Source organism: Coregonus lavaretus, assembly GCF_964263955.1.
Source record: "Coregonus lavaretus genome assembly, chromosome: 14".
NCBI classification, from domain to species: Eukaryota; Metazoa; Chordata; class Actinopteri; order Salmoniformes; family Salmonidae; genus Coregonus; species Coregonus lavaretus.
In genome coordinates this window covers 29,862,704-29,926,772 of record NC_140001.1, presented here as the reverse complement: position 1 = coordinate 29,926,772, position 64,069 = coordinate 29,862,704, and the positions used below count along the sequence as shown (strand labels likewise).

At 44.2% G+C, this 64,069-nt stretch overlaps 2 protein-coding genes across 4 annotated transcripts; both read left to right on the top strand.

Moving 5' to 3' along the window:
- Positions 1–22,596: 22,596 nt before the first annotated feature.
- On the top strand, positions 22,597–36,775 carry LOC311141254 (transforming acidic coiled-coil-containing protein 1-like). Its single transcript, XM_084176517.1, has 13 exons — positions 22,597–23,330; positions 24,811–24,902; positions 29,437–29,845; positions 30,801–30,861; positions 31,311–31,395; positions 32,112–32,164; positions 33,133–33,270; positions 33,362–33,438; positions 33,756–33,799; positions 33,931–34,091; positions 34,211–34,317; positions 34,442–34,562; positions 34,742–36,775. Exons 1-13 carry the CDS (start codon positions 23,209–23,211, stop codon positions 34,808–34,810), a joined length of 1,539 nt encoding a protein of 512 aa, XP_084032643.1. The 5' UTR covers positions 22,597–23,208; the 3' UTR covers positions 34,811–36,775.
- Positions 36,776–43,420: 6,645 nt separating this feature from the next.
- plekha2 (pleckstrin homology domain containing A2) lies at positions 43,421–63,994 on the top strand. 3 transcript variants are annotated; one of them, XM_084176466.1, is made up of 12 exons: positions 43,426–43,592; positions 45,508–45,672; positions 50,729–50,785; positions 50,881–50,929; positions 54,812–54,909; positions 58,669–58,797; positions 60,387–60,488; positions 60,572–60,640; positions 60,961–61,031; positions 61,132–61,195; positions 61,498–61,575; positions 61,761–63,994. In XM_084176466.1, the coding sequence occupies exons 2-12, from the start codon at positions 45,532–45,534 to the stop codon at positions 62,229–62,231; spliced, it is 1,329 nt and encodes a 442-aa protein (XP_084032592.1). In that variant the 5' UTR covers positions 43,426–43,592; positions 45,508–45,531; the 3' UTR covers positions 62,232–63,994. The 3 variants fall into 3 exon arrangements, with proteins under 3 accessions (XP_084032594.1, XP_084032592.1, XP_084032593.1); XM_084176467.1 differs by having other exon boundaries at positions 43,511–43,592; positions 61,842–63,994; XM_084176468.1 differs by lacking the exon at positions 60,387–60,488 and having other exon boundaries at positions 43,421–43,592.
- The last annotated feature ends 75 nt before the right edge of the window (positions 63,995–64,069 follow it).

Genomic DNA, 64,069 nt, shown 5'->3' with positions numbered 1-64,069 from the left:
GACATATCAGTATGGATGACGGATCACCACCTCAAGCTAAACCTTGGCAAGACGGAGCTGCTCTTCCTCCCGGGGAAGGACTGCCCGTTCCATGATCTCGCCATCACGGTTGACAACTCCGTTGTGTCCTCCTCCCAGAGTGCGAAGAGCCTTGGCGTGACCCTGGACAACACCCTGTCGTTCTCCGCTAACATCAAGGCGGTGACCCGATCCTGCAGGTTCATGCTCTACAACATTCGGAGAGTACGACCCTGCCTTACACAGGAAGCGGCACAGGTCCTAATCCAGGCACTTGTCATCTCCCGTCTGGATTACTGCAACTCGCTGTTGGCTGGGCTCCCTGCCTGTGCCATTAAACCCCTACAACTCATCCAGAATGCCGCAGCCCGTCTGGTGTTCGACCTTCCCAAGTTCTCTCACGTCACCCCGCTCCTCCGCACACTCCACTGGCTTCCAGTTGAAGCTTGCATCTGTTACAAGACCATGGTGCTTGCCTATGGAGCTGTGAGGGGATCGGCACCTCTGTACCTTCAGGCTCTGATCAGTCCCTACACCCAAACGAGGGCATTGCGTTCATCCACCTCTGGCCTGCTGGCTCCCCTTCCTCTGCGGAAGCATAGTTCCCGCTCAGCCCAGTCAAAACTGTTCGCTGCTCTGGCACCCCAATGGTGGAACAAGCTCCCTCACGACGCCAGGACAGCGGAGTCACTCACCACCTTCCGGAGACATTTGAAACCCCACCTCTTTAAGGAATACCTGGGATAGGATAAAGTAATCCTTCTACCCCCCCCCCCCCCCCCAAAAAAAAAAAAATTGTAAGTCGCTTCAGATCTAGGATGTGTTGTTTAAGTGTTCCCTTTATTTTTTTGAGCAGTGTATATTTTTGATTACTTATGTTACTGTCCCCACTACAAGAAAATAATGTCCTTGGAACATGCTCTACCAACCGTGTGGCTCAGTTGGTAGAGCATGGCGCTTGCAACGCCAGGGTTGTGGGTTCGATTCCCACGGGGAACCAGTACGAAAAAAGTAGGAAAACTTATGAACTCACTGTAAGTCACCAGTATGAAAATGTATAAACTCACTACTGGAAGTCACTCTGGATAAGAGTGTCTGCTAAATGACTAAAATGTAAATTAAAATATTGCAGAATTCCATTCATTCCTATGGAGAACTGCTCCTACTGGGAAGTGCCAATATGGCCGACTGGTGGCTTCAAAGCCTCTCAATGGCCAATACATAGCTTCAGCAATCCAGGGTTTATATACATCATTGGTCCATAGCCTCACACAAGTGTCCTCTCACCTCTTGACTGTTGATGTTTGGGGGCTGACACATAACCAGTAGTGACCAATAATGTATATATACACTAGATAACTTATAGGGGGTGTTGATGCTACTGTGCTTCCATCTTGGCATTCCCTCACTGTTGTAGAACATATTTTGGAAGCTATAGAAATGCATTTATTAATTTCTATATTTGTTTCTGCCACGTGTATTCTATTACAGACACCTTAATGCATACTTATATATATATTATATTATGTGAGCCAAAAAAATAATATATATATATACTACTGGTCAAAAGTTTTAGAACACCTACTCATTCAAGGGTTTTTCTTTATTTGTACTATTTTCTACATTGTAGAATAAGAGAATGCCAAGAGTGTGCAAAGCTGTCATCAAGGCAAAGGGTGGCTATTTGAAGAATCTCAAACATAAAATATATTTTGATTTGTTTAACACTTTTTTAGTTACTACATGATTCCATTGCTCCTGACTGCTGTTAATGTGCTGCCATAATAAAGAACCAGCACTTCTGTTGTCATCTAGACTATTGCTGATCTAATCTTAAACAGAGATGCCATGCATGGGTAATACCATTACTCTCTGGTGTATCTCTAGCTAGTGCTCAGAGTTTAGCTAACATGGTTGTTTTGCTGTTATTTGTCTTTCGGTTCCTCTGTTAATTACCACTCCTCTGGCTCCTAGCCTGGCACAGAGCATCACACAGACAACAAACCTGGGGCAAGTGCCTCTGTGCCCAACTCTCTCTCTCTGTAGGCCTGAGATGTCAGGGTGATGTCAGAGGGCGTGGGGCCAGAGGGGGGGGCGTCTCAGCCTTGCCCCACCCGCACCATTCAGGACCTGTCTGACACACCTGCACACAAACCTCTGGACGGGAATACACTTGCACACACACCTCTGGACGGGAACACACCTGCGGAGCAGGTGAATGATTGTGTGTGACTCAGTGCCCCCCCCCCCCCCTCCAAATGATGACTAAAGGATTGGTTTTGGTTTGGCAGAGCTAAGTGTTATTTAGACCTTTTAGTTTATCCAGTGTTGCTTCGTGTGTGCTTGTGGAAACACAGATTTCTAGTTATTTAGTTACACCGCAAGTAACAATATAAAGTCATAATGATGTTACCCCTACAGGTGTCTGGTGTGATGGATGAGACCTCTCCTTCTTTCACTTCCTCTTTCGAGTTAGTTGACATGGAGCCAACCCCGCCCCTCTACCAGCCTATGCAACCACATTGGTTTTACTGTCACTGCGCAGACTCCAAGGACTTCTGGCTCCCCTTCAACAGAGAGGACTCGGAGAGACTGGAACAGGCCTGGTCTATCGGTGAGTGAGTGGGGGGGCCAGGGACCTCGTATCATGAGGTCCCTGGCAATTCCCAGCCTTAAAGACAATACCCCATAACAAATGCATCCAAACTTAGCATAGCATAGCATTCTTTGCGTTCGGTTCTCCCATCGGAATGTTCCTGACCATCCATGGACTCAAACGTATCGACCCAAACTACACTTTCCCCACCTGCAATAACTTTTATAATATATACCTCCTGCAAGTGAACACACACACACCATCCCCGTCTGTCTGAGATTGTATAATATATAACACCCACACACAGGGCTCTAAATTAAATTAACATTTTTCACTTTAAAAAGTTAGGAGCACAACATAACATTTAGGAGCACCAGAATAAAATATATTTTAAATTGATTGAGATATAGCCTATATTGGGCCTATATAAATTCTAGCTACTTTTGAAGCACAGGTTGTGTCCTAAAAACGAATATGTAACCCTGTAAAGACATTTGTTTATTATAAAAAGCTGAAATGTTGATACAAAAACCTGTCATTGAAATTAAAAGTAATCTGTGGAATATTAGCTTTCTACGTTGTGTAAAAGTACTACCTATTGAGACGCAATACTTTGAAAATTGTACACTGTCTCTTTAAGAGTGTGAAGTTGGTGAGTGATGACATGCAAGAGATAATTTATTCATTGCTATGATCATTGATCTTTTGAAGAAGCTATCCTTTTCTTTCTTTCTGTGCCCCAAATGTTTGGATATACTGTTAAAGTAGCCAGGTCATTAGGTAGCAAGCTAATGGTGTAACATGACTGAATAAGGTGTAAACAAATGTCTGCGAGTGGTTTGGGGTTCGACCCACGACACCAATACATCCACTCTCTAACGCCACTCATTCACAATTTCTAGCAATCTTCCCTCCTCTTCATTATCTTCCCTTTAAACAGCAGTCACTAAACTTACGACCTGGTCCAGAAACACTTCTTATTCTCTAGCTAGCTTCATCATCTGCAGATCTGACAGAACCATCTAGGTGTGTGCAAAATGGCAGAAACTTCCCTAAGCCTATTGGAAGGATAGGTGGAGCCAGCATCCTTTTGGGTTTTCCTTTCCTTTCAGATCTGCAAATGGCAAGTAACTGTTAGGGGTTGTTTCTGGGCCGGTCCTATGAACCTGTCTGCCTTAGTGTGATTGGTCCATCTCTGACCTCTGACCCTGCAGGTGTATGTGAAGAGGCGGAGTCTCCAGGGTCGGGGGAGGAGGGGGTGGGGCATCAGGTGAAGGTGGGGATGCTGAACGGAGGGCGGAGGATAGACTACGTACTGCAGCAGGCACCCATCGAGAGCTTCAACGAATACCTGTTCGCCATCCAGTCCCACCTCTGCTAATGGTCAGTACCTGTAGTGGTGTGTGTGTGTGTGTGTGTGTGTGTGTGTGTGTGTGTGTGTGTGTGTGTGTGTGTTGCTAATACCGCTCGTGTGTCCTGTGTGTTCAGGGAGTCTGAGGACACTGCTCTGCTGCTGCTGAAGGAGATCTATGACAAAATGGGTGTGGCCTTTGAGCAGCAATAATAAAGCCTTTATAAACACAAAGGCAAAGGCTAAATAACAACACATGAGTTCAATAGAGATGCACCGTTAAGGCCCTTTGCTCTACTAGGAGCTGAAAGGAGTCAAGTAAGTCAATAGCAACACACATAAAGACTTATAACCACACAGAGTTATAAAGGCTTTATAACCACACAGAGCGTTATAAAGGCTTTATACATACACAGAGCGTTCTTAATAAGTTACTGGTAATGAAAGCAACGAGATGAAGGGAAGCCGACCACAGAGCCACAGGCTGTGTTCGAGAGCATCAAAACCGTGATGCATCATGGGTAAATTGTGACTGACTGACTGATTTATGATGGATGGTGATTTGTAGATCAGTCAGTCTCGACTCACCTTTAAAGTTGGCTGCAATGTTAAACGTGCCCACAGCTCTCTCCCAGAATGCCTTGTGTCTGAGCCTCACCAAACTGTCAAGTCAACTCTTCAGACAAGATGGCATCTGCCTCTGGGTGTGTGTGTCAGAGGTGTGACTCTTCCCTGAAGAACCAAACCTCTACCAGCTGACATGAAGAGGACTGGAGAACCCATTGAGAAGTACTAGAGAGCTCATCTCCTATCTCTGAAATGGCTCTTTCTGTGACCACATGGGGAGCAACATTAAAGAATATCCAAGTGAGCCCTCTATACAACTCTATGGGATAACCACAGTGAAGAATGGTTTCCTTTCTCCTAAAACCACGCTGAAGGATCTGGGCTGGATCCACCTGTTGTAGGAACAGACTGTGCGTTTCTAATCAATCAGATCCTTTTTGATCATGTCTCTATCATAACTTTTCTATCAGTTATTTAATTTGCCTTATTCCTATAATACATATACAACGACTGACGATTATGCAGGACGATGATACCTCTCCTGTCTGTTTAGTGGTTGTATATCAGTACGTATCAGTACTGACTACCAAAAGGGTAACACTTTACTTAGATGCTGCATAAGACCTCATAAAATCAGTTATAAAGGGTATTAAAAAATGTAGGGCATTGACTCTTTGTCATGCATATAAAGCATTTATGAATGCTTTATTATTGATACATATCACCACAAGAAAGTGTTACCATAAAAAGTGCAATATGATATTCTGATGTCACTCCTCTCTAGCCTACCTGACTGACTGACTATGGGTAATTACGTTTTTGTATTTATTTGTATGATGTAAAGGCTAAGTATTTAAAGATCTATATCTTTAATGGAACTGACACAATACATGTTTTCCTCCAAGTACGTATTGGAGAGTCAGGAATGTATGAGGGTAGAAAAGGGACAGGGTTGTCTTGTTTCTGTGTGTTTTGTGAGTGAAATGCAGTATCCTGCTATACAGGATATGTCAGCAGCACCCCTCCCCCTCTGGTGTGTGCCAACTAACCTCTTAATCTGTGGTTGGGGCCAATTTCTACCCATTCTCTATCACAGGACCCATATAGCTATACATACATTCCCTCTCTCTCTGGAGATATCTCTGACACGGGTTTCCAGGGTTGGGGTCAATTCCAGTCAATTCAGAAAGTAAACCAAATTCAAATTCAAATTTCCCTTATTGAAAAGCATTGAAGACAATTGGAGTTGGAATTTCAGTGTACTTCCTGAATTGACCCCAACCCTGCTGGTTTCACTGTCAGTCAACCAGTAACAAACCCACAGCAGTCCTTTAACATGGCATGAATCATCATTGACCTCCTCACACGCTTCTGCTGACAGAGCTAGCTGAACAATAGCTCTGGTCCAGGGTGTTAGGTGTGGCGTCCTGTAATGCACTGGACCAGATATAGCTGAACAGTAGATCTTAGTTTTCTCATCATTCTACAACCACATAAGAGACTTGGAGGTTCTGGCTAGGCAGCTGACTCCCTGCTTAAAATGTGCTGTGTGTGATATCCCTAATCTCTGATGCCTAACCTCTGACCCCTAAACCCTGCTGTGCGAGCACTCACCCTCTGCTTCACTCCCGAATGCCATCTTTTGTTCTGTTAACCTCAAGTTTTGCACTTCGTGGCATTGTGTATTTAAAACCAAAATTAATAATATTAATAACATTTAATTTAAAGCTGACCAGTATATTTATTGCTTGATATAAGCATGGGCCTTATGTCTTATTATGAAACTTTAAATATGATGATATGATCTCTATGTAGAATTTTTTAACTGACTCAAAATTGTTGTGTAATTTAGTCAGGATCATTATGAGATAAGACATAAGGTAATATACAGTATACTGTATTCTAGTCATGGCTCATCCTATATAACTTGTGATGTACACACCTTTTCTATTCATATACTGTCCATACTGTCTATACACACCATTATATGTATACTGACCAAAAATATGAGTTACAGTTCATATAAGGAAATCAGTCAATTGAAATAAATTCATTAAGCCCTTATCTATGGATTTCACATGACTGGGAAGATATGCATCTGTTGGTCACAGATACCTTTTTTTTAAAAAAGGTAGGGGCGTGGATCAGAAAACCAGTCAGTATCTGCTATGACCACCATTTGCCTCATGCAGCGTGACACATATCCTTCACATAGAGTTGATCAGGCTGTTGATTGTGGCCTGTTTAATGTTGTCCCACTCCTCTTCAATGGCTGTTCGAAGTTGCTGGATGTTGGCTGGAACTGGAACATACTGTTGTACACGTCGATTCAGAGCATCCCAAACATGCTCAATGGGTGACATGTCTGGTGAGTATGCAGGCCATGGAAGAACTGGGACATTTTCAGCTTCCAGGAATTGTGTATAGATCCTTGGGGGTGTGCATTATCATGCTGAAACATGAGGTGAAGGCCTAGGATGAATGGCACGACAATGGGCCTCAGGATCTCTTCACGGTATCTCTGTGCATTAAAATTGCCATTGATAAAATGCAATTGTGTTCGTTGTCCGTAGCTTATGCCTGCCCATACTATAACCCCACCGCCACCATGGGGCACTCTGTTCACAATGTTGACATTAGCAAACTCGCCCACACGACGCCATACACACTGTCTGCCATCTGCCCGGTACAGTTAAAACCTGGATTCATCCATAAAGAGCACACTTCTCCAGCGTGCCAGTGGCCATTGAAGGTGAGCATTTGCCCACTGAAATTGGTTATGATGCCGAACTACAGTCAGATCAAGACCCTGGTGAGGACGACGAGCATGCAGATGAGCTTCCCTGAGACGGTTTCTGACAGTTTGTGCAGAAATTATTCTGTTGTGTAAACCCACAGTTTCATCAGCTGTCGTAGGTGAAGAAGCCGGATGTGGAGGTCCTGGGCTGGCGTGGTTACACGTGGTCTGGTTGTGAGGCCGGTTGGACGTACTGACAAATTCTGTAAAACGAAGTTGGAGGCGACTTATGGTAGAGAAATTAACATTCAATTTCTGGCAACAGCTCTGGTGGACATTCCTGCAGTCAGAATGCCAATTGCATGCTCCCTCAAAACTTGAGACATCTGTGGCATTGTGTTGTGTGACAAAACGGCACATTTTAGAGTGGCCTATTATTGTCCCCAGCACAAGGTGCACCTGTGTAATGATCATGCTGTTTAATCAGCTTCTTGATATGCCACACCTATCAGGTGGATGGATTATCTTGGCAAAGGAGAAATGCTCACTAACAGGGATGTAAACAAATGTGTATACACAATTTGAGAGAAATAAGCTTTTTGTGAGTATGGAATATTTCTGGGATCTTTACATGTTGCGCTTATATTTTTGTTAAGTATATATATTTAAATTCCGGTCTCTGACATTTCTTAATTTTCTGGATTATGTATTTTATTGCTAGGCATTACTGGACTGTTGGAGCTAGAAACACAACCATTTTGCTGTACCTGTGATAACATCTGCAAATCTGTGTACGCGACCAATAAACGTTGATTTGATTTTTTCTTTATTTAACTAGGCAAGTCAGTTAAGAACAGATTCTTATTTACAATGACGGCCTACACCGGCCAAACCCGGACGACGCTGGGCAATTGTGCGCCGCCCTATGGCACTCCCAATCAGCAGATGCTTTTATCCAAAGCGACTTACAGTCATGCGTGCATACATTATTTTATTTTTTTGTGTATGGGTGGTCCCAGGGATCGAACCCACTACCTTGGCGTTACAAGCGCCGTGCTCTACCAGCTGAGCTACAGAGGACCACACTACTTTTGTATATATAGAAAATGACTTAAGTTAAACTGAATGTCACCCAGTAAAATACTACTTGAGTAAAAGTAAAAGTATTAAATATACTTAAGTATCAAAAGTAAATGTAATTGCTAAAATACACTGAGTATACCAAACATAAGGAACACCATCCTAATATTAAAAAGTGAAGTACAGATACCCAAACAACTACTTAAGTAGTACTTTAAAGTATTTTTACTTAAGTACTTTACACCACTGCTCAGATTCCCTTCATCCTCTGACTGAGAAGAACGCTATGCAGTCCAACCTCGGCATGCTCTGTGTGTGTGTGTGTTTACATGCTAATGCTGGGCTTAAGGGAGGGGTCCTGACACACACTGGTTCACAGCAGGTAGAATGTCTCAGAACAACAGGACCTGTGTTAATGCTCACCCCCCTTCTCTTTCCTCCCACCATCCCTCTCTCTCTCTCTCCTCCCACCATCCCTCTCTCTCTCTCTCCTCCCACCATCCCTCTCTCTCTCTCTCCTCCCACCATCCCTCTCTCTCTCCTCCCACCATCCCTCTCCCTCCTCCCTCTCTGTCTGTTGTTCAGCTGACTAACAATAGGGGCGAGTCTCCCTCTGGAACAATACCTTCACCCCTACCCTCCTCCCCCTTCACTGTCAGAGCTTAGTGGCCTTTACACTACCCCCCTCCCTCCCTCTCTCTCATTCTTTCGCTCTCCCACTAACTCTCTTTCTTTAGAGAAGCTCTGTAATGCAAGGAATCTGGTCTGTGCAGGAGGGACCATTCGATCGAAAGAGAGCGAGAGAGGGGAGAGAGAGAGAGGAGAGGAGGGGTTAGAGGAAGCGATAGAAGGAGAGAGAGGCAGGGACTGGCAGAATAGTTGACATGTGATCAGGACTCCTGAGCAGCCATACCATTCAGCCTAGATACAACATCAGCAGCAGCAGAGAGAGAGAGACATAAGGAGCTAAAGAGAGAGACAGAAGGAGCTAGTTAGTCAGAGATGCGGTGTGTGAGATGAGAAGAGGCTATAGTGGTTGTGCCCTCATCACTGGGATTCTACAATTTTCAGAGAGTGCTCTAAAAGAGATACGCCTGTCGCTTGGAATAAGACACAACACACACACTACACACACAAACACACACACCCAGCGTTGCCATGGGGGGCTCCCTCAGTCAGCACAGGAAGAGCTCCTTCAGCTCCCCCAGAAAGAAGAGCAGTATGTGAGTACACAATCTAATCACCGTTATTGTGTGTGTGTGCGTGTGTGTGCTTGCACACGCGTTATTTATATTTTTCCTGTCCCGTGAGCATGTGGTTTAGTTTCAAGTGTGAATGTCGTGTATCAGGTAACTGTGATGTTCGCTCTCTGAACTGGTTTCCCAGCATTGTCCATCAGCTAAAGTGCAGCAGAACCCGACACGACAATAAAGCTTGTTTAGATTGAACTTATTTGATTACAGAAAGGGGAGGGATCTAGATAGGGGAGATGGACAGATAATTAGGGTCATTAGTAGACAGGCTAATGTAATGAAGAACAATGTAATGAGAGAGATGTGATCAGATCTCCTGACGGAGACACTTCTTTAGTACTGACCATGCACAAGATGAGGTGGCATGTAAGGTGAGTGATCAATCAACAGGAGACCAATAGTTTATGTCCATTAATCAGGTGAATAATATAACCCTATAATGCTTTGTCTCATAAGGGCCTCTGACTAAGTCAAGTGTTGAGGTGTGGTTGAATCCCTTAATCATCGGTCTTATGGTAAAAGGCTGTTATTGGCCTTTTCTCCTAATACTACACAGCTGATTCAAATTATCAAAGCTTGATGATTAGTTGATTATGGGGTCCTGAGGACCGAGTTTGGGAAACCCTGCCCTAATCCATGGTAACAGAGAGCCAGTCCTCTCTTTCTCCCAGTAGGTCCCAGTGGATCATCACCATGTTAATGAGCTACTGAGCCTATTACACTTTCTACCCATTCGCTGATGTCCTTCCTAGTCATACCCTGATGCTGCTCTGCTCTACCCATCCTGTTGTCACGGTGACTCAGCAGGGCCACTGGCACTATTAGTGGGGTTGTCATCGTCTACAGCAGTTGTTGTTTACGCTGGAGGTCATTCCAATTGACACTGAATGACCCAGAGTAGTGCAACTGTAGAGTAGAATGAAAGCCTGAAGCCATGAGTGGCTCTGAGACTTAGATCTGAGACTTCTTCTGTTAGCTTCTGTTAGCTGGAGTGCTCAGAGAATCAGAGGAGAGTCTGCAAACAGAGACATCTTTGTTTGGCTGGTTTTACATTAACAAGCTTTCAATTAGAAATAAACCAGTCAACTCTCTACTGGATGGGGATGAGCCCCCTCACTACACACTGTCAGGCTTCTGTGTGTGCTGTAGGTTAAGCAGTGTTTTTCTAGGCAGTGTCCTTGTTTATGTGTGTGTCTCTCTCTCTCTCAGTGTGTGTGTGTGTGTGTGTGTGTGTGTGTGTGTGTGTGTGTGTGTGTGTGTGTGTGTGTGTGTGTGTGTGTGTGTGTGTGTGGATCTATATTTATCAAATAATCTTTTTCATTTGTAAGTGGAACAGAAATCTGCCTCAGTCCTCATTTCTCAATCCCCCCTCCACTCACCACCCCTCCTCCATCTCTTCCATTCCTTTTTGGAGTTGAGAGTGACCTGCATTTGGAGCTCCTTTAGACCCTATTTCAGACTGTAGAACGCTGATCTATCTTTGGCCTGAATCTCTTCCTCTCCTCCTCTCTTCCTCTCAACCTGTCCTCCTCTCTGTCAGTACTATATCACCAACAATTCAGTTGGCTGTCAATAGACAGACATGGACCATAAGAGGAGGCCCTGGATGACCCTCAGTGTGTGTGTGTGTGTATGTGTGTGCGCGTGTGCACACCATTGTTTGAGGAATTATGTGTCCTTTGTGTCCCTGTATTGTTACACACCATAGCCTGGTGTCTGTCTGTCCCCTGCCCCTACTCTGTCAGTCCTCCCAGCACTCACCCACAAACCCCCCTTCCCCCAAATATTGGACTATAAAATGTATTATACTTATGCTAAAATGTTTATTCTATTCTACTGAGCTATTTACTTTTATATTTGTATTCTTATCTTTTATGATTTCTTATTGTTGTTGCATTGTCGATAAGAAACCGTCAAGTAAGCATTCCGTTGGACAGTGTATACCATGTGTATCCTGGTCATATGACTAATATAATGTGAAACCTGAAACCCTCTCTCTCCCATTTAGAGGCATGTTCAAGCTGCTTAGCTCAATATATTCTCCAGATTGTTAGGCCATTAGAGTTAGAGCTACAGACATCTGCAGTTAGAGCATTCAACTGTAAACAGGGGTTGATGATAGAACTGTGCAGGACAGGTATAGTAAGGAACTCTGGGAGGTATCTGTAACTCTGAGACATCAACGCAATAGAGCCATTCCATGTCATTTCAGCAAGCCATGACATCCACCATCGGAGATTGTTCTGAAATTGTTTCTGTAGTTAGAAACAGGTAAGATTGGCATTCTTCAAAGCGTTTGGGAGAGATTGAGATACATTGTCTTGATAAAGTAAGATATTGTTGGCGTATAATGAGATGACGTGATCCGTAGAATTTAGAGATATTGGTGTAATTTCTTTTGATTGCCGAACTGCCTGGGCCAGGGGCTCCATAGACGGGTTAGTTGTTTAGCAACAAAACCGATGCGTGTGCAACTATGGGGCAAAACAGACAGGGTTGGTTTAGATTGTTGACAACATGTAAGCTATATTTTGTCTCCAATGTTAATTGAATAAATACATTTGCACAATGAGCACTTGCTGTCTCTCAAATACATAATTACAGTTGTTGGTTAGCTAGCTAGCAAATTTTAGCCATATTAGCATTGACATGGTGTATACCATGTGTATCCTGGTCATATGACTAATATAACGTGAAACGTGAAACCCTCTCTCTCCCAGATGGCGCCAACAGAGAGGGCTGCCTCGCTTCTAGTCCTTAGGAAACGTTGCAGTATTTTGTTTTTTTATGTATTATTTCTTACATTGTTAGCCTAGAAAATCTTAAGTGTAATTACATACAGCAGGGAAGAACTATTGGATATCAGAGCGGCGTCAACTTACCAGTACTACGAACAGAAATACGACTTTCCCGAAGCGGAGCCTTTGTTCGCACCACCCAGAGCATTTGAACTGATTCCAGAGGCCGACCCAAAACAACGCCGCCGGAGGAGAGGGAACCGGAGCGGTCTCCTAGTCAGAATTAGGAGGCGCGCACACCATCCATGGCTTCCGAGTATATTACTCGCTAATGTCCAGTCCCTAAACAACAAAGTGGATGAGATCAGGGCAAGGGTTGCTTTCCAGAGAGACATCAGGGATTGTAACATATTCTGTTTCACGGAAACATGGCTCTCTCGGGATATACTGTCCCCGTCCATACAGCCATCTGGATTCTCAGTACATCGCGCCGACAGGAATAAACATCTCTCCGGGAAGAAGAGGGGTGGGGGGGTATGTTTCATGACTAACGACTCATGGTGTGATTGTAACAACATACAGGAACTCAAGTCATTTTGTTCACAATTCCTCACAATCAAATGCCGACCGTATTATCTTCCAAGAGAATGATCTTCGGTTATTGTTACAGCCGTGTATATCCCCCCTCAAGCCGATACCATGACGGCCCTCAAGGAACTCCACTGGACTTTATGCAAACTGGAAACCATATATCCTGAGGCTGCATTTATTGTAGCTGGGGATTTTAATTGATTGCACCCAAATTTGAGAAAAAGGCTACCTAAATTCTATCAGCATATTGACTGTACCACTGGCGCTGGAAAAACGCTGGACCATTGTTACACTCATTTCCCCTGAGTGGCGCAGTGGTCTAAGGCACTGCATCGCAGTGCTAACTGTGCCACTAGAGATCCTGGTTCGAATCCAGGCTCTGTCGCAGCCGGCCGCGACCGGGAGACTCATGGGCGGCGCACAATTGGCCCAGCGTCGTCCAGGGTAGGGGAGGGAATGGCCGGCAGGGATGTAGCTCAGTTGATAGAGCATGGCGTTTGCAACGCCAGGGTTGTGGGTTCGACTCCCACGGGGGGCCAGTATAAAAATAAAAATAAATAAAAAATAAAATAAAAATAATATGTATTCACTAACTGTAAGTCGCTCTGGATAAGAGCGTCTGCTAAATGACTAAAATGTAAATGTAAAAATTTCCGCTATGCATACAAGGCCCTCCCCCGCCCTCCATTCTGCAAATCTGACCACGACTCCATTTTGCTCCTCCCTTCCTATAGGCAGAAACTCAAACAGGTAGCACCTGTGCTTAGGACTATTCAATGCTGGTCTGACCAATCGGAATCCACGCTTCAAGATTGTTTTGATCACGCGGACTGGGATATGTTCCGGGTAGCCTCTGAGAATAATATAGACGTACACGCTGATTCGGTGAGTGGGTTAATAAGGAAGTGTATAGGAGATGTCGTACCCACTGTGACTATTTAAACCTACCCTAACCAGAAACCGTGGATAGATGGCAGCATTCGCGAAAAACTGAAAGCACGAACCACCGCATTTAACCATGGCAAGGTGACGGAGAATATGGCAGAATACAAACAGAGTGGTCGTTCCCTCCGCAAGGCAAAAAAAACAGGCAAAACGTCAATATCGAGACAAAGTGGAGTCGCAATTCAACGGCTCAGACAAGAGACGTATGTGGCAGGGTTTACAGACAATCACGGACTACAATAGGAAAACCAGCCACGTCACGGACACCGACGTCTTGCTGCCAGACAAGCTAAACAAGTTCTTTACCCGCTTTGAGGATAACACAGTGCCACCGACGCGGCCAGCTACCAAGGACTGTGGGCTCTCCTTCTCCGTGGCCGACGTGAGTAAGACATTTAAACGTGTTAACTCTCGCAAGGTTGCCGGCCCAGACGGCATTCCTAGTCGCGTCCTCAGAGCATGCGCAGACCAGCTGGCTGGTGTGTTTACGGACATATTCAATCTCTCCCTATCCCAATCTGCTGTCCCCACATGCTTCAAGATGACCACCATTGTTCCTGTACCCAAGAATGCAAAGGAAACTGAGCTAAATTACTATCGCCCCGTAGCACTCACTTCTGTCATCATGAAGTGCTTTGAGAGACTAGTCAAGGATCCTAGACCCACTTCAATTTGCATACCGCTCCAATAGGTCCACAGACGATGCAATAGCCATCACACTGCACACTGCCCTATCCCATCTGGACAAGAGGAATACTTATGTAAGAATGCTGTTCATTGACTATAGCTCTGCATTCAACACCATAGTACCCACCAAGCTCATCATCAAGCTTGAGGCCCTGGGTCTCAACCCCTCCCTGTGCAATTGGGTCATGGACTTCCTGACGGGCCGCCCCCAGGTGGTGAAGGTAGGAAACAACATCTCCACTTCGCTGATCCTCAACACTGGGGCCCCACAAGGGTGTGGGCTCAGCCAAGGGTGTGGGCTCAGCCCCCTTCTGTACTCCCTGTTCACCCATGACTGAGTAGCCATGCACGCCTCCAACTCAATCAGCAAGTTTGCAGACGACACAACAGTAGTAGGCTTGATTACCAACAACGATGAGACAGCCTACAGGGAGGAGGTGAGGGCTCTCGGAGTGTGGTGTCAGGAAAATAACCTCTCACTCAACGTAAAAAAACAAAGGAGATGATCGTGGACTTCAGGAAACAGCAGAGGGAGTACCCCCCTATCCACATCGACAGGACAGCAGTGGAGAAGGTGGAAAGTTTTAAGTTCCTCTGCGTACATACCACTGACAAACTGGTATGGTCCACCCACACAGACAGTGTGGTGAAGAAGGCGCAACAGCGTCTCTTCAACCTCAGGAGGCTGAAGAAATTTGGCCTGTCACCTAAAACCCTCACAAACTTTTACAGATGCACAATTGAGAGCATCCTGTCGGGCTGTATCACTGCCTGGTACGGCAACTGCACAGCCCACAACCGCAGGGCTCTCCAGAGGGTGGTGCGGTCTGCACAACGCATCACCAGGGGCAAACTACCTGCCCTCCAGGTCACCTACAGCACCCGATGTCACAGGAAGGTCAAAAAGACCCATGCCCTGTGTAGCTCAGTTGGTAGAGCATTGCGCTTGTAGCGCCATGGTTGTGGGTTCGATTCCCACGGGAGGCCAGTATGAAAATGTATGCACTCACTAACTGTAAGTCGCTCTGGATAAGAGCGTCTCCTAAATGACTAAAAATGTAAGATAATCAAGGACAACTACCACCCGAGCCACTGCCTGTTCACCCCGCTATCATCCAGAAGGCGAGGACAGTACAGGTGCATCAAAGCTGGGACTGGGAGACTGAAAAACAGCTTCTATCTCAAGACTGTTAAACAGCCATCACTAGCACAGAGAGGCTGCTGCCTACATACAGACTTGAAAATCACTGGCCACTTTAATAAATGGAACACTAGTCACTTTAATGTTTACATATCTTGCATTACCCATCTCATATGTATATATTGTATTCTATACTATCTTAATAATGTTTACATATCTTGCATTACCCAACTCATATGTATATACTGTATTCTATACTATCTATTGCATCTTAGACTATGCCACTCTGATAATATTTATATATTCTTATTCCATTCCTTTACTTAGATTTGTGTATATTAGGTTTTTGTTGTAGAACTGTTAGATATTACTTGCTAGATATTGCTGCACTGTCGGAACTAGAAGCACAAGCATTTCGCTACACTCGCAATAACATCTGCTAACCATGTGTATGTGACCAATACATTTGATTTGATTTGAACACCTCAAAACAAGACATGCTATCAAGAACAAGATGAAACGAGCTGAAACAGGCCACTTACGATTCCCCACATGGCAGTTTCTTGTCATTCTTGCTACTGTAGCAATCTGGCCATCCAGAATCACAACAACACGCAGACTTCTGCCCCATGGAAGAGCGCACATCGTTTTCGTGACGTTGTCAGCTCACCCATCTACAGACAATAAAAATAGCTGAGATGGGATCACCTTGCCTGCTACTTCTAGTTATTCTGAACGGAGCAGAGCACGTATTGCCTGTTATTACTATGGCTGAGGGATTGGCATATAGTATTTTAACCATGAGTTCAGGTGGGCCTTCGTGCTTCAGCAAACAAAGGAGAGGAGGGGTGCTCAACAACAATGACAACAATCATGAGAATGGCTTACCAAGAAAAACGTGTTGTTGCCTTGATTCACAGACACCCAAATATCACCTATGTATATTTAGACATGGCCTATTGATCAACGAGACACACTATTTATTGTATTATTTTATGGTATAATTTTCCATTTACCATGAAACATATTATAATTATAACTTTTTTATATTGTTGTGTCTCAATGGGCCACTAGGCTATAAATAGGAGCTATGTGCAATGGTCAGGTCACTCTGAGGAAGACATCAGTTTGATGTCAGCCACCTGTTCGCATCCTGTACAATGGATTAAAGTGAGCAATAAGAAATCAATCTCTGCCTTTTTTTTGCTGAGTACTCCAACTGATTTTTACATCAAATTAGTCCTTTTGGAAGTTTTTTTTTGGTAAGCCATTCTGAAATTGTTTCTGTAGTTAGAAACAGGTAAGATTGGCATTCCTGAAACATTATTTGGTAAACATTTTCTTTGATATCTGAGAAACTAAGATAATTGATTGCACTCAAATTTGACATTTTAATTTATATATAGATTCAGATAATATTCAATTAATATAGAACCGGACATCCGATTTGGACCAAGCCTCTTCCTACCAATGAGTAAAAAGCCATGCACGGCCCTCCCCACACGCCATGCCAATCCCACCCCAACAACCAGTATAGAGTATCAGTTCTCTAAGTTTGACAAGTAGTATGAAGCTGCGGCATGGAGTATTGCTTCTTCATACTTTGTAATGTATTCCCTGTGAATCTGGTTGTTGTTTTTTGCTTTCATGAAGGACTGGCTTGAATTGTGAGGATGGCTGTACAATTTATTTTAATCATGAGCAAAATCTATTGGTTTTCTACCAAAAGTTGCAAAGAAAATGTTGTGAACTATATAACACAAGAGACCAGCAAAATGGATAAAAGAGTGTGACGGTATAGCAGGAACAGCAGCATCTAGTGGTCAAAACCTGGTATTTTCACACTACTTTATGGTAAATAATGCAAGCGACTTCAATTACAAATGTCTCTGAACAGGGGAAAAAAAAACTCACCAGATTCACAGGGAATATATTACATAGAATGGAGAAGCAATCATCAAAGCCACAACTTCATACTACTTGTCATACTGTATATTGGTTGTTGGGGTGGGATTGGCATGGGGTGTGGGGGTTTGTGGGTGTCGTTTGAGAATGATTTGGGGATTCCTCATCGGGTGTTGGGTACTATACTTATTGAATATTATTTGAATCATATAAATTATAATGGGACATTTGTGTGCAATTAATTAGCGGAATTTCTCAGAGATCAAATTATATTTAAATATTTCAGGAATGCTAATCGTATCTGTTACTAACTACAGAAACGATTTTAGAACAATCTGAGATGGTGGGTGTCGAAATCCTCTTTCTTGTGCTTTTTGAGGTGGAACGGCCCAACCTATTCTGAAATATTCCAACATACAGGTAAAGGAAACACTTGAGTAAATGAGGGATACAAAGTATATTGAAAGCAGGTGCTTCCACAGGTGTGGTTCCTGAGTTAATTAAGCAAATAACATCCCATCATGCTTAGGGTCATGTATAAAAATTCCCAGTTGGAGCAGTGACTGAGACAGCGTTTTCCACCACCATCAACAAAACACCAAATTATGGAATTTCTTGTTGAAGAATGGTGTTGCATCCCTCCAACAGAGTTCCAGACACATGTAGAATCTATGCCAAGGCACATTGAAGCTGTTCTGGCTCATGGTGGCCCAACACCCTATTAAGACACTTTATGTTGGTGTTTCCTTTATTTTGGCAGTTACCTGTAGGCCTTCATTAAACGCAACATATCCCAACATACATTCAACATAACATCTCTAGACCTCCATGTAGTAAAGGTTCTACTGGTCCTCTCATCTATCATTTGTGTGTCTGTGTGTGTTTTCCGCTCTGATTACAATAAAGTTGGGCTTCAATTAAATATGCAGATAGTTAGTTATATATGCAAACTATCTCGGTCACGCTTCCCAAATTCACCATCAAAGGACTTATTGTAGCACTATCTGCACTAATCTCTCCAACTCATCTCTCTCTCCTCCCCCATCCCTCTCTCTCTCTCACTCAGCTAGCACAATTACAAGGGCTTTTGTAACAGTACAAGATGATGTAATGCACTTCAAACTACATCCCCAGGGTGATGCTGTAATGTCAGCTGGCCTGGTTACTGTAACTGTGCCGACCGGCGCTGTACTACACTTCTCCTCTGTTTAATTTAAACACCTGTCATGATGATGCTCTACACACACATGCACACACAAAAGCATGAGAGAAACTAGGCTAAAGCATTACTCCATTCAGTACATCGTTGTAGAACTGTATTCAAACATGGCTTTTACTGCCTGAGGGGGACTGAGAGAGACAGAGAGAATCATGGACTAATAGAGACTGAGAGGGTGAGTGTACTCAGCACTCTAAGCAGTGTTTCTCTCTTATTCCTGTGTGTTCCTGCCTGCCTGAGACTGAGTATCCCAGTCAACACTCTCCAGTTTGACAGTGAGAGAGACCTGGTCAGATACCACTGATCGCCTCTAGGTGGAGCGCTCCTCCCACACAAGGCAGAGAAGGGTCCTGTGTATACACCATGAGTTTACCTTGAATGAAGCTGTTATAGTGCTGTATGGGGCTGAGGGTGTAGGACTGTATGGCCTTAAAATATAGGGGACTGTATCATCAATACAATTTAGGCTCTGATCTTGATTACCGTCTGGTAATATGGTCAGGTGCAGCAAAGAAAGACCTAGCAAAGCTGCAGCTGGCTCAAAACAAAGCAGCACGCCTCGCCCTTAACTGCACACACAGAACTAACATCAACAACATGCATGATAGTCTTTCATGGTTGAGGGTTGAAGAGAAATGGACTACTTTTCTTCTAGTCTTTTTAAGAAACGTGTGTGTTGAAAATGCCTAATCCACTTGTATAATCTATTTGCATACACTTCAAACAGACATACATACCCCACCAGAGACGCCACTATGGGTATCTTCACAGTACCCAAACCAAAAAACTGATTTAATGCGTCGCTCAGTTATGTATAGAGGCATGTCAGCATGGAATGCTCTGACACCAGAGGTTACTCAGGCAAAAAGCAAGTTTAGCTTTAAAAAACAGCGCCTCTCCTCTTTCTAAATATCTAATTTACCTGTACTGAATATAAGAATATGAATATGTATATATGAATAGTGTGTAAATAGTATTTTTGATGTCTCTTGGTTTCTTTCCTATATATAACTCTTATTTTATTTGTATTTTGAATGTAATGTAATATCTTATGTTGTTCTTGTCTATAACTGTTCTGTACTTTGTCATGTATTTGTACGTTTTATGAGGACCCCAGGAAGAGTAGCTGCTGCATGTGCAGTAGCTAACAGGGATCCTAATAAACGAAACGAAACCAATGCTGCGGTTCATCGCAACATTACAGTATGTACTTGCCAAGTAGGGCCAGAGAGATGTGTTGACTTCTGTTTACCACCAGATGGGACTGTTGCGCCTGTTTTTGTCTCAGTGCCACAGCTTCACCAGGCAGCCATGTTATTATAGGAAAGATAAACTTACTGTTCAGATCTTTATTCAGAATCATTGGAGGGATTAAAATGCTTTTGGTAATCCACATATGTGTGTCCTAGCGTGCTCAATTATCTCATATGGTATCACATCACTCCTCATGTCGCTATGTGGCTACTATGAATGTTTATACTAGTTATATTTAGCTCCTTACCACACACACATCTGTGACTTTCAGTCAATTCTTAATTGAATGAAAAGGATGATAGGTTAGGCTGCCCGCACATACACACACACACACACACACACACACACACACACTCACACACACACACACACACACACACACACACACATACACACACTCACTCACTCACACACACACACACACACACACACACATACACATACAATCACACACACACACACACACACACACACACACACACACACACACACACACACACACACACACACACACACACACACACAGTGGTCTGCTAGTTGTCTGGGTCCAGAGGGATAGAGTTAGAATGTGGTCTGGGTTCAGATGGAGACAAAGATTCCAGACACAGGGAATGTGACCCTCTGTGTTTACTCAGGGAAGCTGAAGTTGTCTATAGTCACAAATGTGACTGGGCTTGTATGTCTGTTAGAAATGATAATATCCTTATTTACTCTTCAGAAATAGCCTCTGTTTGACTTAAGCTCTCTGAAGCTTCCTGGAGTGAGATCTTTGGTGTGGTTCTAGAAGTCTCAGTGTGTTCCCAACTGCATGGGTTCGAGGCTAGAGCATGGCTGTGTGTCTGTAGCTCCGCCAGTGTTCCATGTGTGCTGAGCTATTTCTGGGTCCAAGGAAAGGAGTTACATAAGACCTGATTAGTCTCTCTTTCTCTTCATCTCCCTCTCTTTCCTCTCCTCTGCACATTTTCCTGCCTGTGAGTCAAGGTGACTAAGACCTTCCTGTGTTTGTGTGTGAGTGCGTTCATGTGTACTTGTGTTTGAGGTGGGCTGTTTATCCTACCTGTAGTGTGGGTGTAGCCTTGTGAAACCAGCCTAATCTCACGATAGCTCACATTCTGAAACGAAACGTGAGCATAGCGGTTTGGCTAGTTGACCAGGCTAGTGTGGGTGGACCCTGGTCTATACAGGTGTAGAGAGAGGTGATAAGGTTCAATAGCTCCCCTAACAGGTCTGTCCTGCCTGCTACAGACAACAGACAATAGAGAGGGGAGGGAAACAATGCCATACATCCCTGATAGCTATGACAACAAATCCTACCAAAATATATACACAGTACACACTCACTCTCTTTCTCTTCTGCCCTCCCTCTCTCTCTGTCAAACGGTCACAGAGAGCTGTGCTAAATGGGGTTCGGTCTGAGAGAGAGAGAGCGAGAGAGAAAAAAAGAGAGAGTGACAGAGAGGGAGAGACAGGGTACCCTCTGTGTGTGTTTGTGGGTTCTCCAGCTTTCTGATCACGTCTGAGCAGAAGAGAGCAGAGTAAAGGGAAAATACAAGAGACGCTTTCCTCTGTTACCTCTATTTATCCGTACCTCGTTCCTCTCTTCTACAGAAGCAAATAGTTATTAGATTAGTCATGGTTGATGTTTCTCATACAACACATCTCATTTGGCTTGGCCTAGTTAGTGTGTGTGTGTGTGTGTGTGTGTGTGTGCATGTGTTTCAGTGAGTGGGATGCATGTTAATCAGAGTTGTGTCAGTGCATTTGGTACTCAGTGCTGTGTGTCAATGTGTCTGTGTGCATGTTTTGTGAGTTATGTAAGCCATCATGAACAGCCTCTAGGTGTGTGGTTGTATGTGTGCACGTTTGTGTGTGTGTGTGTGTGTGTGTGTGCGTGTGTGTGTGTCTGCAGAGTTGGGAAGGAGAGAGTTTCCACATGGTTGACTAACCACAGCCTGCCATGGTCACACAGTTACAGACACGTTCCATAGAGAGTATAAAGAGCTCTGGAGGGTGGTTGTATATTCATAGGAGGAACTAAATGTTCACGTTTGATTTGTTTTGATGTTACAGATTAATTAGACTGTAATGACAGAGGATAGAAGAGTCAGTGGAACAGATACAGCCCAAGAGCAAACTAAATGTTGGTATTCTTATCTAGATAGACTAGATAGAGTGCATCTCCGAGTTGCTGTCTGTCCACCCAGCCTGATTCACTCTGATCCTCTGCAGACACATCTTTCTATCTATTGGTCTCTTAGATCTCCTGTCCTCTAACAGAGTATGTCTGGTCAGGTCTGACCCCCCCCCCTCTCCCCTCCCTCTCTTCTCCTTCCTCTCACAACACGCCTTGAATCTCTCCTCTATCACAAGAGTAGCCTGAGAGAGTTGGGGGAGGGGGAGGGGGGAGGGTGGAGGGCTAGGCAAACTCATTTTGGGTGGGAGTGAGAGAGAGCGAGGGAGGGTGAGAGAGAGGAAGAAGGAGGGAGGAGGGAGCAGTCTGGCAGCCAGCTGATCACTGCTCTGGCATTCAGAGTCGAAGCGGAGGATGGAGAGAGAGAGGCTGAGAGAAAACAGAGAGAAGCAGAGGGAGAAGAGGCTGCTGATGCTACAGTAATCTGTAATCTAACAGAGAGTAAGAAACCAACAGCGTCATCTCAGATCTATCAGCCTCTTGTCACGGTTTGTTCCGGGATCAACAATGCAGAAGAGCAGTCTGGGAAACGAAAGCAAGAGGAGGAAGTGAAGAGAGAAACAAGAGATGCCATAAAATCAACATCCTTCCAAAAAGAGAGAGAGAGAACACACGGATAAGCTCCAAGACAGAGAGAGAGAAAGAGAGAGAGAGATACAAGTAAACAGACTGTGGTGAGTCACTCCTCCTCTCTTCTCCTCTCCTCTGGTGTGTTGTTGCTGATTCACAGAGGAGCAGCAGAACTAAGAGAGGAGTCCAATCCAGAGCCAGAGGAGGAGAACCAGACTGTGAGGGAGTAACAGAACCGACAGTGGAACTGTAGAACACGTGAGGGACCAGACCACTACAACCAGGAGTATCATCAAACCCAGTGGGGTGGAACCGGACCCAGAGGGTTGTATACTGTATAGAGGAGCTGGTGCGTCTCTGTAGAGATGTCCTGGGGGTCTTTGCTGTCTCCGGTCCAGTGGGCTAAATGGACTTGGTCAGCTGTACGGGGGGGAGGGGAGGATGAGGGGGAGGAGGGAGCCCCCGGAACCAATGATGAAGGGGAAAAGTAAGTGGGCTACAGGTGTGTGTGTGTGAGTGAGTTTGTTCGTGTGCATGTGTGTGTGATGCCTGATGCCTGTCTGGCACACGTGAGAGAGGGAGAGAAATAAAGAGAGATTGCGTGTGTACATGTGCTGAGAGATCACTGTGTGTGAATGGCAACAGGCTGAATGTGTGTCTGGCTCCACCTGCCAGGATGACTTGGGGTAATTTGCTGTTATTATTCATACAGATAGATATAGATATAGATATAGAGAGAGAGAGATAGAGAGAGAGAGAGAGGAGAGAGAGAGAGAGAGAGAGAGAGAGAGAGAGAGAGAGAGAGAGAGAGAGAGAGAGAGAGAGAGAGAGAGAGAGAGAGAGAGAGAGAGAGAGAGAGAGAGAGAGAGAGAGAGAGAGAGAGAGAGAAGCAGATGTGATGTTGTTGTGATATGGTCTCTTGTCTTCCCTTGCACCCTGTGTAACAGTGACTAGATGATGTTGTCATGTCTAAAAGCAGAGTCGGTCAGGTGACCACACACACACCCAGGCATTTACTCCATTACACACCCAGGCATTTACTCCATTACACACCCAGGCATTTACTCCATTACACACCCAGGCATTTACTCCATTATACATCCAGGCATTTACCATTACTCCATTCCAGACATTGTTATGAGCCATCCTCCCCTCAGCAGCCTCCTGTGAACCACAGATACTTAGGAAAATATGTCTTCCTTTATGTGTGTTTGAGTGAGTGAAGGGCAGGAGAGGGATGGGGGAAGGTTTGGGAAAGTTGGGGGAAGGGAGGTTGAGTTTTCTAAAGATGTGGGATTTTTTGTGCTAGTTTCTAGTTTCCAAGTAACCGTCCAAGATTGCAGTGTAGAGGTCATCGCTGGGACTTAATTTCTGATTGTCTTTCTCTGCTTTGTATGTGTGTGTGTGTGCGTGTGTTTTTAAGGATTACTCTGTGTGGTTTAGATGTGATGTGTGTGTGTATGTGTGTGTGTGTGTGTGTGTGTGTGTGTGTGTGTGTGTGTGTGTGTGTGTGTGTGTGTGTGTGTGTGTGTGTGTGTGTGTGTGTGTGTGTGTGTGTGTGTGTGTGTGTGTGTGTGTGTGTGTGTGTGTGTGTGTGTGTGTGTGTGTGTGTGTGAGAGAGAGCGCTGTCTGTATTCCGGGAGCCTGTGTCTTTGTTCCCCTGAGCTGTTTTTCATTAGTGTGTGGACGGTTTGATGTGCATTTAACTGCATGGGAGCACAAACACACACTTTGGAGCACAGCATGGAAATAAATCGGGCAGCTGAGGCAGCAGACCCTGATACTGTGTGTGTATTTGAACATGAAGAAACGGATCAGTGTGTTACAGATCTGGGTGTGTTGTGTCAGCTAAGGCTTTAGTCCAGTCTGGCTCAGTCTGGCACACAAACACAACTTTGGAACCATGGAGGTGCTATATAAACTTGTAATCAATCTCTCTCTCCCTCTCTCTCTCTCTCTCTCTCTAGTTCGGACTCAGAAGGGAACTTTGAGACCCCAGAGGCGGAGTCTCCTGGTCTGCTGAATGACCTGACCCAGCTGGATAACTCTGCCCACACAGGTGAGATGATGTCCTCTCTACCTGTGTGTCAGCGAAACCCCTCCTGCTCAGTAGGAACAATGATAGCAGGTGGTCGTAAGCTACTCTAGCATCGCTCTGTAAAGCCATCGCTCTGTAAAGACCTGAAGTACTGGCGCGTCTTCACCAATAAAGACTGGCTTAAGATGAACAAGTGTGCCCCTCCAACACACACATACCCGCGCACGCCGCTGACATCGCAAACCAACAGCACACACGGGTGATAAGAAACAGATCATGTGTTGTTGACCATTGTAGAGTTTTATAGACAAGTAATATTATCCTATTAAAATGTTAAACTGCTCTGTGGCGTCTTGGACTGGATTCGTTCATTTGTTTGGGATTCATAATCTTAGTTCTGGACACAATGCAATTTAGAAAATGGGATTCTATGATCCTAATGTACTAAATCTCCTTTGTCTCTGTAGACAATAACAACCTCGCCTCTTATAGAACAGCAGCCAGTCACATGCTGTCTGCCTGTGTATTTCTGGCTTACTGACATAAATAAAACATTGACTGAGAGATAATTCAGTCTGGAGGAATAATAATAGTCTACTTGACTACAGCACCGCAGGGAGAAATTACACGGTAACAACACAACACAACACTATATATTAGATGTATGTCGTCTGTTGACTGGGTTAGAAGTCTGAGCAGAGTTGGAATTTAGGGTTTCTGAAGAATTGGAGGCCTGTCTTGTTATTGTGCTTGATTGTTTAGAGAAATCAAATAGACCCTCCCATCTCCCCCTCCCATCTCTCTCTCTCTCTCTCTCTCTGTCTCTCTCTCGCTCTGGTCAGTGTGGTACCCTGTTAAACTGTGTAGAGGCTGTTGTTTATTGGTTGCTAGGCTACAGGGTGAGGCCTAAAGGCCAGGGGCAAGGTTGTCCTGCTATACTCCCAGATGATTCTGGTTAGAGTTGGAGCTAGGGAATGTTTATTCTCCTGTTCAGACAGCAGACATATGGGATTGTCATATCCCGGCAGGGCTGCTTCAGCTTCACAATGCCAAGGTGGCCCCCATGAGCCATGGCCAACACTTGTCCTCTGAGCCTGCTTGGTATGACGATGCAGTTTCCGCAGGCCAGACGTGTCATACCAGCATGTCAGCTCATGTTTGAACCTGGCACATGGTTGGAGTTCCGATGGGTGCTGTGCCGGCCAGCCATTGGCTACGTATTTCCCCACAAGGTCGTGAAGATGGGGTCGTTGGCTGATTCTTGGGTCAGCTTCTTGTGCGACACTGTGTCTTGGAGAGTGAGTGTAGGAGCTGGATGAGGGCATCTGAGTCAACCTGGGCACAGGTGGAGTCTGGGGGAACTTAGCGCTAAAGGAAGTCGGCCAACACATTGTCCCTGCCCGGCCTGAACTGCAGCTTAAAGTTATACTGCTGGAATCGGTCTGACCAGCGGTACATGCGGAGGAGCTTGTGTCCTGACCCAGAGGTAGACATCAAGGCTGTGGGGCCTGGTGGTCGGTGCGCAGTTTGAAAGAACTGTGTTGACCAAGTTGGACACCCATGGGAAGATGTCCACCGGCTAGATAAATCCATCCTCCAGCTGCTTGTGTAGATCCTTATTGACCTCCTTGCAGGATATGCCGTAGAGGCTGAATGACTGGAGTCACCATAGGGCCGAGGAGGGTTATTATGTGCAAACGCTGTCAGGGCACCTACGTCGTTGAAGAGGGTAGGCCATGGGGAGGCGACGTGCAGGATTGTTGAGCCACTGTTGTTCAACAGAGAGAACCCCAGGCTGGTGAACAGGTCCAGACCTAAGATATTAGTGCCCTGTCGTGTGATGTGGAAGGGGAACTAAATGAGGGCCTTGTTGCCATACTGCACAGGTGAGTGTATAAAGCAGACAACATCAATCACTGAGCGCCCATATCCGTACAGGCTAAAGCTGGGCGGCTGGAGGGGCAGGTGGGACATGAACTGCTCTTAGGTGGCCATGTTGAGGAGCAACACTTTTGCTCCTCTGTCTAGCACGAGAGGAATGCAGGAGTCACCCAGGTATACAGTACAAGTGGAAAACCCAGTCGGGTTTGAGCCAACAGTGCGAGTGACAGGAGGTGGCGTGGCCTGGGGCATGACCCAGACCAGTTTGAGACAACTTTGTGAACGACTGGAGGGGGCGTGTCTGTGGGGTGTGATCCAGCTGGGTTTAAGCCAACCAGGCGAGTGACAGGAAAGGGTGTGTCTGTGGGGCTTGCTTGTTGCACAGCACTGGAAGCATGTGTTTGTGCCTCACAGATCTTAGTTGCACAGTGAGCTGCTGATTTCACTTGGGAAGCTATGGCTACAGCTTTTGCTAAAGTCAGATCATCCTCTTCAAGGAGAAGCCTCTCCCGCACGAGTGAACTTGAGGTTCTTTCAATTAACTGGTCCCTGATAATTTCATGTCGAAGATATCCAAACTGACATACTTGTCCTTTAAGATCAGTGACGTACTGTGTCACTGACTCACTCGCGCGCTGTCGAAAATGCAGCCTTTCAGAAGCACACTCTGTTTCTTTGCAAAATGTCCATAGATAAGTTAAACAGCTGCATCATATGTGTGCGCTTCCCTGAGCGTTTGGAAAATGCGCTGGCCCTCGGCACAGAGACAGTGGAGAAGAATGGCTATTTCCCTCTCAGGGCTAACAACATCCAGTCCGGTAGCTAGCATGTATGTCACGAACGACAACTTCCATCTGTCCCATGGGATTGTTGGTTCGCCCGTGTGAGGCCACTGCTCCGGTGGAGGATAGGGATATTGTAGAAATACTTTCAGCCATCCTCGCTCGCCAAATGTTATTTTGGAAAAGAACCAAACAAACACTTGTTTTCAGTTGAGCCTGATGTTTATATAAACGAGTAACATCAGATAGAAAGAGGCGAAGCAAGAGGGATAACTGGGCCCAAAATCAGTATTTTCCAGCAGGTGGCGTTTTTCAATTTTTTTCGCTCATTAAGCGAGTAGTTTTTGTATGGAGAACAATGAGATTGTCAAAAATGTAATGGCTTATTTGCCTTGTGTGGCTTATTTGATCTGATATAAGTTTCGTAATGCTTAGGTTGTTACGAGTGTACTGATGTAAGTAGAACAATTGACATCCTGGCAACTTTGAGAAAAAACACTTTATATCGGAGTTGTGCCTGGTCGTCACTAGTTACCACAGCCACAAAGTCATAAACCCCGCCCATTTCTTCTTCTTAAAAGGTTATTTTAAACCTAGCTTTAACCACACTGCTAACCTTATGCCTAACCCTAATCTTAATTTAAAACCAAAAAAGCAAATTTGTTTTCATGAATTTTTATGATATAGCCAATTTTGACTGATGCTATGTTAACTAGTGGAAACCATTTTGCCTACACGTATCTGCTCTCTCATTGGCTAGAATGGTCCCACCTGATCTTGCCTCCTCCCGACTGCCTTCCATTTTTGAAGACATTTATTTTTATTGTTACGAGTGGCCACTAGACTATCTGGTCAATATAATGGATAATCTGTGGTAGCATCTCACATACAACAGAAATAGAACAACCAAATCACCTAGTGATTTTCGATAACAACATATCAACAAAACAGACTGTGCAATCGATGATACGAATCATGGAAGCTATAATAAAAAATCAGTGCTGAACACAACAGATCTGACACAGAGAGTGAGAGCATTGAGCAATATCACAAGTGTGTGTGTGAATTGCAGTGTAGTCACATTGTTCTGCGTTCCTGGGCTTTGTGCTGGATTTCTCTGTAACAGAGAGCTCACTGTACAGCAGTATGAGTCAGCAACCCTGACATAACCACCCACACACACACTGGGCTAGAGCCTCTCTTCTCTCAGCAGTGTAAGCCCAGACTGAATTGAGCAGCCCCAGCCCCCAGAGAACAGAAGCATGTTAAGTGCATTGCCGTCAGCTGTTATAAACACAGCAGGATCCTGGCTAAACATGCACTCAAAGCATTACTGTGCTCTTAGGGAGAGGACCATTGTGTTTGTGTGTGTGTTTGATGTTGACAAGGTTTTTGTTGACGCAGGGACCATTGTAAGGGACCAATTTTAGCATTCTAGCAGGGAGTCAGGAGCCATTCTGATTGTTCTAACAGGAAGTGAGAGGCCATTCAAACATAGCTCAGTCCACAAGCTGCAGCTCAGCTAGTCACGCTTTTAACTAGACATGGACTGAGGCTGGCCTGCAGTGCTTTAAATGTTCCCTGTGTTTTGAGCCACTGTCCACAATTCCAGATATGTTTTTCACCCTGATGCAGTGGGAACTGAGCTCCCACAGAGAGAATATCCTATAGAGAAAATATAAGCTATAGAGAGAGTGGTGAAGAGAGATGTGCATTTCCTGTAGTATATTATCTGAAACAACAAAACCATACAAAGATAAATCCCAAGATGTATTTGCTGCTAAAATGTCTGTTGTTGTTGTTGACATAACATCATTATTGGTGCTACTTTTAAAGAAAGGTTGCTGTCTTGCTTGTCTCCAGCGTGAGATACTAACTCCACCTCTCTTCAGTCCTCACCAGAGATGTCGGACAGCTGACGCCCCACCTCTTCCTGGACAGAAACTCCAATCAGGATGTTTATCCCGCCTCCCTTCAGGAAGTCCAGGATGCCCTAAACAACCTCAATAGCTCTTCCCCTTCTCTGAGTGGAGCAGGTTTGGACCAGAACCTGAACTTGAGGTTGACCTCCAGACCTGGAGAAGGAGAAGGTCTCTCCCCGTCCCCTCTGCCCCAGCCCCGCACCCTACGCCCTCCCTCGCTCGCCGTCCACAACTGCCCTGACCCCGCCGAGGTTGATGACCTTGCTCCTATGACCTCTGACCCCAACGGCAACATGAACTCTGACCCCAACAGCCTGACCCCTGAACTGGACAGACCGGACTCAGACAGACAGTCACCTAGGATGAGCACGGGCATCACGTGAGTAACACTCATATAAGACATCTTATCTTACACATGCCTGACCACTTAGCATACAATCACATGATCTTATCTCTCCCTCCCTCAACCAATCATACCCCCTCCTCTCCCCTCCACCCCCTCTCATGTCTCACCCACACTCCGCTCTTTCTCTGTACTCTACCTGTCTCTGAGTCTATTTCTGTGTGGCGTCAGGACTGCTGACCAGGTCCGTTTACTATGTATGATGCTGTAAGTACTGAATACTGTACTGTCTCTGTTGGCCCGCCATTAAACGTTGACCAAATTCCCAGCCTCTGTGTCTCCCCTCTCCCTGCCCTCCATGCATGTTCTCCTACACCACGACTCACTGCAGTCAGAGCAGCCCTGGCTAGACTTCTTTAGTGCTGTGTCAGGTTGACGCATGGAGACAAATTTAATGATAACCGTTTGGTCATCAGATTCTCTCAGGCAGGGCTAGTCGATCTCAGAGTCTGTTACATTATCACTACTTCACCTCAGAGAGAGAGAGAAAGAGCGAGAGAGAGAGTACCTCACAATACTCTAGTCTACAGCAACTTAACAATACTCTCTGTTCAAGTGTAATCATGCTCTGTGCAGTAGTTTGGTGACTCAGCTTTATTTCTATTAGGCAACGGCCTGTTTCATTAATCTGCTTTCTGCTTTAGTAGTTTAGCTGCACAGAGCAACTCAACAGAGAAAGCACAGAATGAGGTCTGATTATAAAGTCTGCTTTCTCCTCTGCTTTCTCTCCGTTCCTCCTACTGTACTCTCTTTATACTCAGTAAGAGCAACATCGTTTCAGTCTCACCTAATATCATATAATAGGACTCTGCTACCTTTGGGTCTGGCTGCTGTCCCAGACACACATGGTCGGTGGGTCAGCTATGATCTGGGTAGGGTTAGCATAAGGGTAGGTCTCAGTATCTCTGACCTCAGTGCTCTTTGTCTTCAGGAACTCCTGTAAAGTGAAGAAGCTGGACAACCAGACTCTGTTACAGAATGCCAGCGGAAAGGTAAGGGTTAATGTTCTAACCAGCTTCTCAAACAGGAAATGCTTTACTTTTCTTCTTCATACCTTTCCCATAAAGACAGCAAACTTTATTTAACTGTTATTTTTAAAAGAATGATTTTGAATGCTCCAGATAAAAGTGTATGTATCGCTGTCCTTGGTCATCATTGTATCACATTTTGTGTGTGTGTGTGAGTGCGTGCGATTGTAGTGTAGTGTTGTGTAGTGTAGTGTAGTGTTGTAGTGTTTCTCACGCTGGTACCTTTCCTCTGTGTACATGACCATGACCCTGGTTAACCTACACATTCCTCTCTGAGAGCCCTGTCCTCTACTTTACCTCAGCCCTCAGTATATGTCAGGCCTGCTCTGGCACGGCAACAGGGAGAGAAGGGAGACTGTCCAATTACAGAAGAAAATGTCTCTGACCGTCTGTCCCTCCCTCCCTGCCTGTAGGACGACGACCATCGCAAAGGTCACGCTACAGATGAGGAGAAGCTAGCCAGCACGACAGGAATCAGAGCAGATAGAGACCACAACGGTGAGTGGGGAATAAGGGGATCAGACACACCCAACATCAGTGTGTGTGAACCCATGTGTTGGTTAATCAATATCACAGGGAAGGTCATTGTTGTCCCCTCCACCCCAGATGCTCTAATCTGGCCTTCCACCATCCCTCATGCTGACTCGACCGCTAGGCCTACTGTGTATGACTCATGCAGCTTGTTGTAGTGTATGCCTGATGGGTCTATGTGTGTATGAGCCAATAAGCAAAACCCCAGCAGTGTTACAGGAAGCAGACAGACTGTACCCGATCAATAGTCCCTCAGGCTGCATGCGACACACTTCTACTGTAGCTGTGTTCTACGGTGTTGAGTTGGCCTTTATATTGTCTGTTCTGCTCTGTTCTGCTCTGCTCTGTTTATTTCTGTCTAGTCTGTGGAGAAGTATATGGTAGATTCTGTCTGTCATTTTAGGAATTTATTATGAGACAGTCCTCTGTGCTGCAGGCATACACTGCCCCCTCCTGGTTATACAGCAGCAATACATGGAGCTCCCAGTGGTTGGAGTCAGATAAGAATAGAACAGAAAATAAAAGACAATAATAGAATTGAATAAAAAAATAATAGAAAAATAACAGAACAGAATATAACAGTTCCTTTTGAGAATACAGTGTGGGATATTTGACACAGACACTTTTAGTGACTTGTCATTCAAGGGTACAAATGTTTGATGTGATGTGTTGTTCTCTTCCAGGGCCAGAGCTGAATGTGTCAGCCAGACCAGAGGAGTCAGACTGCTGTTCTATGGTGAGTACACTAACATGCCCTGTTAACAGTCACATATAGCCCAGAGAGAGTTTGGTCCACTTCAGAGACGGATCTAGAGATGATGGTTCTGTCAGAATCATGTGATCCCCCTGGTGACCACTAGATGGCGACACCAGTGAGCTAGCTGTATGGACCACTTTTCGGAAAACAGATTATGGCCATGATGCTACTGTAGAGTGTTAACAATCATTGTCATCATCATCATGTTCTAGTAGTGGATTAGAGCTGTGTTCACAGTGATGTTGAGGAGCTATCTGGCCCGCTGAGATGGTGATGGTGACTGGCTTGATTAGTCTTCTAGTCTACCCGGTGCCCACTACAGTAGCCCACTACAGTACAGTACCATGGTAGCTTTACTCCCACACTGTATGCACATGAACTGACCACGAGCTCCTCAGCTTGTCTGTCTGTCATCATCTCCAGCTCGTCAGGCGATAGAGGGCTTGAGATGATCAGTCGCATAGGATTAGGATATGAGTGTGAGTTATAATCTAGGGAAGGATAAGAGGAGGACGAGGGTTGAGGGGGAGGGCGAGAGGAGGGCTAGAGAAAGAGATGGAAATAACCACCCTTAGCTCCGGCACTGAGGAACAAGACCTCAACTTCTAACCTCCCTCTAGCCCCCCTCCTCTGAGAGCACCAGAGTAGACATGCTGATGAAGGCAGAGCCAATACAGAAGTGATTGTGTCTGTATACAGCTCTGACAAACACTATACTACACTGTACTATAATCTGTTTATTATTGAGTGAAACACACAGAAGGAATTTACCTACAAACAAACTGTTTAACCAGTCTGCCACACCCAGAAACATTCACAGAGAGTGTATCAATGCTACAGGCCACAGTTGACATTGTGACTAAATCCGGGTTTGGGTCAATTTAATCTAACATCTAGTCAGGTACTTATGGAACTCCTCTCCTACTCTGACACCCATCTCTCTGCAGTATGAGGACCCCTGCCAGCTGAAGAACGCCAAGCTGGGAGGAAGTAACATGCAGAAGAAGACAGGAAGTGAGGTACTAGACTCCATTTGCATCAGTGAGGAGGAGAAAACGGCTGTTCTCACCCTTATCAGAGAGGAGGTAGGTTAAATAGTAGACCACACACACACACACACACACACACACACACACACACACAGGGTAACACAGTAATAACTGTCTCCTGTGTCAGATCATCACTAAGGAGACGGAGGCCAGTGACTGGAGGAGAAAGTATGAGGACAGCAGACAGGAAGTCATGGAGATGAGGTAACTCACATGTAGGGTTACAAAATTGACGGAACTTTCAATAAATTCCCTGGAATTCCAGAAATCCTGGTTGGAGGGTATGGATTTCCTGCTTATTCCCTCCTGATTCCGGGAAACCTCCAGCTGGGATTTGGGGAAAACCAGGGAATTTATTGAAAGTTCCAGGAATTTTCCAACCCTATTCACATGTACCATTCTGTTACCAGTCACCTGAACTGTACTGTGAGGCTAGTAATGATGTGATGTGTGCTGAGCTGTGAACAGACTGAGGGTTAGCTAGTAGAGACTCCTCAGTAACCGTTCCTCCTCTCTCACAGGAAGATTGTGGCAGAGTATGAGAAGACCATCGCCCAGATGATTGGTGAGTGGCTTAGGTCAACCAAACCTCTTCAAACATTCCTTTCCATAAATGACTGGTATACCCAGTGTAGTGGTGGCATCGATGCATGGAATCATAAAATGACCCGTCCGTGTGAACTCTCTCTTGCTCAGAGGACGAACAGCGCAACACCATGAGCTCCCAGAAGTCTTTGCAGGCTGTAACCATGGAGAAGGAGTTGGCGCTTGCAGACCTGAGCTCAGTAGAACGCTCGCTGTCCGATATGTTCCGCCGCTACGAGAACATGAAGAGCACCCTGGACGGCTTTAAGAAGGTTAGAGGTCAGAGTTCAGGGGTCAAGAATAGTCTGACCTGAGTATCATTAGTCTTTAAGCACATTTGATGTATATTTTTTATGTGGAATGTTGTGGTTCTACCATTGTGTGCATGTAGAATGAGGAGGTGTTGAAGAAGTGTGCTCAGGAGTATCTGGCCAGAGTCAAGCAGGAGGAGCAGAGATACCAGACGCTCAAACTCCACGCTGAGGAGAAACTAGACAAGTATGATCACGCACACACACTACACACACTACACACACACACACACTCACACACACACACACACACACAGGGGTCTGTGACTACCTACTAACCAATGAAACATCTACCCTATTCCTCCCCTCAGGGCTAATCAGGACATAGCCCAGGTACGCAGCAAGGCCAGCTCTGAGAGTGTTGCTCTGACCGCCAGCCTGAGGAAGGAGCAGATGAGGGTGGAGTCTCTGGAGAGAGCCCTGCAGCAGAAGGTAACGAACAACACAAATGCTACATGCTAATGCCTTTTATTTAGCCCCATAGCAGAAAGTAACACACAACACAAACTCTTCATGATAACAGAAAGTTGCTTGCTCTACATAACACAGCGTTTTCGCTAACCAGATCTTAGTCTTGAATCTCCCTGACGTGATCTTCTGTCTTTTCACAGGCTGAGGAAATCGAGGAGCTCACCAAGATCTGTGACGAGCTCATCGCCAAGATGGGCAGAACAGACTGAGACAGATTCCATATGTCCAAATCCTTCAATCTTGACCCGCCAAGACAACCCTGCCTACAACCTATGGCATACCCTGCCCTGTGCATGTGTCCAGCCAATGAACAGTTCTGTTTTCCCTTGGGGCGCCTGCCCCTAATGCTGCTGTACAGGTCAAATGTCATATGATAACCCATTTCTCTTGGTCAAAAGTAGTGCACTATATGGAGAGTAGGGTGTCATTTGAGCCAGAGCCTGTGTTACATGTGGACTGTTTTTGTTTTGGTCGTTTTCGCCACGCAAGACCAAATCCCTTACTCCCTCCATCCGTCTGTCTTTCTGTCCTGTAACACTAATATAATGTGCTGTCTTGGCGTTGCATAGATTTGTGCTTATTTACCTGATGGTAACATTTTGTAGAGCATTTATTCATAGATTATATACATAAACCCCAAAACAAAAAACACCCTTGCTGAGATGTACTGTACATAGGGTATTTATTCTGAACACTAGGAGACTAGGGCGGGACCAGGTAGACATTCTAGGCTCTAGGACAGTCAGGGATTAGAGATCAGGGGTGAGATGTGTTTAACCCTTCTGTATGACTGCACTATTATAAGGAGGGGGGATATGGGCGTAGGGTCAGGGTTAGGATGCACTGCTATTGATAGGGGACGTGTGGGGGGTTGTCCTGGGAAATATAAAGCTTTTCTCCTGTCTGTATATGAGGCCTTGTGTTAGCAGAGGAAGAGGAGCTGTAGGTCTACTGTATATTCTGCTCTGTGCGGTCTTGGACAGGTTTAGATAACCTCCAGCACAACAGCACAGGGGAGGGTTTCCCACTGTCCTAAACTCCACCTGGTTAGTGTTTGTCTCAGGCCAGTGTGTTGGACCAGAGAGTAGTATACTCAGTTACTGGAAATCTGGAAATTGTGAATTTAATACAAAGACTATATATTTTGTATATGTACAAACAAATACTGTAAACTGGAAGAGTGTTTTAATGACTGGCTGTTATTATTGGTTGTTCAGAATAAAAAATGCTCAGAATATCCTGCTCATGTTCCCCTTTGGCCACTGACATGCACAGCACCTGTAGTGTCCAGGTGTGAAATGTTATGACATGGAGGTAGAGAGAACTGTTCCAGGATTATGTGAGCTCCCATGGACCCTGTTCAAAAGTAGTGCACTATATAGGGAATAGGGTGCCATTTGGGACGAAACTACTGTGTTTTACTGCAGCACCTATTTAGTGGCATATAAAGATAATGTTTATCTTATTCACTGCTTAACTGTTCTCAGCTGAACTGGTTCTGTTAAATACTCTTCTTCCCCCAGTGGAGAGCGTCACACCGCCTCACGGTACTAGTTCCCTCTCTGCCATTCTACTCTGTGAATGCCATAGTTAAACAAGATACGTTATAACTAGATTGTTCGAGCCCTGAATGCTGATTGTCTGATAGCCGTGGTATATTAGACCATATACCACGGGTATGAAAAAACATTTAATTGAACTGCTCTAATTACGTTGGTAACCAGTTTATAATAGCAATAAGGCACCTTGGGGATTTGTCATATATGGCTAATATACCATGACTAAGGGCTGTGTCCAGGCACTGTGCGTAAGAAGAACAGCCCTTAGCCGTGATATATTGGCAATATACCACACCCCCTCGGGCCTTATTGCTTAAGTATAACATGCACACATGCATGCACACACACACACGCCTGAGTGTCTATCATACACATCTTTGTGCCATTCTGCAGTTGTGTTACCTCCAGCTTCATTGAAGGTTTCGTTAGACAATATTGTTTTTTTTTACGTTATGTACATCACCGATGATCCCTTTTTGAATTGTCATTAATATTTGTAAAGTGGGAATAAGAAACGTACAGTTGTACTGTACTGACTATGTTGACTAATACGGTATATGCAGTGTGTGTCCTGATTAAACAAGACTGTAGTAATAAAGAAGTGTATTCTCATGGCTTCTGTGTGCAGGAGAGTTTCTTTGTTCACAGCTTCACAGGTATGGTCTGACATCACAGCTTCACGGGTTGGGTCTGACATCACAGCTACAAGCACTGACTTAACTGAATCCTCAGTCTCTGGCATCTTCAGTCTCTGCCAGAGGGAACCACAGCCTAGCCCTGGACTAGCAGCTGAACAAAGAAGAGCGTGAAAGGCGTCACCATGTCTGCTTTATCCTCTTATTCTCAGACCTAACATCCCCTGACACAACACTTATGTCCTCTGTCTGACACACTCACAGAAATATAGACACATGCACTCACACAGCCACACATATACAGAGCGAAATGGATGTCATGAGACTCTGACCTTGAGTTAGAGGGCAAGTGCATGCAAGTGACACATTGTAGGTTGAATTTCCCTGTAGTTGGGGAGAATGATCTGTGACAACCTAGTGTGGTTGTATTATTTCTCTGATCACTTAGACAGCATACTGTATGGGGGTGTGTGATGCCCGTAAAGGTGAATGAGTGTGTGAGTGAGTGAGTGAGTGAGTGAGTGAGTGAGTGAGTGAGTGAGTGAGTGAGTGAGTGAGTGAGTGAGTGAGTGAGTGAGTGAGTGAGTGAGTGAGTGAGTGAGTGAATACAGTACAGACAACAGTACTGAGAGTATACCTGACCCTGTCAAAGCTACCCTGGGTAAGTCCATTAACACAATAACAAAGGGTGCTGGGTGTGCAGGGTTGATAGGGATTAGGGCTAAGACGTTATTGCCCCAAGACACCCCCACCCCCCTTCTCTTTTCTCTCCTCTGCGTTTACCTCCTCTTTGCTCCCACTCCAGTACTGGACTCCCAAACGTACACTGATACACACCGTGCATCCGGCACTATGAAGGCTGTCCTGGCTCTGCTGATGTTGGTGTGCCTGGCCTGCCACAGTAAGTCTCTCTGTACATGTAGTAGCAGGGTTATTTGAGCAACTAGAGGGGGACCATCTGGGGGATTCTGGGTTTTATAAGGGGTTATACGTTTTTTTTAAAGGGGGCTCTGATTCTCAAACGGTGGGTCTGAATATATAGTCTTTACTGGGTCAATGTTAAAAGATGTAATCAGGTTAGAAATGTTGGGTTGTTTATCTGGTGGGTGTCAAACAAAATGTCAAGAGCTTAGTTGGATCACATAACTCACAGAAGAGTCTGGGACCCAATGAGAGTAACTGATGCTAACACTAACCCTAGCCATAGGTCAACACTAACCCTAACTGTACCAGGGGGTCAGATTTCAGTTTATTTTGTTTTAGTCATCATATTGGTAAGGGTTGTGCCTTGAAGTGAAGGGCTGTGTTTACTTGTCTGTCTCTCTGTCTGGCTGGCTGGCAGTGGGTTTCAGTGTGCTCTTATTTGTTCATGAAAGCCAGAGGGGTTGACAGGACAGGACACATGGACAGGGCCAGTCTGGGTTAGGTCACAGACACAGCCTTGGAGTTGCTCTGTACATTATCAGATATCAGTTTGTATTTATGGGCTCCCAGTTACTCAGGGACAATGTGTGCATGTTGAGACTGAGAGTTAGGGTTATGTTGAGAGGTAGCCTCGATCCAACCCTCTTGCAGAGGGATTGCTTGTCTGTCTGTGTGTGTTGGTACATGCTGCTTAGTCTCATCTCAGACGTTCTCTCCTGTTCCATGTCTAAAGGTCACGCACTGAAGTGTCACTCATGCGTAGCGTCCAATGAGGATGATTGTACTAAACAAGGATCCACCACCTGCCCTCAATTCGCTGACGCCTGCTCCACCATCACAGGACATAGTAAGTACACACCCACAAATTACTTTCATGACCAAAGCGTGCAGCATTATTTTCTACCACTAGATGTCAGGCTAGTTCTAGGAGTCAGTTGATCTTCCTGGTTGTAGTGGAGGACAGCACCACCAAAGACAGTACAGTATGAAGATAGGCTAAAACTGCTTCTCCAATAGAAATCCCCGATCACACTTGTAGGCAATGTCAAGGCGACGTTGGTTAGGTAGGCTCATGAGGAAGACAGCTTGTCTGTCGAAACGTTGGTTATTAAATTATTGCATCTGAGCTCCTAGAGTGTGCGGCTCTCCTTTTCTTTTTCAAAGGCTCATGCGTAGAAAGACGTCGGCGGTCCAACGGTTGTCTCGCGCCGAACTGCGCCTGTGCTGGCAATCAAATCAAAGGAACTTCTTCGATATAAAGTTGTTTTTGACGAAAATGAAAACGTATCAGTTTGTCACTATCACGAGGTTGGATAAATAATATCGACTAGTTAAGACATCTAGGTTGTGCCTTAAGATTTTGAGAAAATTAACAACTAAGGAAGAATGTTTTACTTCTCTCATTGACTTATCAAACCCCGGCTTGGTCTGTTTCGCAAGTGTTCTCGAAAGTCTCGCAATGTTGCGCCTCTGGGTTTAGAAACTCTGTGGCAACACCATCAGCACTACACAATCAGCACTACACCACAGATGGAACAAGGAGCCAGATGTTTCACCGGCTGTATAAATCTGAAGCATCCGGATAGAATTTCCACTCCCCACCAAATATGGTGCGAAGAGGAAGCCCAGTGGCATGCAGTGTAGAATGGCGCGAGATAGATCTGGGCCAACATTCTGCAGATTTTGTCATCTAAGGAAAGCTCTCAATTCAGTTTTCTGTTCCCAAAACTAAAATATGTTACGAACAGAGTGCACTAAGTTTTGTAGACGTGACCCTTTGCCAAAGTTTCTACAAATGGCGTTGTTTACAAGGAGTGCTAGGGCGAAATGAGTTATAGCACACGCTCACTTCACAGCGATAGCGTTCCCTAATGAAAATATGCAAATACCTGATAGAACGCGCCAATAGGATCTCGCTAGCTCGTGCTTGGCTCTGCCCACCTTCTTGCTTGTTCTGCCAACTATGATTAATTTGCTCCCATTGAAAACGACACAGATGAACTATCTTTGACTATACACTGCTGGAAATAGAGCACAGACATACAAGTGCCGAAATCCACATCGACCCCTAGACCCTGCCTCCTATAGGGACTTCTGTATATCTGAAATGATTAGAGTGCAAAAATATTAAATTCAGCAAAGATCTGCAAGGTATACTTTTTAGACTTCATCATTCCCCCCATTATCAGTGTTCTAGCTACTGTGGAACTGATATGAACACATCTTGAACACATCTTGTACAAAACAGATTTTAAAGCTAAATAAACATGAGTCTTTATGCTACTATACTATATCACACACTAAATCAATAACCACGCAAATTCGATAATAGAGTAGATATGTACGTATTGCTCTCTCTTTTGTCAGCGGTCGCTCTCCCGCTCTCTCCGTGCCCTGTAATCACTGTGTCCTCATCTCTCAGGTTTCTGGATAAATTCTCAGCAGCTTTTATCAACCACAACCCTCTGTGTCTGAGTGGGGGGGGAGTTGGTGGGTAGATGGGAAGGGCGAGGGCGAAGAAGGGCAGATGAAAGGAAGAGGAGAAGAGTAGGAAGCCATGATTCAACAGGGTTGAAATATAAAATAAAACGAACTCTCCTTGTACAGCTGCTCCATACATGTTGCAAAATAAATGGGAAGAGATTTTTGATGTACCGATTCCATGGCACATGGTTTTTGAACTGATACAAAAAACAACACTTGATTCAACACTTCGAGTTTTTCAATGTAAATTATTATACAAAATTCTTGCAACCAACAGAATGCTATATATATGGAGCATACAACAATCTCAGCTCTGTAGATTTTGCTGCGAAGAGACAGGATCATTTATTATGGTATTGCCCCTATGTAGCTTGTTTCTGGTCACAGGTTCATGAATGGTTAAAAAAAATCACAACATTCACTTAAATTAAACCTACAAATAGCAGTGTTGAGCGATTTGGAAAGCAATAGTCAATCAATCAATAATATAATGATACTCGTAGGAAAGGTTTTCATCTTTAGCTCACAATCTGTGCATACTATGCAATTAGAAAGGTTCCAAATATATGTAAAACATCACAGCACAATTGAAAAATATATGGCACATGGAAACCAAACGAGGGTGGTCTATGGTGATAGGTGGGATGGGCTGAGATTGGCTGAGGGGTGGGATTAAAGAGTTTATGTTCGGTAATGCATTATTGTTATGTGATTGCTATATATAAAAGTACCATGTATGTAAAATGTGTATGTAAAATGTATGTATATGTAGCTGAAAAGCTGTAAAAACAAAACTAGATGTGTCCTCCGAAGAGGACAATAAAACAATCTCCTTCCTCACACCTTTCCTCCCCTCTTTCTCTCCCTCCCTCCCTCCCCACTCCTCTCCTCCCTCCCTCCCCACTCCTCTCTCCTCCCTCTCTCCCTTTCTCCCCACTCCTCTCTCCCTCCTGTGTTTCAGACACGGTGATGAAGTCATGCTCCTACAAAGCGTTCTGTGATAAGGCCCACAGTGGCAACTCTGGAGCCAAGATGGAGTGTTGTTTCACTGATGACTGCAATGGGCCTCATAAGGGCCACCAGCACGGGGAGCACAAAAACACAGCTGAGGCCCTGGGAGCCAGCCCTGTTCTGCTACTTGGGGCTCTGATGCTCCGCATGGCCCTCAGCAGGTTCTAAACTCCTGATCATAAATAGATTCATCCCTTTACTATCCATCTATCCATTTATTCATTATTTCATACAGCCCTACCACAAAACCATTTACCGATCCATCCCCTCGGAGTGAGTCTGCAGAATGCTGATGAGCCAGGGTTTGGTGAATCATACAGGGATTAGTAAGAGAGTGTGTGATGCCTGTGGTGGGGGTCATAAAAGCACATTCAACCAAGTTTAAAGACAGATGGAACTGATGTATCACTCTATATGAGTTAGCTCTGTCACTAATGCAGATGTGTGTCCATAACCAGTCATATATACAAACTGAGATGTTTGATATGATAAGAGAGAGGATGGAACTCCTGTAGTGTCAGTAGACTCTGGGTGGATGTGAGCCAGGCTGGGGTTAGAGCTTTATACCTGGGGCAGATCTAAAATGTCACCCATGGTAGCCTGTGTGTATGTATGACATTGTTGGTTAGTGCTGGACTCACAGTAGGCCTAGTGTTAGGCTCGTTCCCACAGTGACCACATACATTAGGGCACTCTTCAGCCTTCAGACTCCAATCATCATGAATTAAACAGAAACTCCACACTGAGAGACATGTTGGTACTTCTTCCATTGTTCATATTGTTATGCTTCAATACTTATTTATAAATAAACATGCTATTACACCCTTACTTTTCCTTTCTATCTCTCTGCAGTTGGTTTTGTTGTTGGTGTGTGTGTGTGTGTGTGTGTGTGTGTGTGTGTGTGTGTGTGTGTGTGTGTGTGTGTGTGTGTGTGTGTGTGTGTGTGTGTGTGTGTGTGTAGCGTGCTACAGTGTGAGACTGTCAGTGGGTGGCATCAGTGGAAATGTTGAGACCATAGGTTTAGACTCCCTCCTCCGTTTCTGTGACCTCTGACCTAGGACAGGACGTGAGGTCACACACACGCACGAACACACACAAACACATTTCCTCCTCACACCTCCAGTCTGTCTCTAGCGAACGCTGACTTCTTCTCTGTCTCTGTCTCAGACTGTATAATCACTCTGTGCAGGGCAGACTCAGGTAAGGACAGTTGGACGAGGCAGAGAGAACAACTGGTCTAGACAAGGATACAGATCGTACCCACTAATCACCCCATTCAGACAGAATATCTACCCCATTTAGGCTAGTCACAGTAGCTCTGCGCACCATAGCAGACTGTTACTGTAACTTCTATTTCCCTGTTAGCCTCTTCTTCATGTGAGACCATGTCTCTCTCCCTCCTCTGTCTGAGCCCACATAAATACCAACCAGTCAGCTGAGCGAAGAGAGAGAGAAAGAGAGACAGAGAAAGAGAGAGAGACATACAGATCCTGAATCATATGATGTGACTTTGACCCAGTTCCCATAGCAATGCTGCCAGCTGAGAGAAGGAGAAAGAATGGTAGATAAAAATGGAAATAAGAAGGGAAGAGATAAATGGTTAGAATATCGCTCTGTTTGTGAGAATTGATCATAAATGCATGGTTAAAAATGTATTGAACAAGTAAAACTAACCTATGCAATAGCCGTGCTTGACTTGGGCAGGAGCTCACTGGAGTACCGGCTACAGCACCTCAAATGTTCTACTGCTTGAGCTCCTGTTCCTCTTATAGAATATTAGCTCAAAAGTATTGTGGAGCTCCTGCACCTAAATACAAACAGTACCGGCACCCAACATGATTACAGGCACCTATTTCAGTCCAAGTCAAGCGCTGGTAATAGCCTATAGGTTATCTAAATAAAGTATAGGTCGGTCCACAATCTATTTGACTGTATATCAGATGTACAGGAAGCATACCAGTGTATTATGAAGTGAGTGGTACACCTATTATTAATGTTTGATGACCCAGCACATTGACAGCCATGAAAAAAGTTTAAACCCAAAGCAACAACAGAGAGATCAGCGGCAGCGCCAGTCAAGAGTTGTCTGGCTACCCAAACTCCTTGCTCCAGCCAGACAAATTCAAGAGTTAATCTCAACTCAGTTCCTTATACCGTAGCTACTGCAAAAAACGACAAGAGACTAGATCATTTCCGGGGTTGGTTCATTCTAATCGCGAGCCCTAACAGGAAAGAAGCCTCAGCTGACCGCATACTTACATTTCAGATAGTTGACAGATGTCAAATAAGAGTAACAGCAGGTTTATACTTTTACCATGATGAGACGTGTTTTACTCTTTGCGACACTTCAGACGCACGCACACTGAACAGTGAAACGGGTAAGTTTTGTGTGTCTATCTGTCTGTGTTGGGGGGAGTAGCCTAGGTGTGGCAAACATACCTAGAGTTGTGGTCGGCAGATCGTTTCAGCATTAAACTTTCATGTCATTTCAACCTGATGCTAAATCATGCGTTATTGGGCAGAAAAGTAATTCTCCATACAAGTCGACAACTAGTGAAATAACTGACAGAGTATCTAGCCTACAGAACATAGCACACTGAGCACCTGATCAAATAATAATGTAGGCCTATCTATGATACAGGATGGGTTCCACGTGTATCTGATCCTCCTGGGTAATTCCATGGTAACAGTCACACTAATACTCCGAATTTTCACTTAAAAATGTATGTCAAAGAAAAACCAATGATTGCAAAGCGAAACGAACCATACAACTCTATGCACAATGACTATTTTTAACCATTTGTACAGAACATTTTACTTTACTTGAAGAACAAAGTTTGGTAACAGAATTACGTTTTGTGCTGTTTGTGCTGTCATTCTGTTACCAAACATGACATCTGCACTGTTGGAATGCACCGTGGAATTGCCCTCCTATAGTATTCATATGTAGCTTCTATCTCTGTATCTGCTCCTCATTCTGTTTGGGGAATAATAGCTGTTCATGAAAAAACTAAACTTTATGATTCACACGAATCAGTAGGGTTGTGACGATTTTGGGTGACGACTAATTGTCATGCAAATGGACACGGTTATTGTCTTAATTGTTTTGAGCTTTTAATGCATTTTTTGAAAATTAGCTACTACTTGCCTAATGAATATCACAGCTTGGTGACACACACCCCTGTGTCAAAACTAGTTTTGACCGCATTGAACTTTTGGAAATGAAGCTTCTCCTCCCGACCGTGCCATTCTGCTGGTAAAATGACTACCGATATAAAGTTGAACCTCCCCTTCCTAAAATACATGTATTAAAACGATTCTGACAGTTTTTGTTGTTCAGCGTTATTGTTCATAATTGTCGGTTACACAATTATAGGATAACTTTGCCAGCCCTTCGAATAAGGCCTACATAGAACCAACAGCATGGTATCTCACACAAATCACTTTTAACCCACTAATAATGTCATGCTAAGTTTAAATGCATCAAATGTCCCATAGCTTGTAAAGATTGAGAACTACTTAAAGTTTGCCATCTATGCCAATTTCAGACTTGGTCACTCCTGCTATGCTAAATGCCCAAAACATATGCTTTTTCTGATGCCAAAGCACTGGCTTTGTGTGTGTCTGTGTGTTTCTTTCTTTCCTAAAACAACACCATGAACACAAAATGTTCTTCATATTGCTGTTCCAGAGGGAAAGTTGTGTTAACATGCTCATGTGACCAGGTAGGTGCAACTACTGTACAGACAGGCATCAGTCAGGATGATGTCATGTCCTCAGCATGTCAGTCAGTCTCTCTGACAGAGTTAGGTTAGGTTGTCCTCTAATGTTCATTCCTTTGTCACTCTCTGACCTGCCCCTCCCTCCTCTCTCTCTTTCTTGCTCTCTCCCCCCTCTCCTCTTTCTCATCTCACTCTCTATATCTCTCCCCTCCTCTCTCTCTGCCCCCCCCCCCCCTATCTGGCCAGATGAAATGTGCCTGTATGCAGATTGGTTTAGTAGTCTGTAATTTCCAGCTGTGGTGAATCCTCTGGTTAGCAGCACAGCCTGAGGCCTTAGGCTTTGCTAGGCTGCCTCAATAACGTCACATGAAAAACTGCTGAGTGTGAGTGTTTGTCTGTGTGTGTGTGTGTGTGTGACATGACTGCTCGCTCTCCTCCGGGAAAATTCACTGTTACTGTTGCTCTAAAAGAGGATTTGGGTTTTCTGAAGAATTGGAAGCCTGTGTCATTACTGTGCAAGATTCTTTTAAAATGTCTTACAAATAGACTCCCCCCGCTCTCCATCTCTCAGTGATATGTGGTAGCAGAGAACAGTATGCCATACGTGGACAGGCAGAACCGTGTGTGTGGCTTCCTGGACATTGAGGAGAAGGAGGGCAGCAGTCGCTTCCAGAGGCGCTACTTCATACTGGACACACAGCGCAACACATTGCTGTGGTACATGGACAACCCCCAGGTACACACACACACAGTCATTATAGTACCTGTACAAACACACATGACCTCTGATGTGTCTGAGGCAGACTGTGTTCAGATAGTGTGTGTGTTCTGCCACAAGCAGAGTAGAGGAAGTGAGACTGGGAGTAGAAGGTTTCTCTAGGTCTTTAACTCTCTCTCTGCCTGCATAAGTGCTTGTTGTTAGGCTTGGGCGATATACCGTTTATACCTTAGAAATACCGATGGTATGATTTTCAATACCTTTTAAAAATAAATAAATATATACAGTGCATTCAGAAAGTATTCAGACCCCTTGACTTTTTCCACATTTTGTTACGTTACAGCCTTATTCTAAAATGGATTAAATTAATTGTTTTCCTCATCAATCTATACACAATACCCCATAATGACAAAGCGAAAACAGGTTTTTAGAAATGTTTGAAAATGTATTAAAAATTAAAAACAGAAATACCTTATTTACATAAGTATTCAGACCCTTTACTATGAGACTCGAAATTGAGCTCAGGTGCCTCCTGTTTCCATTGATCATCCTTGAGATGTTTCTACAACTTCATTGGAGTCCACCTGTGGTAAATTCAATTGATTGGACATGATTTGGAAAGGCACACACCTGTCTATATAAGGTCCCACAGTTGACAGTGCATGTCCGAGCAAAAACCAAGCCATGAGGTCGACGGAATTGTCCGTAGAGCTCCGAGACAGGATTGTGTCGAGGCACAGATCTGGCGAAGGGTACCAAAAAATATCTGCAGCATTGAAGGTCCCCAAGAACACAGTGGCCTCCATCATTCTTAAATGGAAGAAGTTTGGAACCACCAAGACTCTTCCTAGAGCTGGCAGCCCGGCCAAACGGAGCAATCGGGCGAGAAGTTCCTTGGTCAGGGAGGTGACCAAGAACCCGATGGTCACTCTGACAGAGCTCCAGAGTTCCTGTGTGGAGATGGGAGAACCTTCCAGAAGGGCAACCATCTCTGCAGCACTCCACCAATCAGGCTTTTATGATAGAGTGGCCAGACGGAAGCCACTCCTCAGTAAAAGGCACATGACAGCCTGCTTGGAGTTTGCCAAAAGGTACCTAAAGGACTCTCAGACCATGAGAAACAAGATTCTCTGGTCTGATGAGACCAAGATTGAACTCTTTGGCTTGAATGCCAAGCGTCACGTCTGGAGGAAACCTGACACCATCCCTACGGTGAAGCATGGTGGTGGCAGCATCATGCTGTGGGGATGTTTTTCAGCGGTAGGGACTAAGAGACTAGTCAGGATCGAGGAAAATATGAACAGAGCAAAGTACAGAGAGATCCTTGATGATAACCTGCTCCAGAGCGCTCAGGACCTCAGACCGGGGCAAAGGTTCACCTTCCAACAGGACCCTAAGCACATAGCCAAGACCATGCAGGAGTGGCTTCGGGACAAGTCTCTGAATGTCCTTGAGTGGCCCGGACTTGAACCCGATCTAACATCTCTGGAGAGACCTGAAAATAGCTGTGCAGCGACGCTCCCCATCCAACCTGACAGAGCTTGAGAGGATCTGCAGAGAAGAATGGGAGAAACTCCCCAAATACAGGTGTGCCAAGCTTGTAGCGTCATACCCAAGAAGACTCGAGGCTGTAATCGCTGCCAAAGGTGCTTCAACAGAGTACTGAGTAAAGGGTCTGAATACTTATGTGATATTTCTGTTTTTTATTTTTTATAAATTTTCTAAAATGTCTTAACCTGTTTTTGCTTCGTCATTATGGGGTATTGTGTGTAGATTGATGGGGAAAAAAACAATTTAATCAATTCTAAAATAAGGCTGTAACATAACAAAATGTCAAAGGGTTAGAATACTTTCCGAATGCACTGTGTGTGTGTGTGTGTGTGTGTGTGTGTGTGTGTGTGTGTGTGTGTGTGTGTGTGTGTGTGTGTGTGTGTGTGTGTGTGTGTGTGTGTGTGTGTGTGTGTGTGTGTGTGTGTGTGTGTGTGTGTGTGTGTGTGTATGTGTATACAGTGATCCCTCGCCACTTCGCGGTTCACTTATCGCGGATTCGCTATTTCGCGGATTTTCATAATGCATTTTTTTTTTTTTTTTGGTGCATTGTGCTCTGCATTCTGATTCGCTAAAAACTCACTCCCGCTTCTTGTATCAAAACATGCTACGAATTGTGCTATCATTTTGTCGTCTCGTGCAGTTATGTGTACGTACATAAAACAGCTTGGCAAATTTACATTAAGTTGGCCAAATTATCTTGTAATTTCGAACATCTTCTAAACCCATAATGTCGACGAAACGGCCTACACGTGAGTCACTGTATTTGTATACATGTAATAGTTGCTAATTGTAAAAAAAAAAAAGTTTTCTATTTCGCGGATTTCACTTATCGCGGGTCATTTTCGGAACGTAACCCCCGCGATAAACGAGGGATTACTGTGTATATATATATATATCAGTCAAAGGTTTGGACACACCTACTCATTCAAGGGTTTTTCTTAATTTTTTGCTACTTTTTACATTGTATAATAATATTGAAGACATCAAAACTATGAAATAACACATATGGAATCATGTAGTAACCCAAAAAGTGTTAAACAAATCAAAATATATTTGAGATTCTTCAAATAGCCACCCATTGCCTTGATGACATAATTGCATACTCTTGGCATTCTCTCAACCAGCTTCACCTGGAATGTTTTTCCAACAGTCTTGAAGGAGTTCCCACATATGCTGAGCACTTGTTGGCTGCTTTTCCTTCACTCTGCCGTCCGACTCAACCCAAACCATCTCAATTGGGTTGAGGTCAGGTTGAGAGTGTGCAAAGCTGTCATCAGGGCAAAGGGTGGCTACTTTGAAGAATCTCAAATATAAAATATATTTTGATTTAACACTATTTTGGTTACTACATGATTCCACGTGTTATTTCATAGTTTTGATGTCTTCACTATTATTCTAGAAACTAGTAAAAAATAAAGAAAAACCCTTAAATGAGTAGGTGTGTCCAAACTTTTGACTGGTACTATATGTACAGTGGGGAGAACAAGTATTTGATACACTGCCGATTTTGCAGGTTTTCCTACTTACAAAGCATGTAGAGGTCTGTAATTTTTATCATAGGTACACTTCAACTGTGAGAGACAGAATCTAAAACAAGAATCCAGAAAATCACATTGTATGATTTTTAAGTAATTCATTTGCATTTTATTGCATGACATAAGTATTTGATACATCAGAAAAGCAGAACTTAATATTTGGTACAGAAACCTTTGTTTGCAATTACAGAGATCATACGTTTCCTGTAGGTCTTGACCAGGTTTGCACACACTGCAGCAGGGATTTTGGCCCACTCCTCCATACAGACCTTCTCCAGATCCTTCAGGTTTCGGGGCTGTCGCTGGGCATTACGGACTTTCAGCTCCCTCCAAAGATTTTCTATTGGGTTCAGGTCTGGAGACTGGCTAGGCCACTCCAGGACCTTGAGTTGCTTCTTACGGAGCCACTCCTTAGTTGCCCTGGCTGTGTGTTTTGGGTTGTTGTCATGCTGGAAGACCCAGCCACGACCCATCTTCAATGCTCTTACTGAGGGAAGGAGGTTGTTGGCCAAGATCTCGCGATACATGGCCCCATCCATCCTCCCCTCAATACGGTGCAGTCGTCCTGTCCCCTTTGCAGAAAAGCATCCCCAAAGAATGATGTTTCCACCTCCATGCTTCACGGTTGGGATGGTGTTCTTAGGGTTGTACTCATCCTTCTTCTTCCCCCAAACACGGCGAGTGGAGTTTAGACCAAAAAGCTCTATTTTTGTCTCATCAGACCACATGACCTTCTCCCATTCCTCCTCTGGATCATCCAGATGGTCATTGGCAAACTTCAGATGGGCCTGGACATGTGCTGGCTTGAGCAGGGGGACCATGCGTGCGCTGCAGGATCCATGACGGCGTAGTGTGTTACTAATGGTTTTCTTTGAGACTGTGGTCCCAGCTCTCTTCAGGTCATTGACCAGGTCCTGCCGTGTAGTTCTGGGCTGATCACTCACCTTCCTCATGATCATTGATGCCCCACGAGGTGAGATCTTGCATGGAGCCCCAGACCGAGGGTGATTGACCGTCATCTTGAACTTCTTCCATTTTCTAATAATTGCGCCAACAGTTGTTGCCTTCTCACCAAGCTGCTTGCCTATTGTCCTGTAGCCCATCCCAGCCTTGTGCAGGTCTACAATTTTATCCCTGATGTCCTTACACAGCTCTCTGGTCTTGGCCATTGTGGAGAGGTTGGAGTCTGTTTGATTGAGTGTGTGGACAGGTGTCTTTTATACAGGTAACGAGTTCAAACAGGTGCAGTTAATACAGGTAATGAGTGGAGAACAGGAGGGCTTCTTAAAGAAAAACTAACAGGGCTGTGAGAGCCGGAATTCTTACTGGTTGGTAGGTGATCAAATACTTATGTCGTGCAATAAAATGCAAATTAATTACTTAAAAATCATACAATGTGACTTTCTGGATTTCTGTCTTAGGTACACTTCAACTTTGAGAGACGGAATCTATGATAAAAATGACAGACCTCTACATGCTTTGTAAGTAGGAAAACCTGCAAAATCGGCAGTGTATCAAATACTTGTTCTCCCCACTGTATGTATTTATTTATTTATTATTTTGGGGGGAGGGGTTGAGGGCACCCCCGTCTCGCAGGGTTGCATGCTATGCCACTGCTTATCTCTAACTGTAAGTTAAGTATAACTATAAGAAATATATATCCAGCTTAGGGCACCAGCTATGCATTTGGTTTGCTAACTTGCTAGCTAAGTGGCTAGATGTCAAGGTCAAGCTTCTTGGTTACAGCAGAGATATTCAATCCCCTCCTGGATCAAGATCTCTGTTGCCTAAATTGTTGCGTCCAAAAAATTATATATACTGGTATGTATTTTTTTATTTTATTATTTATAGTGGCCCTTGTGTGCACATTCGGTAATACCATATACCCCGGTATGGTACAGAAACGGTATGAAAATCTGGATACCGCCCAACCCTACTTGTTGTGTTACTGTGTTTATTACATTGTTGTGTTGTATGTCTGCCTGTAGAACCTGCCTAGTGGAGCGTACGCAGTTGGGAGTCTGCAGCTGACATACATCTCCAAGGTAACAACACCCTAAAACAGACTACTTAGTAAGGGCAATGTTTTTGACTGATTCCAGACTCTCATCTTCTCTTCTGCTTCTCTGTTCGGGGTTAGGTGAGCGAGGCCACTGGGAAACAGAAGCCCAAGACGGAGTTCTGCTTTGGTGAGTCAAAGTGTTTGTGTGCGTGCTTTTGTGTGCGTAAGTATTGGAGTGTAAGGTCTTCTCATAGCCCTGGTGAAACGCGTACAGTAAAATGGGTTCAATTATGTGTCATATGAGTCATTCCATGTCATTTCAGCAAGCCATGACACCCACCATCTCATATATATTATATTATTATTATTAATTTTGTTTTTGTCATTTAGCAGATGCTCTTATCCAGAGCGACTTACAGTATTAGTGCATAATTTTTTTCCGTACTGGTCCCCCGTGGGAATTGAACTTACAACCCTGCCGTTGCAAGCGCCACGCCCTACCAACTGAGCCACACAGGACCCATTTAAGCTATATTACGTCTCCAATTTTTATTGAATAAATAAATAAATAAATTTGCACAATGGGCACTTGTTGTCTCGCAAATACATCATTACAGTTGCTAAAAGAAAATAAGAAAAAAATATCAGTTTGGGAACCCTGATGTAAGATATGTAATAGATGACAAAGGTTATCTGAGGATAATAATTGTTTAACAAACCCGTTTTGGTCTGGATGTACCATTTTGGGTAAGTAAGTTTCGAGACGGATGACAGAATGTTTGAAAATAGTTGTATATCTGTGTTTATCAAAGATGGTGAGAGCACTGTGTGGTATACTTACAGTTGAAGTCGGAAGTTTACATACACCTTAGCCAAATACATTTAAACTCAGTTTTTCCACAATTCCTGACATTTAATCCTAGTACAAATTCCCCGTCTTAGGTCAGTTAGGATCACCACTTTATTTTAAGAATGTGAAATGTCAGAATAATAGTAGAGAGTGATTTATTTCAGCTTTTATTTATTTCATCACATTTCCAATGGGTCAGAAGTTTACATACACTCAATTAGTATTTGGTAGCATTGCCTTTAAGTTGTTTAAGTTGGGTAGCCTTCCACAAGCTTCCCACAATAAGTTGGGTGAATTTTGGCGCGTTCCTCCTGACAGAGCTGGTGTCACTTAGTCAGGTTTGTAGGCCTCCTTGCTCGCACACGCTTTTTCAGTTCTGCCCACACATTTTCTATAGGATTGAGGTCAGGGCTTTGTGATGGCCACTCCAATACCTTGACTTTGTTGTCCTTAAGCCATTTTGCCACAACTTTGGAAGTATGCTTGGGGTCATTGTCCATTTGGAAGACCCATTTGCGACCAAGCTTTAACTTCCTGACCGATGTCTTGAGATGTTGCTTCAGTATATCCACATAATTTTCCTTCCTCATGATGCCATCTATTTTGTGAAGTGCACCAGTCCCTCCTGCAGCAAAGCACCCCCACAGCATGATGCTGCCACCCCCGTGCTTCACGGTTGGGATGGTGTTCTTCGGCTTGCAAGCATCCCCCTTTTTCCTCCAAACATAACGATGGTCATTATGGCCAAACAGTTCTATTTTTGTTTCATCAGACCAGAGGACATTTCTCCAAAAAGTATGATCTTTGTCCCCATGTGCAGTTGCAAACCGTAGTCTGCCTTTTTTATGGCGGTTTTGGAGCAGTGGCTTCTTCCTTGCTGAGCAGGCCTTTCAGGTTATGTCGATATAGGACTCGTTTTACTGTGGATATAGATACTTTTGTACCTGTTTCCTCCAGCAAGGTCCTTTGCTGTTGTTCTGTGATTGATTTGCACTTTTCGCACCAAAGTACGTTCATCTCTAGGAGACAGAACTCATCTCCTTCCTGAGCGGTATGACGGCTGCGTGGTCCCATGGTGTTTATACTTGCGTACTATTGTTTGTACAGATGAACGTGGTACCTTGGCTGATTTCTTTTGATTTTCGCATGATGTCAAGCAAAGAGGCACTGAGTTTGAAGGTAGGCCTTGAAATACATCCACAGGTACACCTCCAATTGACTCAAATGATGTCAATTAGCCTATCAGAAGCTTCTAAAGCCATGACATCATTTTCTGGAATTTTCCAAGCTGTTTAAAGGCACAGTCAAGTTAGGTGTATGTAAACTTCTGACCCACTGGAATTGTGATACAGTGAATTATAAGTGAAATAATCTGTCTGTAAACAATTGTTGGAAAAATTACTTATGTCATGCACAAAGTAGATGTCCTAACCGACTTGCCAAAACTATAGTTTGTTAACAAGAAATTTGTGGAGTGGTTGAAAAACAAGTTTTAATGACTCCAACCTAAGTGTATGTAAACTTCTGACTTCATCTGTACCTTTTTTTAATAAAACCAAAATTAGTGCTGTATTAACATCCCTTCCAAATGACCCTTTGTGAACAGCTGTGTTAATCATTTTGAGTAATAGTTGACCTAATTGGTTCCAAAATGTTAAATAGACCTCCGGAGGAATACCGTCCCAACCAGGTGATTTGCCTTTTCATGTTATCCAATGCCCTTTTAAGTTCATGGAGAGCGATTTGGGCTCCCATCAAACTGGCTTCCTCAGCTGAGAGAAGAAGAGTTCTTACATCTTTTAAAAAGGACTCTGTCTGGCTTGGAGTGGATTAACACTCCAAGGGGTACAATTCTTTATAGAAACGGGGGAAACTTTAGTTTATTTAATTTGGGTTCTGATAGTAATTCACCTGATTCAGTTTCAGTGGTTGCAATATCCGTTAATATCCGCTAATTACTGAGAAGCTTGTTAGCTGGAAGACGACTGGGTCGATTACCATTAAACTAATGGTTAAGTTTAACTCGATGGATGGCAAATTCTGCTCTCTGTCTTATCAATAGATTAAGTTCTGTCTTGACTTTGGAGAGAGTAGTTGCTACCTGGTCTGAAAAAAGTGTTTGTTGAGAACGCTCTAACGTCGTTAACAACTTATCCAATATCTTCTTTAATTGTGATTTTATTCAGCCCAGATGCAAATGCAGTTGCATTGTTTTTAATAAAACCTTTGATGGTGTCCCATAAAATCAGAGAATCATCGACTGAATTTTTGTTAGTGATTTATGAATTCATTCAATTCAGTTTCATGTGTGTTTCTTGGAGCATTGCTCTATGAATGTGGTTTTAGAATATCAAAACAGCTGGAATGTTTGAAACGACTATTAAGGCCTTTCAAATTCCACAAGAGAATAGCTAGTGTTGCCATTGTTTTTCTAAAATGTAATTGTTATCTTTAATGTTGATAAGGGCAAATTGACATGTCTTCTAAGTGGTCCGCTCCCCACTTAGAAGACCCTCTCTATAAACCATTGACACTACTTTATGATAAATAATGCAAGCGACGTCAGTGACTACAGGGGAACAAAAACATGACCAGATTCACAGGGAACACATTACACAGTATGGAGAAGCAAGCTACAGCTTCATACTATTTGTCAAGCATAGAGAACTGATACTGTATACTGGATGTTGGGGTGGGATTGGCATAGAGTGTGAGGGTTCCATGGGTGTCTTTTGGAGAAAAAAATGGATTCCTCATGTCTTACTAATTGGTAGGAAGACGTTTGGTCCAAATTGGATGTTGGGTACTATATTTATTGAATATTATCAGAATCCTATACATTAAAATGGCCAATTTGGGTGCAATCAGTTAGCTTAATTTCTCATAGATTAAATTATATTTCAACAAAATAATGTTTCAGGAATGCTAATTATATCTGTTACTAAGAATGTAGCTCAGTTGGTAGAGCATGGCGTTTGCAACGCCAGGGTTGTGGGTTCGATAAAATAATGTATGTGCTAACTGTAAGTCGCTCTGGATAAGAGCGTCTGCTAAATGACTAAAATGTAAATGTAAATGTAACAATCTGAGATGGTGGGTGTCAATCCTCTTTCTGGTGTTTTTTGAGGTGGAACGACCCATACCTGTTCTGTTCTCCTTGCAGTGATCAATGCTATTATAGCCTCTGTATTTATTTTCTGTATATCACGATGTCTGCAGTGATCAATGCAGTGTCTCGGCGTTATTTCCTCCATGCCAACGATGCTGCTGACCTGAGAGACTGGGTCCTTTCTCTGAACAAAGCCACCAAGATCACTGTGAGTACCCCAACTCATGTAGCTAGCATTACCATTAACATATGGTAACATTAATATAACATATGATTAATCTAATTATTACACGTATAACCAGGTGCGTAACCCCCCCCCCCCCCCAATATTAAATATGAGAGACAGGTCAATTTTCCCTTATAATAATTAATTTGATTGATAGGGGAAATAAATTCCCACCATAAAGCGCCAGGCAGCTACTGGATTTCTGTGTCTTGACACCACACAGTGCTACTCCTTTTCTCATTTTACGATTGGATCCCCCCGCCGCTAATTATGTATTTGGTTTGGCACACACACTCTCTCACTCACTCACTCTGTCTCTCACACACACACACACACACACACACACACACTCATATCTAGAATATGAGGAAATGGTGAAAGAGGACAGCATGATTGTGTTTGAGGTTTCACAGAGTACATTCCAGCACAGTGTGTGTGTTGAATCCTATATTCAGCCTGTTGGGGGGCTTTCCACACATACACTGTTTATAATATAGTACTATATATGCCATTTAGAAGATGCTTTTATCCAAAGTGACTTAGTCATGCGTGGATACATTTTACTTAATTGTGTTGCCCGGGAATCAAACCCTATCTTGGCGTTGCAAGTAGAGGTCTTCACAGACCCACTTGTACCCGAATACCCGAGGCACGATCCAGGACCTGAGCGGGTCCAGATCCAGAATTCTAAATAATGTCACGGGTCTGGTTCGAATCTGATATGATTGTCTCGGGTATGTGTAATTTTAACTGACTTGTCCAGAAGGACCCATATAGATCCTAACACGACTGCTGCAGTAGAGAGAGAGAGAGAGAAATTGTATAATTTATGTTGCTGCTCTTTGCTTGGCGCGTGAAGCGTGTTGTTGTTGGCCAATCATAAGTCATCAAAGCGGCAATAGGCTACAGTCAGAGCCTCCGTGTGGGGCAAAAGTTAGGAGATATGTAATCAATGGAAGATGGAATTAAAATGATGGCATGGAAAGTTAAAGGAGAAGGATGAGCTACAACAACCAAGAGCCAACAGGTAGGCTGCTACTTTATATTCTGAATGGAGTTGTTGTTGTTTGTAACTGTGTAGGACGAGAACGCGCATGCAGCTTCAATTAGCCTAGATGGCTAGTTAACTAGCTTCTCCTGGTTTGATGCAGTCAAGACAGGTACTACGTAATCATATTAGATTATAAATAACCTAGCTATTAATCTACTATAGTGCGAGTCGGCTTGGTTGGTTGTAGTCTCTCCCTCCCTCCTCCCTGTTCCCGTGTCACACACTCACAGTGACCTACACACACTGCACCGCCCCTGCTAGACCGTCACCTCCTCTCCCTCACGCTTTATCAGCTCCGGTTAATAAAGTACCTTTAAAAATATAATTGTATGCTGCTTCCCTCACTCAGATCGGCTGGGACTGGGTCCGGATCTGACGAGGTCTATACGGAACGGGTCTAGTTGTCCTCTGGTCCGTTCGGAATGGGTCTAACTATATTTAAAAAAGTTAATTCATGCATATCTGTTCCGGGTGGGAATGCCCCAGGTCCATTTCGGAGTTGGACCCGTGAAGGCCTCTAGTTACATGCGCCATGCTCTACCAACTGAGCTACAGAGGACCACACACAGCTGCTGTTTGTGCTGTGGAGCTGCAGTAAAGAGCACACACACACACTGACACATATGCAAACTTCTTGACCAGAGAGTTTAATGCTGAATCATGGCAGTCATAAGGCCTGTAACTCCTCCCCTCCACACTACTACAGAGGGATGAGAGCAGCAGTTAGTGGTTATGTCCCAATAATCTTTATTTTCTCTCTCTTTTATTCTCCTGAAGTGTGCACTCGTTAACCACTTCCCACAAATTTGAAAACATTGGATTGGTGTAGGCATGGCCTAGAGGGAGTTTCCATATACAGTGCCTTCAGAAAGTATTCATATTCCTTGACTTATTCCACATTTTGTTGTGTTACAGCCTGAATTCAAAATGGATAAAATATTATTTTTCTCTCTCACATATCTACACAAAATACCCCATAATGACAAAGTGAGAACATGTTTTTATAAATACAGAAATATCTCATTTACGTAAGTATTCACACCCCTGAGTCAATACATGTTAGAATCTTCAAGCTCTGTCAAGTTGGTTGTTGATCATTGCTAGACAGCCGTTTTCAAATCTTGCCGATTTAAGTCAAAACTTATAACTAGGCCACTCAGGAACATTCATGTCGTCTTGGTAAGCTACTCCAGTGTATTTTTGGCCTTTGTTTTAGGTTGTTGTCCTGCTGACAGGTGAATTTGTCTCCCAGTGTCTGTTGGAAAGCAGACTGAACACCAGGTTTCCTCTAGGATTTTGCCTGTGCTTAGCTCTATTCCGTTTCTTTTTATCCCAAAAAACTCCCTAGTCCGTGCCGATGACAAGCATACTCATAACATGATGCAACCACCACCATGCTTGAAAATCTATAGCGTGGTACTCTGATGTGTTGTGTTGGATTTGTTCCAATCATAACGCTTTGTATTCAGGACATAAAGTTCATTTATTTTCTTTTTTACTTTAGTGACTTATTGCAAACAGAATGCATATTTTTGAATATTTGTATTCTGTACAGGCTTGCTTCTTTTCACTCTGTCATTTAGGTTAGTATTGTGGAGTAACTACACTGTTGTTGATCCATCCTCAGTTTTCTCCTATCACAGCCATTAAACTCTGTAACTGTTTCCATTGGCCTCATGGTGAAATCCCTGAGCGGTTTCCTTCCTCTCTGGCAACTGAGTTAGGAAGGACGCCTGTATCTTTGTAGTGACTGGGTATATTGATACACCATCCAAAGTCAAATTAATAACTTCACCATGCTCAAAGGGATATTCAATGCCTGTTTTTTTTAACCAATCTACCAATAGGTGCCCTTCTTTGCGAGGCATTTGAGAGAACCTCCCTGGTCTTTGTGGTTGAATCTGTGTTTCACTGCTCGACTGAGGGACCTTACAGATGATAATTGTATTCGTGGGGTACAGAGATGAGGTAGTCATTCAAAAATCATGTTAAATACTATTATTGCACACAGTGAGTCCATGCAACTTATTATGTGACTTGTTAAGCACATTTTTATTCCTGAACTTATTTAGGCTTGCCATAACAAAGGGGTTGAATACTTATTGACTCAAGACATTTCAGGTTTTCATTTTTAACTAATTTCTAAAAATTTCAAAAAACATAATTCCAATTTGACATTATGGGATATTGTGTGTAGGCCAGTGACACACAATCTAAATTTAATCAATTTTAAATTCAGGCTGTAACACAACAAAATGTGGAAAAAGTAAATGGGTGCAAATACTTTCTGAAGGCACTGTAGCAGTCATTTTCTTTCCAATCCATGAAGGGAAGTGTCACACATCGGAAGGAAGGAGAGATTATTGGGACCTGTGTCAGAAAGGTCACCACTGTGTGTGAGGCTGAAGTGTGGTGCTGCTCTGTTTCTTCTCAATTGTCACCTGCCCTCACACAGCTCTCGCTCTTCCACTTTCTCTTTAACTGCCCTGTACTCCCCTTGAAAAAACCCTGTATGCCTTATGGGCCTTGTTTATCTCAAATGTCTTGTTTATTACTCCATAAATATGTTAGAATGAATTGATAGTTTCATAGGATATCAATAAGTAAACCTGAATGATAATGCATTGTGTGCTAAATGCTAAATGCTAGCTGTGTGTTTGGCTTAATGCTCAAACTGTAGTTTTCTGTAGGTCCCTAAAGCAGGGCCTCTCCAGCCCAGATCAGAGGTTTCTACAGTAACCTGTGAGGCAGGGGGTAAGAGGTTGGCCTACAAGACTGAGATCATCGGGGGAGTGGTGGTGCATACACCCATCTACCAGGTACTAAATCAAATCAAATCAAATTGTATTGGCCACATGTGCCGAATACAACAGGTGCAGACATTACAGTGAATGCTTAATTACAGCCCTTAACCAACAGTACATTTATTTTTAATAAAAAAGTAGAATAAAACAACAAAAAAGTGTTGAGAAAAAAAGAGCAGAAGTAAAATAAAATAACAGTAGGGAGGCTATATATACAGGGGGGTACCGGTGCAGAGTCAATGTGCGGGGCACCGGCTAGTTGAGGTAGTTGAAGTAATATATACATGTGGGTAGAGTTAAAGTGACTATGCATAAATAATTAACAGAGTAGCAGCAGCGTAAAAAGATGGGGTGGGGGGGCAGTGCAAATAGTCCGGGTAGCCATGATTAGCTGTTCAGGAGTCTTATGGCTTGGGGGTAGAAGCTGTTGAGAAGTCTTTTGGACCTAGACTTGGCACTCCGGTACCGCTTGCAGTGCGGTAGCAGAGAGAACAGTCTATGACTAGGGTGGCTGGAGTCTTTGACAATTTTGAGGGCCTTCCTCTGACACCGCCTGGTATAGAGGTCCTGGATGGCAGGAAGCTTGGCCCCAGTGATGTACTGGGCCGTACGCACTACCCTCTGTAGTGCCTTGCAGTCGGAGGCCAAGCAGTTGCCATACCAGGCGGTGATGCAAACAGTCAGGATGCTCTCGATGGTGCAGCTGTAGAATTTTTTTGAGGATCTGAGGACCCATGCCAAATCTTTTCAGTCTCCTGAGGGGGAATAGGCTTTGTCGTGCCCTTTTCACGACTGTCTTGGTGTGTTTGGACCATGATAGTTCATTGGTGATGTGGACACCAAGGAACTTGAAGCTCTCATCCTGTTCCACTACAGCCCCGTAGATGAGAATGGGGGCGTGCTCAGTCCTCTTTTTTTTCCTGTAGTCCACAATCATCTCCTTTGTCTTGGTCACATTGAGGGAGAGGTTGTTATCCTGGCACCACACGGCCAGGTCTCTGACCTCCTCCCTATAGGCTGTCTCATCGTTGTCGGTGATCAGGCCTACCACTGTTGTGTCATCGGCAAACTTAATGATGGTGTTGGAGTCGTGCCTGGCCATGCAGTCATGGGTGAACAGGGAGTACAGGAGGGGACTGAGCACGCACCCCTGAGGGGCCCCCGTGTTGAGGATCAGTGTGGCAGATGTGTTGTTACCTACCCTTACCACCTGGTGGCGGCCCGTCAGGAAGTCCAGGATCCAGTTGCAGAGGGAGGTGTTTAGTCCCAGGATCCTTAGCTTAGTGATGAGCTTTGAGGGCACTATGGTGTTGAATGCTGAGCTGTAGTCAATGAATAGCATTCTCACGTAGGTGTTCCTCTTGTCTAGGTGGGAAAGGGCAGTGTGGAGTGCAATAGAGATTGCATCATCTGTGGATCTGTTGGGGCGGTATGCAAATTGGAGTGGGTCTAGGGTTTCTGGGATAATGGTGTTGATGTGAGCCATGACCAGCCTTTCAAAGCACTTCATGGCTACAGACGTCAGTGCTACGGGTCGGTAGACCAAATACACCATTGCCACGATGACAGAGAAGATGACGATGATGATTGTGTGTGTGTTGCAGAATGAGGGGGAGGAGATGGAGGTAGGGGACAGGAGGGTCTCCTCTGTAGGCAGTAGACCAGGTGTGCTGAGGTGTGGCTATTGTGTCAAACAGGGTAACGTGGTGAGTACACACACACGCACGCACACCACACACGCGTGCACATACACACACACACGTTTGAACTAATCTGTTGTATGTTTCAGAGGAAAAGCTGGAAGAGACGTTTCTTCACGCTGGACCACAACGCTGTCAGTTACTACAAGTGTGAGATGGTGAGGTCATATCCCTCTTCTCTTCTCTCCTCTCTGTGTGTCTCTGGGTGGTAACGCTGTTGCAGTTTAGACCTCAGTGGGGTGTAATTACAGATGTCCTCAAATGGATTTGGGGAGGAAATACAAACCAAGCCAATACATTGTGGGAAAAACATGTCCTCCGTGTTTAAGTCTTTGTTTCTGCTTTGGTGTGGTATTTGTTCAGTGTGACAGATGTGTCAGTGGAATAGAGTAAAGTGGTGTTTCTCTTATGCACGGGGTGTGTGTGTGTGTGTGTGAGTGTGTGAGTGCATGTAACCTGTATTTGATATGTATTTCAGGATAAGGAGCCGCTGAGAGCTGTTCCTCTGAGAGACATTCAGAAGGTCCATGAGTGTCTGGTGAAATCTGGGTGAGAGTCACACACCTCTCTTTCTCTCGCTCTCTCCACACACACACACACACCCCCACACACACACAGAAGCTCAATGTCTTACCCACTTCTCTGTCAGGGACCTGCTGATGAGAGATAACCTGTTTGAGATCATCACCAGCTCCAGGGTCTTCTACATCCAGGTAATTGTGTGTGTGTGTGTATTGTCGTCAGCTGGGCTTCCCTCTGTGTTGACTCCTCTCTGGCTTAATGCTCACTTGCTCATGTGTGGCCTTAGTGCCGTTTTTGGAGAAATGGACGGGATGTTTTTTGTGAATTGGAGGAGAACTCTCCCAACACTAACCATAAGAGCAATAACATCCCTTGTCCCCCCATGGGAGAACAGCTGACTAGGAGCAGGGGCCTCAGATCACAGAGAGGTGTGTGTTTGTGCTTACTGTGTTGTTTAAGCGTGATGTGTAAGCATGTGCTGGTTTTGTTGCAGACAGACACTCCAGAGGACATGCAGGGCTGGATCAGAGACATTGAGATGAAGATACAGGACTTCAGAGGCCCTGCCAAGGTAGATTTAGATGCATACGAAAGCCTCATATCACAACTCCTCAGAATTTTCCCCACATGACCCAATGGGCTGACTAGCAATTCAGACCAGTACTATTAGTGGTCATTATGGCACACCCAAATACAAGCGTGATTCAGTGGGGGAATTGGAAAAATGGCGTCTTTCTCTCTCTCTCTCTCTCTCAGGGCTCTGCATTTACATTTGCCTCCTCTCTGTATCACCATGGTAACTCCTCCCACCCACCCTCTGTGTTCCGTGGTCGCCAGGGAAATGACAGGAGACCCCCACTAGTGAAGTCATGTTCCGTGGCCCCGGGGTGGCAGCCCTGGACCCCCGTACCCCAAAGAGAGGCTCCCGATCTGGGCATACTGGACAAGGACAGTCCATTTAGCGCTCTGCCCACCAGCCTCTCCTCTCTCTCCACCTCTTCCTCCACCTCATCATCTTCATCATCCCCCTCCACTCCCACTCTCATCCCACAGGGGGTCCCAGCTCCAGCCCTAGCCAGTGGTGTGGGGGTCCCAGCCTGCCCTGTCCCCATAGCTCCAGGCCCCTCCAGCAGCCGGAGGAGATACCGCTCTCAGCCTCAGCCACCCAAAGACTGCAGCTTCCCTTTCAGCCTGGACCATGATGGCATCCGCACCACCGACATCTAGAACCAACCACGTCTAGAATCAACAAAACTCTGGATCCAACAAAATGTAGAACCACCATCTAGAACCAATGTGTAGAGAAACAATTACGCTTGTTTGAGTGCTTTCTCCCTTTGAAAGACTGAACCTCCCTCCCCCACCCCCTTCTCCTCTGCTCTGCTCTGAGAGTTTAATAGGCCTGCTGCGTCTGCTGGGGTTCTGTTTACTGAATTAGCCCTGGTGGGGGAGGGTAGTGACGCAAACTGGGGTTCCTGGATGCGTTGTCTCACTGAGGGGTGTGTTAGTAGTGGCTGTGGGCTTCTGGTATAGAGGATGACTCAGAGAGAGCAGTGTTGGGCAGACTGGGAGGGGTTATCAGTGTTAGAGTGTCTAGTGGAATGTGAAGGATACGTTGTATTTTATTGTACGATTTCCTCTTAAAACTTGAATGTAGTCCACCCAGGTACTGAGATGAAGGAAGGTGTGTGCTGTGGTGGAGCCTGGTCTGTCTACCAAACACCCTCCACTAGTATAGGTCAGCTGGTCTTTTGCCTGTATTAACCAAGGCTACGTCCCAATTGCCACCCACTAAGGGCCCTGGTCAAAAGTAGTACACTATATAATGAATATGGTACCACTGCCAATTGGGACCGAACCCAAGAGTCCCATTCAATCAATAACCTGGTCATGGAACATGTTAGTGTCTGTGGCTCTGCCTGTCGGTAGACAATCCTGTTCCCTTGTTAGACTGCATCCAATTGTATGAAATCACTATGTCAGCAGCACATTTTGTATAAATGCTTTTATCGTATTGCTGCACACTCTTCCACAAGCCGGATTCTCTTGCTCAAATCCAGATGATCTACTATGGTATTGTGTCATGTCACGTGTTGTGTTTTGCCTGCCTGCACCTTACCAACCCAGGTCCAGGTGTGCTTTTCTCTTTTAAACTAAACCTGTCATGTTTCTGATTCTATACATAGACTCCTGTTATAAATCACAAACATCTATATCTGCTTAGCATGAAGGGCTGTGTGTTTGTGCGCACGTGTGTGTGTCAGACCTGGGTTCAAATACTATTTCATGTATTTCAATTACTTTTCAATATATTTCAAAACAAGTATTCAGATAACCTTTATTTGAAAAAAACAAGTAGTTGAATATTGATGATATCTGTATTTGGAAATACACTTGGAAAGTATTTGAAAATAGTCAAATACACTCCCATGCATTTAACCCAGGTATTTGAAAATAGTATTTGAAATAATTATTTGAATATACTTTAAAATACAATTTGGTCAACTATTTGGTTTTTACAAATAACTCAAAGAAAAGTGCCTGTTTTGAGCTGTGTATTTGAAAATACTGAAATACACAGAAAGAAAGTATTTAAATAACAAATGCTCAAACACACATGTATTTGAACCCAGGGTGTGTGTCTGTATCTGTGTGTTTGTGTTGTCGGGTTCATCATGGTTGACTGGCTGGTCAAACACTTAAGTTAAGGCATCTTTGATTTCTGGATACGCTCTTTTAGCATTTTGTAGTACTGTCATTCTGGAACGAGAACGGTTAAATGCTAATGTCTGCTATTTCTAATGCAATTTAATGTATTTTGCTCTTCTGGTTACTTTTCTCTGATTTAATTCCTGTGGTACAGTATTTCAGATGTAATGGACTGCCTTCTACCTCGTACCTGGTGTCCACTCACCTGCCTGATCATAATGGTGTTGTTGTTTTTTTTACTTGTAAGCAAGTGCATTAAATAATAAGACAAAAGCTTTTTAGTTCTGTTGTAAAGTTGTCTGATTTGAAACCAATCTAGTATTGGCCAGTGCTTTTGATATGAAGTGAGTGTATGA

Excerpts from the sequence above, each read along its gene's own strand:
- LOC311141254 (XM_084176517.1), top strand. The coding sequence starts at position 23,209 with ATGTCCTGGGGGTCTTTGCTGTCTCCGGTCCAGTGGGCTAAATGGACT. Across the intron at positions 29,846-30,800 it reads AGGATGAGCACGGGCATCAC|GAACTCCTGTAAAGTGAAGA; the intron begins GTGAGTAACACT and ends CTTTGTCTTCAG. Across the intron at positions 33,271-33,361 it reads TCACCCTTATCAGAGAGGAG|ATCATCACTAAGGAGACGGA; the intron begins GTAGGTTAAATA and ends CTCCTGTGTCAG.
- plekha2 (XM_084176466.1), top strand. The coding sequence starts at position 45,532 with ATGCCATACGTGGACAGGCAGAACCGTGTGTGTGGCTTCCTGGACATT. Across the intron at positions 60,641-60,960 it reads GTTACTACAAGTGTGAGATG|GATAAGGAGCCGCTGAGAGC; the intron begins GTGAGGTCATAT and ends TATGTATTTCAG. Across the intron at positions 61,032-61,131 it reads GAGTGTCTGGTGAAATCTGG|GGACCTGCTGATGAGAGATA; the intron begins GTGAGAGTCACA and ends CTTCTCTGTCAG.